Consider the following 72,089-nt stretch of genomic DNA (forward strand, 5'->3'; position numbering starts at 1 on the left):
AACTATAGTAAGAAAGGCTCTTCTCCCTGTGGGAAAGCCCTCTTTCCCTTACCTGACAAACATCACTTCCATACATTTATTATTTCTGCACGTTTTGGCAATTAGTTGGGAGGCTGAGAGTTATTTGCATCTTTCTTCCCTGCTACAGTGTTGTTGGCTGGGAATACTTGGAAACCTTCGTTAATATTAAAGAAATAATTTGGGACATAAAGCAGCTCACTAACTCCTTCTGCCTGGACAGTAACATTACTCCTCAATAAAGCTTGTGGAAGTTCATCTCACATTCAGTTTCAGATGCCTAAAAACTGTTTTCCAGGCAATCTATGCTCCTTAGACAAGAGAAAAGGGAGGAAAGGATCTGCTTTCCCCCTGAGATTTTCTACTCTCTTTGCTTATGATGCTTGCAGCCAGCTGGGAGAATTTGCTAAGTGACTTGCTGGTCATAGAGATGTCATACTGAGAGATGATGAATGACTCTGAGCTTCTGCTGTAAGATCTAGAAGAAATAATGCAGTAGTCTCAAAGGAATATTGGAAGTTTTATGTTTAACAGTTTCAGAAAAACGGCAACATCTATAATATTGTTCTAAATTCTACACAAATAAAAGCCCACTTTTTTTTTTTTTTTTTCCTTGGGGCAAAGCATTTTGTATGCTTTTAACCCTCTTGAATATGAATCTTATATGTTTGTCTTTGTTTAGGCTGCAGGGGGTAGGAGTTCAGGAGGAAGACAGAAATCAGGCAGATTATATACCACATATTCTAGTTGACTTTTCATGCCTCAACTTGTATTCTATTAGCAGGATTTTCTGTGTCAATAAAATATGATACGTTTGTAAATGCAACAGTTTAGAACCACACCACAAGGGAAATTCTCACTGGTAATTAGAACAGTAGGCAAATAAAAGGCAGGATGTGAACTGTTTCATAGTTGTATTTGGATTGTGTTTTGATTCAAGTGCTTTGTTTCTCAAAAGCCGTAAAATCTGAAATCTATTTTTTCACCTAAATCTTCATTTTTTCCTCATAGACAATGTCACTTTCTGTCATTTTCTTTCAGATTTTTGTCAAAACATTCTTTCACATTAGAAAACATCATTTACAGTGTTCTTTGGTACTGGATAATTTATTATTTAGAAACCAAATTCCACCTGCTGCTGAAAAAATCTGGCTTGAAGCACAGAAATGTTCCTCAAGATTGGTGTTTTAGAAGATAAATTTGAATCTGAAAATGATCATTACATGCAATATATTTTACATGTAATGTTTCCCTAGTTCTGACTGAGTTATATTCTCTGGATGACAGGCAGTTCTTATTGATTACTAGTGGGGTATAATTTCATAGAATCATAGAATCACTAAGGTTGGAAAAGACCTCCTAGATCATCTAGTCGAACCATCCACCTATCACCAATATAACCCCACTAATCCAGTTCCCTTAGTACAATGTCTAAATGTTTCTTAGACACCTCCAGGGATGTTGATTCTACCACCTCCCTGGGCAGCCCATTCCAGTGCCTGTCAACTCTTTCCAAGAAGAAATGTTTCCTAATAGCCAACCTGAGCCTCCCCTGATGCAACTTGAGACCATTACCTCTAGTCCTGTCACTATTTGCCTGGGAGAAGAGACCAACCCCCATCTTGCCACAGCCTCCTTTCAGGAATTGTGGAAAGCAATAAAGTCACCCCTGAACCTCCTCTTCTCCAGACTAAATAATCCCAGTTCCCTCAGCTGGTCCTAGTATGACTTGTGCTCCAGATCCCTCACCAGCTTTGCTGCTGTTCTCTGAACACGCTCCTGGGCCTTGATGTCTTTCTTGTAGCGAGGGGCCCAAAACAAAACACAGTACTCAAGGTGTGGCCTCACCAGTGCTGAATACAGGGGGAGGATCACCTCCTTGCTCCTGCTGGCTGCACTAATTCCTACACAAGCCAGGATGCTATTGGCCTTCTTGGCTACCTGGGCACAGTACTGGCAGATGTTTAGTGGAGCTTTGACCAACATGCCCAGATCCATTTCTTCCACATGGTCTTCCAGTCACTCTGCCCCAAGCCTGTAGTATTGCCTGCGGTTGTGGCCAAAGTGCAGGACCGGGCACTTGGTCTTGTTGAACTTCATCCCATTGGCCTTAGCCCAGCTATCCAGCCTGTCCAGATCCCTCTGAAGGGCCTTCCTACCCTCAGACATACCAATGCTTCCTCCCAAGTTGGTGTCATCTGTCATATTTCCACCAGAAGAAGAATTTAAAAGTTTCTTTGGAAGTTTTCTGCATTGCAGATGTGTATTTCATGTCAGCTGCTAACCTGTGCAGCACTTTTTATTATTTGAAAAGGTAACTAATTTTATTTCCTTTAATAGACTTCATTGTCATCTTATCCTATTTAATGTTATATACTGCTTTTATATAGCATAGAAGAATAGATAGATAAATATATTTAACATTATTCAAGAGTTCCTTTAGATGAAACAGGAAACTAAAAGTTTCCGGAGTGTAAAAATGTATAGCTCCAATGATCTGCTTGACAACAAAAAAGTATCTGGTTTCAGCGTTAATGACTACTTTTGTCCAGTGTTGTTCACCTTAACGACTGATGATGCATCTACTACACCTAAAAGGCAAAGATGTAATTGCTTTGCATGGTTCAGTTCCTTTTTTAAGATTTCCCAAATGCTCATCAACTCTGAGGCCACTCTCACGTAGTTTAAGATTTCTCTGTTGAATCTGATCTTGACTTCATTTTCAGGTTTAGAAAACAAGTCAGAGCTACAGCATGCTCAGCATCCTGGTGACAGACAGATCCATATCTATACAACCTGACAAAGTACTTTAGTCTAAGATATTTTTATTTTTGTAGTTCAACTATTTATCTTTTTAAAATTCTTAATTCAAATAATAATTTTAAAAAGCTTCTACATGAGCTTTTTTAACTTTTAGAAAGATTTTTTTTTGCACTTGTACCGTTAATTTTGCTTTCAAAACATACATTTTTAACAGCTTATTTGCAATATTACTTAACTGATTTTGATAATGAAAATAATATCTTTTAGGTAAAGGTTAGAAAACAATATGCTGAACACATAGAACAAAGGTTTCAAGGACATTTTGTGTTGAGTTTGAACAGAGAAGCTGAATGCTCACTTTCAATGGCTGGTTTGAAATGACATACTATAATGGCTCCAAAGGAGCTGTTACAATCTACCCAGTCAATGATCCATGAACAAAAAAGGATTTACTCAATTTGAAACCAATACCATCTAACGTGTTAAAAAATAAACAAACAAAATCTCCTATGCTCTGCTGATTCACACAGTTTTCTTCGTTTACTCGTAGGTAGTGCACTTATCTTCTCCCTTGTCATTATAATTCTCTCTACTCTAGTGAGAGCGGAGCTTCAGGAGTGCTCAAAAGACTTCAAATGAGGAAATGTGTTGGTCTGTTTTGACAATGGGACAATGATATTTTCTTTTTTCTCTCAGGAAGAAAGATAAATCATTTTTTTTATATCTTACTAGTGATTTTAGAAAAATGTGTTCTCATACCCACCCAAGCCACTGACATAAGAGCATCTTTGGACTAATTATCTATTTTACCTAATACTTTTTCTCACGTGAAGATTTAGATTTATTAAATGAAGCTTCTTTAAGCAGTAATTAGTTGAAAGAAAACCATAGAATATCTTTGCTGTGCAAAGGTAAGAATCATGTATGCGTGTAATGAGAACTTACTGATAAGAGTCAATGCACTTCTTGTAAAGAGAAAATAATAGACTTTTCTTCATGTGATAACTCTATCTTCTATTTGCTTTAAAGACATCTTAACCTATGAATTTTCTAAAAAATCTAAGCAGGAATGATATCACCATGTGCCATTATGAGCTCACTGACTGAATAGTAACAATCTCAAATGATACCAAGAGTAGCACAGAAAGCTTTTTAGTGAAAAATGCTTACTTTGTAGATGGAATTCCTGTTAAGATGTTAAAACTAGATATATATTCTAAAAGAATAACCAAAGTTTCCTGGTGTTTGGCAACTCTCAGGTCGCATCCTGAACCAGTGATTGAGTACGTGGTAAAGGGGCATGGCCAGCTCTGGGAGCACAGGCGGAAGCAATTCATCTGTGTGACCGGAAGGGGAGAAGCAAGGGTCCATCCCTCCCTAACCTCATTTAATGGCTGGCAGCCAAAGGTGAAACGTCTTCTTGGAGACTGCCTCCTTTGGGAGTTTTCCATTGAGCCCTTATCCTCAGAAAGGAGTAAGATATTCCTTCTTTATGACCAATACATTTCTTGGGCAATCTGAAAACTTGTTAGTGGTAGATATATCCTCTTCCTTTATTCAGTACACCTGGTACCTAGTAGAGAGAAATCTGCAACTCCAGAAGATAATTCATAGAGGTTGGTTAAGATGTGTAATTCAGACGGTCATAATTGCTCCCTGTCGGTAACTCTGTTTCCTCAGAGTCTAGACATGAGAGTGTGACTAGCATGGACAATGTGTCTAAATTTCAGTTAGTAAAATGTGGATGTTTCACTTAAAAACTATGTTATAGGCAAAAAGGAGCATGTCTCATATTGGGACCTATAAAAAATTATCCAGTTTATTACTGCAGTTGTAATAGAGTGATAGAAAATACTTTAGGCTAGAGTTACATTATCTTTTTACCTGGAACATATGTGTAACTTGCACAGTATAAAACACTGTATGTTTAGGAGGAAAAAAATACTTAATTTTACCCTGAACAAAATCACTTATCTGATATTTGCATAGTATCTCTGAGAAAAAGGTATTTTAGAGAGAACAAAATGTGACTGGGGCTCTTGCAATTTGTATAAATGGTGATCAAACACCCTGTCATCAGGAGAAAGAATATCTTCTTTCTATAAGTAGTTTATAATAATATTGTTACGAAGTGCAAAGAAACAATGCACACTATGAACATGCACATTCAGAAATACTGAGTAATACTGAAAAATAAGTCATGTCAACATTATATCTTTAAGCTCAGAGTCAGTTTTGAGATTTGTGTTTGAACGATAATCCCTGAGGGTGTCTGAAATAATTTTATCCATCTGTAATTTCATAGTTTATAGGAGTTTGGAGGACAACAAACATATGGAGAGTTAATAAATCTTTAAGACATGGTAGACTAATGGTTATGCAGAAAATTTTTACCAATTGAGCAATACAGTTATGGAGGGGAGAACACTTGAGTCCTAATGTTTCTGCTGAAACTTATGTTTTAGGTTTCAAAAAAACAACAACAAAAACCCACAACATAATGGTATATATAGCAGTCCCTGATCCTTCATAAGTGTATTTTCTTTCCTTTACAACATCTTAAAACACGAGCAGTTGTAGATTGAAATGTTAAACAGGAAGGCCTAAGAGAAGCATAAAAATTATTCCAACTATAAGTTGCCCGATGTCTGCTTCTACTAGAATCTGAAGTCAAAATAAACTAATACACATTCCTGAACAGTCTGACAGTTTCAATGATATACTTGACTTAAAAAGAAATTCCATCAGCTATATGTTGGATTTTATATATCCCTAATACACAAAAAGGGGAAAGGTAAGGCTAATGCACAGTAGCTTCTTCAGACCTAAGTATTTTTTGAATTCTGATAAGAGTTAGTAAAGAAGGAAAATATTTATTAAAAAGAATTTATAAAAAAACAAAATACTGGCATTCTTCCTGAATAAAGAAGTCCTGTTAGTTTGGAATAAAGATGTATCCATTATTACTTATTGTTTTTTTTTTTTTTCATAAAATTGATTAGACTTATTTCCTGAAGTGTATAGAAAATAAATACAAATCCTACATGCTAGTTAAAATCTCAGCAGTAATTAAATTTTCGCATATAATGATAAAATTTCAAAAGCTAAAAACAGCACTAAAAATGCCACAGTACTAATGGTATATTTTAAAATGACTTGCAATTCGAGTCAGATTCCCATTAATGACTTGAATATCATTCTTAGTCTCTATTTTCATGTGTAACGAATATATTTACATAAGCAATACCTGTCTGAGACTTTTGTTTATGAAAACACACACATCCATGCATACAGAAGCATTATATCCATCCACCTGTCTGTTCCACTATTTGCCTGTATGTGAAAGAAGTGTATTCATCAAATATGAATCCATCTAAAATGATGATGGAAGAGCTGTATTAAACTAAGCAACAACAGTAGGTGTGTATTATTTGTCCTTAATTTATCATTCTTCTGTATTGAAAAAAAAAATCCTTTCTCATTCTAAACAAAGTACAATACACTGAGAATAACTGATATAAGTTGTCATAAATCCAACCAGATCAAGCAAATGTCAATCCTTAGCATGTATTTAGCTACTAGACTTGTGAGTCTTTTCACTGACTCCCTTTATGAACTTAATAGCAGATTTCTTTATTTCTATTTTGCAGCACTTCAAACTGAGCATGCTGAATTTTCTGTTTTCAAATGGAATCTCAGGGAGCTGAGTAGTTGTATTATTGTTTAGTATTTTTGTTTAACAATTCATGTGAGATATATTCTACCTACCTTAAAAGACAATAGTAACTGTTTCAAGACTTCTTTTAGAAGCTCTTGTCATTTCTGTAAAAGACTTAGAATTTCGGGTCTGTCTTTTCTTGGTGTCAAATAGTAGCCTTTTCAATAATTATTAATTCAATAATAGAGATAATTGTGTGATATCAGCAGCATCAAAATAAGTGTACTCAATAAAATAGGTGTCATACCCTCATGCTTCTCTGTTTTCTTTGCAGCAATTTTGAAATCTCATCAGCTCTGTATATGATTAACCAAGTAGGGCAATAGTTGTAGAAATCTTGAAGTCATCACAGAAATCGCCCCTCCCTTTTTTATCAGGAAGTTAGCTGAAACGTCTCTTCTCATTTGTGTGCACGTGGCAAGAGCAGTGTGATATACTCCTGGCTTCAATCAGTGTAATATTAATAAACAACAAAGAAACAAAGTACTGAAGCTAGCTGTTACAGCAGTGAAAGGTCATTATTTTGCCTGCTAATTGTGTAGCTTGCCAGATTTTAAGTAAATTAAGATTGAAATTGTCCAAGAGAAGTCTAGATATGGTGCTATTATAAATTGTAGTAGCAATTTTATTACTTACATAGAAATGGCACAAAAATAGTCACGACTTTGTCAGACATAGCTTGTCACAAATTTTATTATCCATGAGGTGGAATAAACAGAGCATTGCTTTGTAATTACTTTTGTAACTGATATTGTGGACTTTTCTAAAATTTTGTTATGGTTTTGTGATTTTTGCTGTCGGTATTCCACATCATTACATCATATAATGATGTAAAATACGGGCAGTTAAAGAGTTAATTCCCTGGTTACTGCAATCTACCTTTTTTGGTGTGGCCCTCTGAGGGGGAGGGGAGGAGGTGCACTCCCCAGGGGTCTTTGTGTTGGAGGGGAGGGGGTGAAGCCACGTGGAAGACACGGGGTCTGTTCCTTCCTGCTCGGTGGAGAAAGCACGTGGTCCTCCTGCAGTTTACTGTGTAAGATTTTCAGCCTGTAAACCCTCTATTATAATTCTACTAGCCTCATTTTGATATATTTAGTAAAATTTGTTGTTCCTCCTCAGATCGGTGCCGCTGTTTTTGTGTTGGATCCGCCTACGAGTCCCCTGCTTTCCCCTCTTCCCTTTGTTTTCCCAGGTTGCGGCTCCGCGGCTTCTCTGCCGCTTTAGCCGCCGGACCCCTCGGGGGGGGGCCTACTCGCCGGCAATTTTTTTTCCTTCCTCTTTTCTCGTTTTTTTTTCTTTCGGGCCTGTCCCCCTTGTCACGGACGCAGACCCTTAGATAATACCGTGACAAATTTCTCATGTAAATATCACCTACTACTATTTTGCGCAACTTATGTTCTATGTGTATGTAAAACTGTATGTATACATGAATTATATATAGACCCCATTTGAAAAAGTTGTTGTTAAAGTAAACTGATGATATTTCATTTATATGTCTGAGCACAGATTTGAAAATCCTTACAAATACAGAGCAGGTGCTACTGAGTTTTACAGAAAAACCTCTAAACATTGTAACAGCATGAACTGCAATATGTTTGCAAGTTCTGAAAGCAAGTTTAGTGCAAGGAATTCTAATGACCTTTTTTCTATTTATTTTCTTTTTTTTTTTTTTTAATAGTTTCAGGTAAATTATATACCTTAAAACCTCTATAGTTTTTTTGTAATTACAATTGAAATAGTTCCTTAAATGTCATTATAATAGGGTTTTAAATAAGGTTTTTTGGATTTATGAAAAAAGCAGTATGCCAAAATGATACATGAAATGCACATATACAGTAGTCATGACACAGTAACCATCAGAGAACCTGTTTACCAGTCCCTTGGGTTTCATAAAGGTACTTGCAGTATAGTGGAGCAGTAGTTTAAATTCCTTTTATAAAGAAATATTCCACAAACCTGTGATCAGTGGTGTTTTAAACAATGAAAAAGGTGGCCATGAAAACAAAGAAATTATGCCACTGGCTTTGTTTGCAGTAGTAAACTGTGTTGTGCAGTGGAAGCTGACTTGCTCAGTAAAGTAGCTGAGGCTTTGCACCCGATACCAGTGTAGGTTTCAGTAGTCCTGCATTAAACTAACTCTAATCTGGCCAAGTGGACTGAACTCCCTTTAGCAGTTGAAGCATGTGAGGAAAAGAACCCAGTCCAGGTGTTCTAAATTTGCAAGGTGATACAATACAAATCACAGTAAGAGGGGGAGACTGGCTTCAAAAACACACTCTTCATTTAAAGTATTTGGGTAGACACATTCCATGGATACCACTGCAATTTCTGTCTTAAATATTACCTTGTTTTGCAAGATATAAAAGAATCAGTATTATTTTCCCTGACCACCTAGAAGTGGATCTTTAACATAGCTCAATCAACTTATTTTGCTTGTTCAGTCTCATACAAAATAGTGTTTTATACACTTGCAGGTACAAGCAGTATATTTTAAGAAAGTATGAACTGCATCTTAAAAGTCTATCTGATGATAAATAGTAAATAAAATATGACACTTCAGTTATATGAGCTCATGATAATTAAACGCTATCTAAATTCCACCACTTTTCTATTTCCTCCTATCTGATTTAACTATTCTTAAAAATTAGCTGTGATGATCATTCAGAGTGTTACTGTATTGCTACAGCAATGGCTCCTCGTGTAGCAAGTCTAAACTTTTTATACTGGGCAGGAACTGCTAGTATTTGAATGTGGCGATGAAGCTCGGTCTCCTCACAGCAAGATTCTTGATTTGGCTGCTCAGCAAGGAAAAGGAAGAACTAAAGTGAATAGAGCCACAGTGGTCTTTGTGCCTTCTATTTTTTTTTTTTAATTCCCATAACTGAGAGGCCATACATAAAATAGACACTGGAAATAAAAGTGGGAAAAATGATAAAACTGAGATTCTGTTTTATGCTTTTGTGGCTGCAAAGGAGATTTTCTTAACTATGTCAAAGAAAATAGCTAAATGATAAAGCACATAGGTAATTCATGACTTTAAAAGAAGTAGCATGAAGTGTCTTACAGATTTTGAAAATCTGTTCCCTATGCAGCTGATATCAGGGTGAGTATTCTGCTGCATACTGACTTCTGAGATTTTGAAACTTGATTTTTTTCCTTCACTGGAATAAAAACAGAAGTCTCTGTGTAACAAAATACTAAATTGATGTGCAGGGCAAATCTAGGATTTTCAGTATGAGGAGAGTGCTATTCTTGTGTCTGAGAGGTTTTAAACCGAATTGAGCTGGATAATAACTTGATCCTCAGCCTTCCATACGTATTTGTACCCTAACCATCAGACATAAGTCTCTTTCCATCTCCATACGAAAAATTTATCAAGAAAAATACTAATGTGAGCACACTAACAGTATTCAAATTGCCATTTGTTACATTTTAGTAAATTTTGATATTTGCTTAATTAAAGTTAAACGAACAATTCTGGACACACAGAGAGTGTTTTCTTAGTTTTCTGTCCAAGAATAAGTGGGGAAAGGATATAGAGGAAAGAAGAACAGATTTAGATTCAGTTTTGCACATGTGAAATGACTTTAATTGTCCATATTAAGTATCCTTTTTTAAAGTACATAACAAGTTCCTTCCCATTATGGAAAGTAGAATTGCATGCAAAATGGTTTACTAGTAAAAATAATACTTTTTATTTTGAACGATAAACTTTTTTTCTCATATTATTTTCTTATACACTATATTTCCTCCATAGCTCACTGGAAAAGCAAAACCTTCAAATGAAGAAATATCAATCATGCCTTTTCATAGAAAATCAATATCCTCTGTGGTTTCTTCTCCTGTTTACTTAGACTTTGTCAAATGCATAATATGCCCCAGAAAGCCCTTCAGGTGTTCATCAATAATTGTTTTACTTCAAACACAATAAAAACCTAAAATATGCTTTTATTTGACAAATGATGAAAGAACTTGGACACTTTATCATAGTGCACTTACGATGTGAATGCCTGGGGGGCTTTATCACTGTTTCTGGGATATTTTTTTTCCAGAGAAACATGCAATATTGCAACTCTGTCTATTAAATGGCAAAGAAGCGGGGCTTGTTCCCCCACTAGGTACAATAACTTCTAGTATAAAGGCTTTTTCACTAGAATTTGGAAGAAGAGCAGATGGAGAAACATTCTTATTTTGAATAAGAATATCTTACTGAAAGCCTAAGATAGGAATGCTGCTTCAGTTAACATCCACCAGTCAGATTTATTTTGTTGAATACACAGTTTCAGAGATTATTCTCTGGCAATTTATCCAATTTACTGCACTCTGAGTAACACCATATGGTGATGAAAAGCTGCTTTAAGATTACAAATGGAAAAAAAAAGAATTAAAAAAGGGGAAAAAAAAGATTTTGCCCAGGCTGGACGTGGCTCTGGGCGGCCTGGTCTAGTGGTTGGCGACCCTGCACTCAGCAGGGGGGTTGAAACTCAATGATCTCTGAGGTACTTTTCAACCCAGGCCATTCTATGATTCCTTGATTCTATGATGATAAAGCATATCTAGTTCCTCCTCAACCAATGTATAGACATATCTGCACAGCATTTTAAGATAAAGACAATTAGTAGTTTAAAGCTATTGCTCTATGAGTCGTAAAATCTGAGATTGTTTAGTTTAGGTATAGAGTGGGGTATGACAGTGCTGATACATAAAATAATTAAAATAGAGAGAGGCGGTATGAATATTTTTTCTTATAAAGGACTACAATCAAAGGAAATGTAAGGCAATAAATTTAAAATTGATAAAATAGGATTTTTGTTTGTCTCTTGTCTTTCACAAAAATGCTTAATCAAACTTTTGTAGTAATTGCATCAATTAAAATTCCATCAGTAAAAGACTTTTGTATCTTAAAATTTATAATACTACTGATGAGATAAGTTGTTTTTTCCCCTCAGGAATTTTTCTTACATTGAATTATTTACTGGCCAATAATGAGAACTTTCTTCTATTTGGCTTTTTAAGGCTTATTTTACTACTTTTTTTTCTATTGTGAATAAACAGACAAATGGATTAGTTGACTATGGCTCATCTCTGGTATATTATTTCTTACAAAAGGTATTTTTACTTGTTTCTTTTTTTTTTTTTCTCTTTAATAATTGATTTCCAGAAATGAACACAAAATTTTCTTGAAATGATTTGAATGTGGTCGAGAATCAATTGAAATGAAATTAAACTAAATCAAAATGATTTATATCCTTTCTATATCAGTAATAAAACAGAATCCATTAGATAAAAATGACCTTTCCAAATTGATCTGATTTTATGAGTAAAATGTACAATGAAGAAAAAAATTATCACTGTATTCTTTGGAGAATAGAGCGGGGAAAAAAGAGACCTATCTCTGCTTTTAGTTGTAAAAACTCCTTAGTAGTTCATCCATATCTACAATAGCATCTTTTGTTTTACTCATAGAAGTAGTAATTATTCAGAAAGAGAAACACTCATTAGAGAGAATTCAAAGAACGTTCAATGATGTTGTCAACGGTTTATGGGCGTTCAGCCTGGTTCCGTGACGAAGATGACGGGGGATCCACAGGCCCACGCCCCAGGAAAAGGGAAAAGGGGAAAAGGGTAAGGAGGTGGCCCTGAGAGCAAAGAACAGCAGCAACAATCTGAGGAGAAACAAACTAATTTACTAAATAAGATATCAGAATGCAAAACAACACACTATAATACAATATAATTACAATTTAAGCTGATAAATCCAATACAGAGAGAGAGAATGTCCCAAAATCAAGGTAGGCCTTACTCTTCTACCAACAATAAGACGGCTGGAGAGCGAGGTGCTGCCAAGATGAGAGACGGTGGAAAAAGGGACGAGGTCTTGTGATCTGCAAGTTTTTATACTGCGAGCTTTTATCTTTTCCCTCCGGCTGGAAAATGGTAACAGAGGAGCAAAGTGCCGTGGGGAATGTCGTAGTCCTTCTCTTCTGAGAACCAGGTACATTCACTACATGATGTTATGATGTGGAGTACCAAAAACCGAAAATCATAAAACCATGACAGATGTGATTCATACACTAAGACTATTAGCGTGTAATTGGTGTGATTTGGCAAAATTTTCATTGTGGGAAGGTCACGTCAACACTTGCACAAAAGACACATTGCAACTGTGGTGCAAGTTTTTTAAAATTTCAACTAAGAAATTATTTTTCCTTGTACTTCTTATGTTGCAAGAATTTCTTAGATGCTCCAGAGGAGGTAGTAAGTTCTTATGTATTCCTGGTGGCAAAAGGTCTAAACCTGGGGAATAATTTTTCTTTTGTGTGGATCTTTCAAAAGGCTACTCATGATTGTCAATAAGATCATACAGCATCACACAAAGGCATAGTTCATAGAAAAATGGTCTGTAAGGGACTGTAAAATGCTGTATAGTCCATGTCGTTATCACAAGATTAGTAATAGTTAGATGTTTCTTATCATATATTCTTAAAAGGTTTGATCATGTATTGTCGTGGCCTCTATGAGCAATATATCCTAGGTCAGTGTACTTGTCATTAGGATATTTCTAAAGTACACTAACTAAAGATTAAAAAGTAAACAAACAAACAAAAAACCCAACATTATGAGGGTATTTTAGAAGAAGCATTATATTTACAACTTACAACATTAATGAGGATCTGGAACATTCGTCTGTGAAGAGTAGCTGAAGGATCTGGCCTTGCTCAGCCTAGAGAGAAAACACGGTTTTGTAGGATGTGAGAGCAGTTCATAATACATACTGTGGGAGGAGAGAAGATGGAGACAGATTCTTCACAATGATGCATGGTGAAAGGACATGAGAAAACAGCTATAAATTGAAACCAGAAAGGTTCAGATGGCATATAAAGAAAATAAAAACAACTTTTGCACAAGGGGATAGTCCCATGAACAATGTAGCAGTTTTTCAGAGAATTTGTGCAATATCCACCCTTGGAGATCTGCAAGAGCCAACCAGATAAAACTGTGAACATCAGAGTCTTGCACTATAGCTAACCTGATTTGTGTACAGGTTTGGACTGAAGACTTCTGAGGTCTCTCACAGCCTGAATCCTAAGACTCTATGAAACTAGAAGGGTTAGATATGAGAGAAAGGATCTCCATCATCAACAAAGACACAGAGTAGTCAAGACCTCCAGGACCTGCTTGGAGCAATGAGCTTATCTAGGTTCACAGTCAGTGCTATATGCTAAGTCTGAAGACTCCTCGGTTGTCTCTTATCTATTTAATCTAAAACATATAAACTTGAAAGGCAGTTAAACACTATTCAACTGTTTATATCCTGTTTCACAGTGCCTTGCCGTGTTGTTGAAACTTCTGAAATGGGTACAGTAACAATGATAATTCTCCCAGTACCCATCAAGCAATTAACCAGGGCCATCCTTTTTACCCTTCTTAAAAATGAGTGTGATGTTGCCTTTTTTGTAGTTGCCACGACTTTTCAAATATCATTGAGAGTTGCTTGGCAACTACATCATCTAATTCTCTCAGGACTCTGGAATGCATCTCGTCTGGACCCGTAGACTTGTGGATATTCAGGTTCCTCAGGTGGTCACGAACCTGATCTTTGCTTACAGTGGGAGGGACATTGCTTCTCCAGTCCCCTCCTACCAAACCAAACATTTGAGCGCTGAGTGGTGAGCAGTTATTGGAGAAGACCGAGGCAGACAAGTTGTTAAGTACCTCATCCTTCTCCTTATCTGATGTTACCAGCTTTCCTATGTCACTCACTAGGGGGGCTCCGCCCTCCTGGAATTTCCTTTTCTGGTTGAGGTACCTATAGAAGCCTTTCTTGTTCTTCCTGGCATCCCTTGCCAAGTTTAGTTCAAGCTGAGCCTCAACTCTACTCAGCCTCGCAACTTCATTATACTCTTCCCATGGTACCTGTTCCTGTTTCCACTGCCTGTGCATTTTCTTCTTGCTCTTCAGTTTGACCAGCAGGTTTCAGTTCAGCTGTACCAGTCTTTTACCTTCCTGTCCTGACTTGCTACACCGGGATGGTCTTTGTTTTGAGAATGATGTTCTCTTGTAAAAAAAAAATGGATGATATGGAATGTGTAGTTTTAGCATTAGGTAATTTTTTTATTATTATTCTTATTTTTAAATCAGCAAGAGAAAATAACTGTTAAGAGGTATGAGCACTGCATGGACAGTCTACGTAGTTCATGTTTGGATTATTTTATTTGAGTATTCTTTCCACAGGTTGATATTTATAGCCATCAGCACTTACATTCCACTTTCAAACCACACAAAGAGAGTGTCAATAATTGGTGTACCATACTGCCATATAGTATTTTGTGAAGGAGAGCTGGCTAAAAAAACACTGTTACAGTTTCCAGAAATTTTCCTTTAAATTTTTTTGTTGTTGTTTTGTTCTGAATCAACTCAAAATGGAAAAATATTAGAATTTCCTGCGAGCTGGAAGCTTCCCAAACTTTGCAGCTGCTCAGTGAAATGAGCACTGAGCCGTGGTACTGGCAAGAATGAAAAACCTGCCAAACCTCTTGCACTGATTGTAAGATGTACAGTGTTGACTCCTTTCTCATAATTGCCTCATGTATTTCTAGAATGGCACCTTGGCCTTTCTCCTTTTCCATGACCTCACATGCTAGACAAAGTAAACTGGTGGACTGTTAATCTGATAACCAGTTGCTCCTGACTCATGGGTCAAGGGATGAGAAAGAAACCATGGCTCTGCAAAAAAAGATGGAACAGAGTTATTTGGGGAAAAGTTTATGATAAAAAGACCTATTAGAAGACATACAGTTTGGCTACTGTCTGTCTTAAAACCTCTCATATTGCATAAACATTTGAGTCTCCTGCTGTGCTACATCATTGTTCTCCTTGACTGTATTGTTCTCTTGATGCTGCATATCCTCGTAAGCTGGGGAAAATCAAGATTAATCCGTTGAAAATAGACATTTAAACAGATTCAAAGGAAGAAGAAGCTAACAGGGTCAGCGCTACATTTAAGAAACTATCAGTCACCTGTCCAGAGGAAGAATCAGGGTGTTTGGAAAAGGAGAAGGGCAAGAGATGTCTACAATTACAACAGTGTAGTAAGTACAAAACTTGATTAAATTTTGTTGTACACTCATGTTCATTTAACTGAAGCAGCATTTGGGAAGCAATATTTAGGATGCACTTCAAGGAACTAGAGTTTAGGAACTATGAACTAAAAACTAAAACCATGACCTGAAGAACCACAGTAAGTTTATATAATTTAAGACATAAGCAGTATAAGAGAAGTTAAGCCTTGCTTCATGGAAAAAGAAGAATGGATTGAAAAGACAAGAAGAACACAATGAAACACATCAGATAGACAGCCTGGGGTAGCCTAGTGGTGTGATCTGAGTGAAAGGAAATGAAAATTGAACTTGATAGAAAAGGGAAAGAGGAAGCAGAGTGGGACCTAAAGGAAAGAATGAATAAGAAATTGCATCAAATCACATTCCTTTATTCTCTTAATGTTTGTTTTGTAGAGTTTCATGAACTTAGTATCAGCTGTAGAACTGGAGAAGGCATAGGAATTAACAGGAAAATTGAAATGTGTGTTGTTATATTCTTCAAAATTCACAAATTAATGAGTTATTATATTATTTTTATCTTGTATTGTACACATTTTTCACATTAGTCATTCGTCGTTTTTTAATACATTTACCTTGTACTTTTCTGTTCTGATAGTACGTTTTAATAAGGTGTACAATAACAAATTCAATTTCTGGTATGCCAGACTTAAACTTTTACCTTCCAAAATCCAGCCTTGTACCATTATTTTTCTGAGTGCTTCACTTATTATAGCCTTGACAGAAAACTTTGGGTGAAAATAGTTTGAGAGTGGACTGGCACAGTAATTCTACTTAAATAATACTCTTTTTTTTTCTTATCAGAACTGGTCTATGTTTCATAAAATATCATTAACATTCAGAAAGGTTGTTCTAGAATGACATATTGGAGGAACAAAATTTTGGGTCATTTTTGTGCAAATCTACGTTATGCCTTGGTGTTCCTAAACGGCAAAGGGACAAAATGCATACTCAAAGAAAGCAGACAGCTGTTGTCTAGCTATCTGACTTAAACACATTTTTCTAACAAGAAACATTTTTTTTTTCCTCTGGTCTAAAATTTTCTATTACATTCTGAGCACTTCCTTCAAAATCTCAGTCATTCTGTTTTTGTTGTTGGTGGTGGTGTTGTTTTTTGTTTTCTGATGTAGCAAAAAGATCTGTGAGGTCAGACAACCTAAGGCACATTTCTCATAGGCATATGTAATATCTGAATTAGTTGTGAACAATTTAAAATTGTCAGACCTGCAGCTTAAATCAGTCCAATAGATACTGGATCTCTGAAATATTCAAACATACATGCGGTAGAATTTTTAAAATTATTTCTGCATACATTTCTGCATACAAAGCTGTAAATTTCTTTATATCGCTAGAAACAAGACTTTGACATTGGCATGTGAAGCTTTGCAGTCTGGAATGTACAGTCTAATTCCACTTATTACAAATTCAGAGCATTATAAAAACAAGTTTACTTAAATTGGAGTTGCAACTTTAATTTTTATCCCTATGCCTTTACGTTTTCAAGATCAGGCATAAAAATAGTAAGAGTTTCTGAATAGTGATTGTGGCTTTGATTCTTGTCTATGATTCTGGTCTTTGATAAATCATCAGTCTTTGGAATAAAGGTATGTATTTCAAGATGATAGAGCCCTCTCACTTGCTGTTCCTGTGGACTCTGATTCCAAAATGAACATGATGCCATATGAAATCTACCCTAACAGTCTTGTTCTCAGAAAACAGCATTTAATCAGTCCCTAAATTTCTCTTTGGTAGCTACTAAATATAATTTAAAGTAATCTAGATAAAATACTGAACAAGACTGCATGACATTTGTTTTCAGAAATCTTACGCATACATCGAAGCAGGTGACCTGTGTTTGGTTCTCCCCATTATTCATAAGACTGAAAGCAGACATGTTTTTGACACCTATCGTATTTAAAAATTATGTATACAAATTCCTGTTTCTTTCTACTTAAAAGGAATCGAATAGCTACAGACCATTTCTTTCATCAGATTCCAAGACATTCTACCCAGTATTTATCCCAAAGATCTTTTCTTGGAGTACTATTCTAGTCCATAAATTTCTAACCAGTACTTCTATTCATGTGAGTCTTTTGTATTTATGTCTCTTTTTTACAAGCAGAAAGAGTTCCAGCAGATAACATTCAAAAATTTAAAGCTAATCATAATTTCCATAGGCTTTTCCCTCTGCATTTAGACTCAGTGATGGACAGTCATTATTCTTACCAGTTTCAATAAGATTTAACCCAGTTTAAAGCATCAAAGGAGAAGATTTGTATATATGCAGGCTACTTTGTATGAGGATCTGTGCAGCTTTGAGGAAAGTACTGACAAGAAAATTTGATAATGTTCGTATATTTAGCAGAAGAATGAGAGTGGATAATGACAAAAACAAATTACTGAACTCATAAGACAAGTTTTGGAAAAAGAGATATACTGAAAGTTAGTGTAAAGACACTACAGTCACTTGAAAGAAAAATGGCTTTGCTCTTCATTGGTTTACAGAAATATTGCAAATGTTGCTTAAAAAGATTAATTTTCTTGCACAGATAAGACAGGGAAGGAACTAGAAAGAGGAAATGAAGAGATCTCTTTCTGGAAAAAATATCTTCATACATAGCTGTAATATGAACTCTTAACATACTAAACTGATAAATTAGTTGGGTGAAGCATGGCCAGTCGTAAAGAATAGAGATGCTTTATGATTCTATTTTCTGTTCAGAAAATATTTATTTCAGAAAATATTCAGAAATGTTTGCTACTGAACATAAAATCATATGTGCCTTGGATTACAAAACTATATGAAGAGTATCAGTATGAACAAATATCTTCATGCTTATGGTGAAACTCCAGTTATCAAAATGAATTTGTGCATGCAGAAATAAGACAGGCTCTTCATTTTTCTTTATATAAAACATTTCAAGTCTTGGTTTGAGTCCTTTAAACTGAATACAGTCTGAGACCTAGAGAGGGGGAACTGAAAATTCCTGCAGGCATAGAGAAATGTTAAAGAATGAGTTCCATAAAAAAGACTTTCAGAAAAGAGGGAAAATGCATCCCATAGATATTTATCTAAGTTGTACTGCATTCAATCAGCTGTTAAGCAGTTAACTTCTTAATTTAAACTACTAAGAAGACTGACTGATAAACTGCTACTAATCATCTGCTCCTACAGGTAAAATCTTATTCTATTTCTCTGTTCATTCTGTCTTCCAGTGAGACATTCTTTCTGAAGTGTTGAAAAACTTTCCCCAACTCTGGTTCTGTACTGTTGTAGCAAGATATAAAGTAGCAATATGTGGCAGGGAATGGACAGATGAACTCAGTAGGGAAGAAATTCAGGCATATCTGCTCCTTCAGTTTGGTGTCTTAGACGATAGAACTTTCAGGTGGAAAGTTTTATTTTAGTGCCTAGCACTTACATATATACTACATACATTCCAACCTTTTTATATATCTAGTATCACCATAAGCACGCAAAAGATGTCTTTGCTGTAGCTTTCCTTTCCCCAGTTGTCTTCTTAAATATAAAAGACAACTATTCATATTAATGACTTCTACCCATGTCATATAATTCTAATTAAATAGTATATAGTAGCAGAGGTGTTACAAAAGAAACATTGTGTAGTTGAAACCTACTTAAAGTGCAAAGAAGATGCATACAGATACAAAACTGCAATATTACAGAAAATAAATCCTAAAAATTTTGCAGTTCCAAATTCAAAATAGTATTGACAATTACAGTGTCCAGCTACAGATACATCTTATTCTTTTTTTACTTTGATAAAGTATATATAGAATATATAAAATCTGGGTTTTATACAGTAGTCATGCACTCAGGAAGACTCATAACCTTAAAATGGTTTGTGTAGATTGCACTCCATCTGAAGACAAAGTTATAATTGCCTCTCTGACATCTCTGCCTTCTGGTGAAGACCACCAGTCCAGGAGCAAGGAGTAGACAGAGGCAGACTCTTGGAGCCGGAACACCAGAGAACAGAAAGGGCAGAAACTTCAGTTTCAATCAAGTCTAATCAGGAATAAAATGATATTTTCTTGCTAAACATGAAATCATCAGCCACTGTTGATATGATGTAATAAGATATTTACATATATAATTGTGTAGAATGAATGACACTTAATAAAAATGTACTGTTTCTTAATTGTAGCTTGGTAATCAAAGAAGGAAGAGAACTCATTAAAGTGCTTCCTCTGAGGACTACCTAAACGGAACTAAGACACTTTCCTGTCTAATTTCTTTTTGGAATACTCCAATATTTCTTAAGACATCTCTGATGAGATACACACAGGCAGCACTGACAGGCTTCTTCGTGTTGCTACTTCTGTTTGGAGAAGCATCTGAAAGCAACTTCAGTCCTGTGCAACAGAGCACAGTTGTGCTATTTTCTTTAGCAGTGACAGGACTCAACTAACAGTAAGATTTTTATATGGTGAATTTGGACAGCAAAATCCATCCTTGGAGAAAGTAATTCATTCTCTCGACTAGAAGAAAGAAGAAAGATGGACTGAAATGTCCTTCAGGTAAACTCAGTGGTTTAGTAGTTGAAGAGAATGCTGAAACTGGAGATGTATACATTTCCTTTTTGAAATATACATAGATTATGCATACAATAGAAAATGCATGTATGTTTCTGTTTGTGTGTATGTCCACAGGTATTCAAACATACTCCTTTCCTTTCTATGTTTGACAATAACAAACAACCTTGCATCTATGAAAAAAAGTTATAATTTCCAATTTCATAAACTGATTCTTTGCTCTGCACATATGCCAGGTGTAAAACTTCTTCATCATAAACTGTAGAGGAAAATAGATTAGTTGTTATTTGTGCTTAGAGTTCAAATCATATATATTATTCACAATATTATTTTAATCATTAAATGTTTTACTTAATGTTGACCCACACTCTTAAGTTAATGGTGACAGTTACTTTTACAAATAAAGAGAGGACAAAGTGAAAGACGTAACACTAGAAGAGATGCATACAGAATAAAAATAATGGAGTGTGGCAAGGTTCTTCAAATTATAACATACAAGATTAAGAAATGCCTTGAGACATTCTCAACAAACAGCATCAATATTTAATTTGAATTCATGTCAGAGAAGGAGACCAAGATTGAAAGTGGAACATCCGCAGTTTGTGAAACACACCTAATATATTAGATGGGAACAAAATATACATTTTTCATTGTTTACCAGCTGCTGCTAGATATATAGTAGACAGAGTCTCTTCGGTGTACAGAAATGTATGAATTTTTCTCTCAAGTTAGCTTTAAAGATAATTTTTTACTCCTCTAAATTTCTGTCCTTTAACAATCTGGACTTCTAGGAATCTAGAACAGGCTACATTATTGTGGCTTTTTTTTTCAGTAGATTCTTAAGATTTTCTAACAACCTCTCTTGCTGCTACTACCACATTGTGCAAAATCTGCAAGAAAATATTGGGCATCTGCAAGTTATTTCTGTACACAGCAGAACACCTAGAAAAATAACAAGTGGAGTGCAAGAAAATCAGTATGTAAACTGTGGTAGGTCATGATCAAGAAGAGTTAAGGTTGTCTGTGACTGATTACTCCCAAAGAAAAAAAAATAAGAGATAAGGTCGTCTTTATGATTCATCAGATAGAACAGATAATGTTTTCAGTTTTACACCTACATTTTATCTTTTCTGACAGATCCATTAAATAAAAAAGAAAACAAAAAGATGCAATGAAATGAATTGTGACAAGGCTTCTACAGTTGTAACAAAATTATACTAAAAATGATGTTTAGGAATCTAGAGCTTAATTTTTCATTTCCCATTTGAACACAGGGTTTGGACATATGTATTGAGGAAACATTAATCTTGATATTTGAAGAAGATAATTATGTTGTTTATAGTAGCAGCAAAGCAGCTGTTAGCAAGATAAAAATCCCTTACAGTAGAAGGAATGAGATGCTCTAAAACAGTCCTTATTCTAAAATATTATTTACTGGATGGACATCTGAAGTCATAAGTGACTATGCTACTTTACCACGTGTATTTCCTATTAAAAAAAAAAAAAAAAAGGAAAAATAAGTAACAAAAAGTAAGACCAAAAGAGAAACAAACAATTTTTACGTGACAGATAATTCTTTATTAAAAAAAAATATATGGATAGGTCTATGGGGAGGTTGATTAGGCTGTTATCAGCAGTTTGTCTTGTACAAAATCTGAGCAGTATGAAATGTTTATCATAAGCCAAAGGCGGGGGACATCCCTGTACATCGCAGGCTGGTTGGAACTTGATTAACTTTAAGGTCCCTTACCAGTCTGTTATTTTATGGTACAAATGTAAAATACAAGTTTTGGGATTTTTATTTATTTATTTATTTATTTAATTCTCTTCTTAGGCATTTGTGGGAAGTCTGCAAAAGCATGTGTTTTAAGATATGTTGAAGATAGCATGTCTAAAGTTTAATAAATAAAGCTGTTCACACACTTTTCTACTTAAATTATATTGTGTTTTGAGTTTTTTGTCTTTATTTTAAGGCAAATAATGTAAGTGGAATAGTGGACATAAGAAAGTCTTGGAGAGCTTGAACAAACAGATTAGTGATCTGAGAAATCATTTCTCTCATTTGATTTTGGGAGATATTTTTTTCCTTTAGCATCGAAAGACTGTCAGAGTCATAGGAATTTTTAATACTTACAGCCCTTATTTTACTGATTTATTTCATCTTCTCTCTGACATGAACTATTTGAAGATAATTTGGTAGATTATGATTTTTAATCTCAAAAGTAAACCTATAGAACTTTTGCATAAACAAATTTGAAATAAGAACTTGCTAGTTTTCATATTAAGACAATCCTGAATTGGCACTGAGAGTTTATTTGAAAGTTTTAAAAGAGGTTACAAGTAAGTTTAATTGTTTGACTGGTAGACATTTTTCTTAGGCAATATCTTTTTTACAGTATTTTATTGACTTTAATAAGCATGAAATGATTGGAGCTATAATGAACAGTTTATGCTTGAGTGTACAAGGACACTAGATGTTTATAAATGACAGGTCTACAGAATACCTATGAATGAAAATGATCCCAGGTAACTGAACCCTGCTGGCGTTGCAGGTATATACACAGCCAGAAAATGAAATTAAACTCTTAGAGGACTCTCAACATATTTGGCATGAGGTAATTTATGGTTACTGCTGGAGTAAAGAAAATGACATTCAGATTTCCTATAGATCCTATGCAGGCTACAGTAGCTGTATTTAAAACAAGACAATATAATGCTGTTTTTAGTGTTTAACATAAACATATACATTGTGTGCAGTACTGGGTATCTTTACAGCAATGTGTTAGATTGTCTACTAGTTTCATGAGTTTATTTGACACAGAGCAGAGTACCGTATAAACAAAACCTTGTTTTTCTACTAAAAATATTCAGACGTGCTGATAAATACTCATGACTCATTCATGTGGTATGACATCAACTGGATTATTTTTCAGAAAATGCATTGTATATGTGAGCTCGACCTGCCAGCCGGCTAGGAAGTATCAGTACCATGAGAATGATTACATACATGTCAGCATTGTAACACTGTTCAAATGCTGAAGGAAAAAAGAGTCTTCCTGCCTCCCCAACTGTAACATTGAAAAGAATATAGAAAAACAACATTTCCATCACAGGCTTCACCTACCTAGGTTTCTGTACTCTTCTCCCGTTATGATAATTCTTTTGTATTTTCTCATGTTTGGTCTGAACATAGAACTAATTGTCACCCTCACTAAACTCCTCACTACAGTTCTGCAGCAGCAGAGGTTGCAGCCACTGATCTCAGCTATAGACAGCTCAGTCAGTATACCAGCAGAAGACCTGAGAACTGAAAATCTCAGAGTTTGAAGAGAAGTGTAGGGAGTTCCCTGTGAGTCAGATAGTTTTATACAACTGGATCAAGGACAAAACTCCAATGAGAATATTCAGCTCTGGGTGTTCTATACTTATACCTTCTTCCCCAAAAGAAGATTTTTCATATTTTCATGTAAATTATGTCTCTTCAGTACTGAAGAGACGTACTGGGGTATTTGCAATCTCAGAATTTTTTCTAGACATGGTATAAGTGCATGATGCACAATGTGCCATCCCTGGAAACATATGGCCTTTCTATTATGAAAGCTGTTGCTGCTCCCTTCAGCATCTTGCAGGAATGTCTCTGCTTGCTGACTACTCCAGAGCACAGCTATTCAAATACTGGGTAATGGCCAACTGCTCCAAGGTCTCTTTTTGGGGCAGTAATGCATAGAATCATAGACTCATAGAATTGCTCAGGTTGGAAAAGACCTTCAAGATCATCAAGTCCAACAGCAACCTAACCATACTACTCTAACAACCCACCACTAAATCATGTCCCTGAGTACCACATCCAAAATGCATCTAGTCACTAGATCATTTCTATACTGATTCCATCCCTTAGACTCCTTTAGTCAGGAATTTTGGCAAGTAGAAATCTAAGAAAATCTCAAACTTAATCCCCTTCCCAGTGACTAGGCTGCAACAAATAGGTTCAAATCATCTAGTGCTCCTTTTACATTGGATGGTTTTATTTTGTTTCTGCTTATTTTCCTTCCACCAGACATTTATGTTCTTTGAGTGTTCATATTTGCCAATCTGATGCTGCTCCAGCTACGAGAGCTGCTAGGGAGCCTCTGCAAGGGCAGGCAAATGGCAGCAGTGGCCAAGCAGCCCCCTCTCAGGATGAGCACAGGCGAGCAGCTCTGGCAGTGGTCACTGGGTTCAGCCAGGAGTCCAGATCATCAGGAAGGTCCACAGGGATAAGGCAGAGTCCAAGGTCAGGCACAAATCAAGGGAGAGAGCATGAGCTTAAAAGCAGCTCCAGACAGAGGGGAACATGTCCCATCTAAGACATCGTAATGTTAGAAAGCGGCATCTCGAAAGCTGGGCCTGAGCCTGAACAGCTGAACTTTGTGTGCAGCAGAGATGTAGTCAGGGCCCTGAAAACCAGGTCAAAAAAACCTGTCTTTTTTCTTAGTGGACTTGTATTTTGTGAACCACTGAACCACAGCCTCCTTGTATCCTTTTCACACAGAGACAGCTAAATCCACACTCATCTTTCAGACTTGAATTAGAGCCTCCTTTACACATACTGCTGTCACTGCTGATTAGTCACACCAGGCTCACATTAGTCTGTGAAAGTATTGTTTTTCCTCTTTCCATGATAAATTGTAAGTCAGTGTTTGCTCAGAAAACAGGATTATAAAGGTAAATAAAAGAAATGGGTCTGTGCATGTGAGTGCATGTTGGTATTTGAGTGGGTATGCAAATAGGTGTTGTTTCAATTACTTTAAACTCTCCAGTACACTTGTAAGTTTGTGAGGAACTGAACTTTTCTGATGGTGTCATGCTGATATCACAATCATTACTGTATGTGTTACATTTACAAACTATAATTAATGATCATACTTACAAATCATTCTTTCATTTTCCAATTGGAAGTCATTTGATGTATGTCTAAGCCTTTCTGAATAACTTTTTTTTTTTTTCCCTCACTTATTATTTAAGAAAAAAAAGTGAAATCTTGTAACTAGACTTCTGTATGTAATTGCCCAGTCAGTGAGATCTTTAGCTGCAGGGACTGGCCATCTATAGCCTATTGCAAAGAAGGGAGGCAACATGGGCAACAGTCAAGGATACAAGCTCATGCTTAAAGAGATGTGCAAAATAGAGACTGAAAATTTGCTTGTTTCCTGTTTGACTTGTTACTACATTCTTACATATAATTCCTTACCAAGGCTGAATGTAAACTCTATGATGTTTTGCTCAAGATCATTGGTGTAGAAATATGTGTCTCCCACTTCCAGAATGGGGTAAAATCTTGAAGTTAACTGAAGAAACTTCAATGTATATTTTGTTTTCACTTCCTTTGGCTACCAGAATTAAGGTCTGTACTGTTTTTCTAATTTGTTTACATCTTGCTTGCTTCTTATTTAAGAATGTATTGTGCTATTTAAATAAATAATAATAATTTAGAAAAAAAAAAACTTATCAAGGATTTTTAGTGCTTATTGAAAATTCAAGTAAGAATCATAGACTCTGGACTTTTCTTTGTTATATGCTATTATTTAGTCTGTCAGCTTTGAATTTTAAAATAATGAGGGAAATATTTATGCAAATAAAAGTAGACTGGATGCACATATTAATATTGTTCAATAATTAGAGACAAGCTTTACAGGGTAGCCTAATAAGAGAAGAATAATAACATAGAGGAATATAAGTGTCTGAAGGAAATAAATTGTTTCCAGTAGACACAAGGAGACAAAATCAAATTAAAAAAAGGAAATTGAAACTCTCTTTAGTTAGAGACAGGATTTGAGAACAGAGAAGTTTGAAGCACGTAGATTAGAAAAGATATTAAGGTTCAGAATGATACCAATGTTTGCAGACAGACTGAACTTGACATAAGACAGAAAAAAACGTAAGTGAATTTTGGGGGTAGCTCGTTCAAGATGACCTTCTCAGAGAAATGTTATGGAAAAGCCATGAAAGGAAACAATGAACCTGAAAGAGGTGGAATCTTTTCTGCAGACAGTAAAGACAGAAGCTGAAGCTCAGGAAAAAATCATGTCATTATCTGTTTCAAGGGCTTTCCTCACAAGTTAGCAATGGCTGTTATTTACGTGGTGTCTGCCTTTGTCTAGAGTTCCCACAATATGTAAGCTCCTAACATAGTAAATTTGAATGACATGTGATGTTATTTAAGAAGGCCCAAGGCAGGGAGATAAAGTGAACTAAATTATTCTGGATCAGAAATTCTGCTACATTTTTGCACTTAACATCTCATCTACTTTTCTTGCAATTATAGATCATTTCCATTTTAAAAATAGGATGTTCCTACACCATTATGATAATGTGTTTTCTTTTTTTCTTGAAGTAGATAGGATAACATTTGTGGCTTAATTTGCGTACCTTGCATAATCTTGTGACGCAAAGATCTTACAGGGAAAAGCAATTTTTCACTACATACTAAGTAATCCACTTTCATTTATAGGGTAATGTCTACTGTATAGGAGTGCATCTGGGCTAAAATAAGTGTGGCTTTTAGCCAAAGAGATCCTTGAAAGATTGCAATTCCAATTAAAATGCTAGGGAACTGTATTTAACATGCTCATTAATTGAAGTCTAGTCATGTATCAGTGCATAAATGGAGCTTAAAAAGGAATCAGGCAAACGATAAGGGAACACAAAAACTACTTCAATTGCTTGGAACAGTAAATCCCTAATGGTAATGGCTGCATGCTATGGAAGGTGCCAGCGTGAGAATCAGTTGCCTGCTAACCTTGCCCAGTGTTAGTTTATTTTCCCCAGGTGTCTGGCAGAGCTTGAATCTCTAGCACTTGCAGATTTTAAATTAAATTTTGACTCTGTGTGGTCCTTTCTTTACTACTGCTGACATTGGCTAACATGGTTCATTAAGAATTTCCATGACAGCCACAAGAAATTTTGGATGTAGGGATCAAACTCACAGCACTGTACTGTCAGGTTCAAAACCTAAAAATGTCTCTCAAAAATATTTTTTGTTTAAGAAGGAGCAATTAAGACTAGAAATTCACTAAAAGGGAGCCACTGTTACCTTTTATGTTCCTGTGTTGCAATACAAGTGTCAACTGGAAGTATGTAGTACAGTACTACAAACAACTTCCAAATAGAAAAAAAAAGGGGGATATTCCACAGCAGTGAAAGACTTTATTTGATTTTGCAAACACAAACTTTAGCGGTCTTTTGAAGTACACACACACACACACAATGTTTGGCTGAATTTTAACAGATGCAAGAATATTTTGTCAGGAGATAGCTAACAAGGAGTTGAGAATTTATTCCTTTTCCCAAGAGATAAAGTAGGTCAAGGCAAAGAAATGGTGTGCCTCTTTTATGAAGAAATTTCTTGCTCTGGTACAGTAGATACTTATAAGGGAAATAAACTGAACTTGTAACTGGCAGATATATGGAATAAATAACACTTCTTTCCTTTATGAGCCCTAAAATTCCCTTAGACACTGATTGGACATGGTACCTAGCACAGTAAACATTGTTACAATTACTTGTGTTTTATTGACAAAATAAAACCAATTCCCTCTGGTAATTTTAAGGTAATCCTGGGCCCAAGGCTGTTCTACAATAATGACCATCTTGTGATGTGGCCTTTACTTCTCAATATTTGAAGGCTGAAGATGAGGAAATAACCTGATCATGACAGTATAGAGAATTTGGTAAGACAGGGTGAAAAGAAAGAGATACTGATTACTTTCCTGGCTTGTAGAAGTTTGCAGCAGAAAGAAACATTTAAAAAATTGCAACCAGTGGAATATATGTCTTCTAGTAGTAGGTTAGCTTATCATTGCTAGGTAGCATTTTAAAACAAAAGCATATGACTTCTGCTGCTTTTACTTACACATCTCAGTGCTTACTAAAAGCACCATTTGATAGTGTGAGGGGAAGACTTCTTACACATATGTAGGCTTTGGTCTGTGTCAAAGGCTTATGTGATGCATTAGCTTCATTTGAACATAATTTTCATTGAAGCCAAATCTTAAATCCCTGGTGACAGAATCTGAGAGAGGAGTATAGTCCTTGAGACTGGGAATGGTGAGAGAAGCACAAAGGTGGAACAGAAAATTACAAAACCAAACACAGTCAGTCACAAAAGATGAGGGAGAGAAGTTGAAAAAGAAGTTTAGCATTAAGTATAACCAGGGAAGAGCCGGAAAGACCAAGGGAGACCCTTGAAGTGAGAGAGAGCTTAAATATGTCAAAGCCCAGGATACTGCTTCCTGGGATTCACTGGAGAAAAGAAGAAAATGAAGATTTTCTCAAGTGATTTGTAGCTTTAGGGGAGTTCTAACTTAAAAAATCTTGGAAATTCTGTTTCCCCATTTGTTTTCGGAATTTCAGTCTAAGAATTGTGTCCATCTTCCTATTTCAAAGGCTCTTTGGAGTCTGCATGAATATTACAAGATTACTGAGTCTTTATAGAAACACAATTATAGGTACGTCAAGGAGTGGCTCCTCAGAGATTTGTTTATGCTTGGAAAATAACTTGCAGTGAGAAGCACTCCTTCAGGGATCCCCTCCAAAGCACTTCTACCAGTAAATTGTAGACAACTTAAACATATCCCTATATCTGCTGGGATAGCAGCACTGTGGGTGGCAGACTATCCAGGAGATTCCTGGAGTCTGTCAAGGATAACTTCCTGGTCCAGGTATTAGGTGGACCGACATGAGGTGAAGCCTTACTGGACCTTGTGCTCACCAATGTGGAGGAGAGCATTAAAGAGGTTAAGATTGGAGGCAGCCTGGGCTGTAGTGATCATGCCCTGGTGGAGTTTGTGACCTTGAAGAATGCAGGCCTGGCAAAAAGCAGAGTCAGGACCCCGTGCTTCAGGAGAGCAAACTTCGGGCTGCTCAGGGAATTGCTGGATGGGATCCCCTGGGAAACTCTCCTTAAGGGCATGGGTATGGAACAGAGCCGGCAGCTCCTTAAGGACACTCTTCTGAGAGTGCAAGAGCTCTCCATCCCCCAGCAGAAGAAGTCGAGCAGGGGAGGCAGGTGACTGATGTGGCTGTGCAAGGACCGCCAGCTTAAACTGAGGGAAAAGAGGGAAATGTATACAAAGTGGAAGCAGGGTTTTGTAGACTGGGAGGAATACAGGGCTGTTGTCCCCATGTGTAGGAATGGGATTAGGAAAGCCAAGGCACAGATAGAACTGAATTTGGTGAGGGATGTGAAAGATAACAAGAAGGGGTTCTACAGGTACATAGGCAGGAGGAGACAGGTCCAGGAGAGTGTTCCCCCTCTGATAAAAGGTAATGGAAAGCTGGCTTCCTCAGACATAGAAAAAGCTGAGGTACTCAATGAGTAAACACTCAGTCTTCACTGGTGGTCAGACTCCTCATGTCTGCCAGGACCCTGAACCTCTAGGTGAGGGTGTAGGAAGTGGATTCTGTCCCACTGTAACGGTGCAACAAGTCCAACACCTCCTCATGCAATTGAATGTATATAAGTCCATGGGGCCAGATGATATCCACCCTAGGGTCCTGAGAAAGATGGCTGATGTGGTTGCTGAGCCGCTCTCCATCATATTTGAAGAATCATGGCTGTCTGATGAAGTCCCCTGGTGACTAGAAAAAGGGAAGCATTACTCCAATTTTTAAGAAAGGTAGAAAGGAAGACCCAGGGAAGTACAGGCCAGTGAGCCTTGCCTCTGTGCCTGGGAAGATCATGGAACAGATCCTCCTAGAAGACATGTTAAGGCACATACGAAACAAAGAGGTGATCTGAGACAGTCAGCATGGCTTAACCAAGGGCAGACCTTGCCTGACCAATCTGGTGGCCTTCTGTGATGGAGTAATGGCATCGGTGGAAGGGGGAAGGGTGACAAATGTCATCTATGTGGACTTCTCCAAAGCCTTTGACATGGTCCCTCACCACATCCTCCTCTCAAAATTGGAGAGGTGTGGATTTGAAGGATGGACTGTTCAGTGGATTAAGAATTGGTTGGCTGGATGCAGCCAAAGGGTTGTGATCAATGGCTCTGTGTCAGGGTGGAGGCCAGTCACAAGCAGTGTCCCTCAGGGGTCGGTCTTGGGACTGGTGCTCTTCAACATCTTTCATCAATGACATAGACAATGGCATTGGGTGCACCTGCAGCAAGTTTGCAGATGACACCAAGCTGAGCAGTACAGTCGATACACTGGAGGGAAGGGAAGCCATCCAGAGGGACCTGGACAGGCTGGAGAAGTGTACCCATGTGAACCTAATGAAGTTCAACAAGGCCAAAGGCAAGGTGCTGCACTTGGGCCGGGTAAATCCCTGGTATTTATACAGACTGGGGGAAGACCTACTTGAAAGTAGCCCTGAGGAGAAGGACTTGGTGGACGAGAAGCTGGACATGGGCCAACAGTGTGTGCTGGCAGCCCAGAAGGCCAAGTATGTTCTGGGCTGCATTAAAAGAGGAGTGGCCAGCAGGGAGAGAGAGGTGGTTGTCCCCCTCTACTTGGCTCTTGTGAGGCCCCATCTGGAGTACTGGGTCCAGGCCTGGGTCCCCCAGTACAAGAAAGACGCAGAGCTCTTGGAACAGGTCCAGAGGAGGGCGACTAAGATGATCAGAGGGCTGGAACACCTCTCCTATGAGGAAAGGTTGAGGGAACTGGGCTTGTTTAGCTTGGCGTAGAGAAGGTTCCAGGGAGACCTCATTGTAGCCTTCCGATATTTGAAGGGAGTGTATAAACAGGAGGGGGAATGACTGTTTACAACGGTGGATAGTGATAGGACAAGGGGGAACTAAGATGTTAGGAGGACTAAGATGTTAGGAGGAAGTTTTTCACACAGAAGGTGGTGATGCGCTGGATCAGAATGCCCAGGGAGGTTGTGGATACCCCATTCCTGGAGGCATTCAAGGCCGGGCTGAATGTGGCTCTGGGCAGCTTGGTCTAGTGGTTGGTGACCCTGCACATAGCAGGGGGATTGAAACTAGATTATCATTATGGTCCTTTTCAACCAGGCCATTCTATGATTCTATGATTTTACGATTCTATGATTCTATGATTCTTTGATTCTATGTCCTCCTTCCCAGGTAATTTGGCATCCTGTCCTCAGAGATATGCACTTTCACCAGCGGAGTGTTAAAAAATATGGCTATTCCACCCACTCTATGATCATTAGTTTAGACAAACAGCTTACTTCCCAGACAGAAATTCATCGTTTGCTGGAGAGAAACACTGTACTACTGAAATCCTCATAGGAAACACAGGATTCAGCAAAAGATGGCGCTAACCATTCATGACAGAACTTTTTCCTTTCTCTACGTTGAAAGAATGGAATGAGCAAAGCCATGGATTTTGTTGTTCATTACTCAAAATGAACAAGTGAGATTCATTCAGTTTTCTCTCTGGAGAATGGAACCAGGGTATAAAGGTAGAATTAACTCAACTTTATTTATTGACTGCTAAGAAAACTGTTTACAAAGGCTCTTCTGATGCTTTCCTTCATATTTCTTTCTCAAAACTCTATTTCTTATGAGTGAATCGTGTTCCCAAAGCTTATCATGCAATAAACCATTTCCAACATCAATTCCAAGCGTTTTGAATATTGTTAATAAATATTGATTCCAATAGAAATATTTTGTTCCATCTTATTCATTTAGTCACTAAGTGTTTCTCTTCTAGTTAGTGTAGGCTGTGGCAATGTAACGTCAATCCATATGTTTCTGGTTTTTTTCCTTGTGTTTCATTCTGCAAATACAATTTATAGGACTGTATGCTCTTTGAGCTGAATCTCCTTACCCCTTTCTGCAACAATTATCATGAGTGAAAATCCTGAATTTGGTCTTTGGAACACTTAAATGGTTGCTAAAGAAGATTTATAACAAGCAAAGCAGGAAATAAAACCAGTCTTACAACACACTTTATATTATGATAATTTGTAGCAACTGAAGATTAGTCTGCCACGCTTACTTTCTGATCCAGTTCCTTCTTGTGTAATAAAATTGTTTCCCCCTAGCATATTAGAGGCAATAAAAATGCCCTCCATGGCCCCGGTCTTTCAGACAGCTATGCATTCCACTGACAGTTCCATTAACTTCTCTGAAACTACCTGACTGAGCTTAGTTGGGTATGCAAGTAAATGAGAAATTGAAATAATTTTTTTAATGCATCTTGCAGATGATTTTCTGTATAGATTTTTCTTCATTCCAAATCATCAGACATTACTGGATCATGCAGATATTTATCAGAATGGTTTGCATTCCTTATTCTGCAGCATGTCTCATTTGATATTTATAATGATTGTAATTTTCATTTTGTTGCAGTTAGTCCTTTTCTGATAGTTCCAGTTATTCTGGAGATGGAAATTACTCAAAAGATGAGCTTTCTTTAGAAACAAATAGGAAATACTTTTTTGTATTCATGAAACACAGAAAATAAGAAAAACATGAAGATAAATATCAGGGAACAATTATAAGGATTTAAAAGTTGTTATTATCATTTTAGTCTTGTGTTTTAAGCCAGTCTTGTTATATTCAAAAACTTGTCTCCTGGTTTCTTTAACTTTGAAGGCAGAGGATATTGCGCTGTAATTATTCTATCTAATTGATTAGTTTAATTAAGTATTGCTCAGACCTTCCAAAAAACTTACTTTCAAAAAAAAAAAAACAAAAAAAACACCCACAAACATTTGTAACAGCATAGTTCAAAATCATTTTTTTGAGCTACTTATTTTGAATTTAAAAAGTTGCTAATTATTTACTGTCCGGAAATGTTTACATTTCTGCATAACATAGACATTTTCCTTGGTATTCCATTAACTCTGGTTCCATCCTCTCTACTGACAGAGCATATAATTTTTTGATGGTCTTCTTAAATGTGTTTTGTATCCTCCATGAAGAGATCAGCATCACCCTGGCATAGACTGCTGCCACCAGGAGCGTCTAGTAGGATCAGGGATAATGAGCTGCTGCCCCTGTAGAGGAAGGAAGGATGGTTTCTCAACAGGGAAGTCAAAGGTAATTGCCAGTTTATGGAGAATAGTCGTATTTTCAACTGGCTGAAAACGGTATTGGAGCTTGGAGTTTGGATCTCTATGGTTGTTTTAGATCAAATTAGGACATACTCATATGAACAAATGCAAATATTTCTGTTTAAGAACTAGTCACAAAAAGCTGTTATTATGGTCAATGGAGAGACAGCAGAAAAACTCAAGGAAAAAAATCAGCTTTTTCAGGAACATAGATTAAAATATTTTATCAAAAGTGAATTGGAGTAATTTTGGCTAATTCTGATATAGTAGGAGTTTACCATATAACTCTCTACAGATAAGTGAGAAAATTCCCATTCCTCTGGAGAAGGAGAGAGAAACAGTTCAACAAAATTGAAAATTCACAGGAATTTGAGATCTGTGAATTGCAAAGTGTCACCAAAAATTTACAAACTTCCAGTTTGGATCAGTGGTTATACAATGATTTTGTTCAAGGGCAATTTCCCTTGATTACTGAAGTTGATTGGTCTTGTTTAGTTTAACAATTAGGCTACAAAGGAATAAAAACTTTCTAATTCTTAAAATGAGTTTATATATACTGTACTGCTGAGAAAGATATTCATCAGCAATCCTGTTCATGGAAAAGTCTTGGAAGCTTTTACATTAAGAAAATATTAAAAGTCTTTTCAGCTTGTAAAGAAAATACTGGAAATGATATTTAAAACAACAAAATAAAGGTGGCATTTTCCAAAGACTTGGCAATAGAACGCTGCATTTATTTCAGTTATTTATTGTATATAGTTGAGTACAAAAAATAATTTCAAAAGAACCTGAAAAATTAGATAAAAATTAGGGGTATAGATATCAATGAAAATGTAAAGTCTATTAGCAGTGTCATCTTTGTAAGTCTCAGATGTACAAGCCTGTACTATCAACTACATCCAGTTGTTTTAGAGTAGCATTTTGATAACACATGGCTGTTATCATCAAATCCGTCACTATTCTACTTCATTGGCATGGTTTTCCAGTTTGCAAAAAAACTTTCTTATTCAATTCTTTATTGTCAGTATAAAATCTACAGATTAGTGAACTGTAAATACACACAGCAAACTGAAAATATGAAACGAATACAAAAATATTGAATTAGTGTCAAAAGAAATGTCCTTGTTTCTATAGTATTTGCATCATCTCGTTACACAAGAACACTCCTAACCTTCTGTTCTCTTCTTTTTTAAAGAAGATAATGCCAGAATTTTCAATTATTTTTATTAAAGTGGAGTTGAATCTGTGATTAGGACAAACAATACAGATTCATCTTGCTTCAATGAATGTAAACAGTGTAGATCTTGAATTTTGTGTGATTGAATGGGAAAGATAATCAATTAGAGTCACAGTGTTATATTTCTTCTAGAAATTACTATTCTTCTGCCTGTATTAGTTTGACTGATCTTTTTTGACGAGGCAAGTTTTTAGAATATTTTCCCAGTGCTTTTTTTTGCTTCTTTTTGTACATTTTTTTTCAATGCTTAGAATTTCAATCCTTTAAAAGAGGATTAAAAGCAATTATTTTTAAACAACTGAAATCATCACACTCCTTTGTTCCATCTCCACTAAATAACAGTGATAAAGATCAAAAGGAATTTTGTTATGTTTCTATTTGAACAACTGCTCTGTTTCTGCAAATTATTATTTTACATTCTGAAAGCTTATTTGTTTTTCAAGATTAAAAGTGCAAAGAATATAATTTAACTTTTATCTGAGCTGTTGTCTTTTTCCATTGTCAGATGGATTGCCACCAGTAAGTGACTGGTCGTCAGTGAATTGGACAAGATCTTCTGTAAGAATCGATTTCCACAGCCATTTGTAAGGTCCCTGCATCAATCATATTCAACAGCATCTAACACCAAACAACAAGCACCAGGGTACTGACAGAGAGATGCTCTGTTTGTACAATGCACTGAATTATGCCAAGCAGCCTCTGACAGCTCAATGCCGCATACACCAAAACTCCCGCTACTTTTCAGTGACCTGCAACCAAACAAAATTTTCAAGAACTTTGTCTCCATGATAATTTTAAGAATTGACACTCTTCTCAAAGAGGATGATCTTCAGCCATTGCATAATGTTGTTCCATGTCAATGTCCAGGTGCAATGTGCAGACAGATGCCTCTCAATTTGAGCAAAGCAAAGGGAGGGACAGTTCTGAGGAAAAATCACAGTAAAACAGATATTCTTTGTGGAGTTGAGGAAAATGATCACATGAGTTCAAATAAGGCCAAGGGAACCAGGACTAATTTTGAACTGAATTGAGCTTCTCAGTGGTATTGAATTCTGTACACAGATGTGTTACTTCACATTATTCCTTTCAGCTTGAAACATTTCTAGTCACTTCATTACTGGTCTATAGACACCTGGCTCTGAAATACATGCTGATGCATTTTGCTGTCCAGTAAAACATTCTAGGAATGAAGGATAACTCTGTTTTTATATTTTATATCTGTTGTGTAGGAAACCCACTGTGCTTTGGACTGTTTGAATTAAAATGGTCAAAAGATGAAAAAAATCCTCACTAAAGAATGATCTGCTGGGATTGAGAGCTAGAGTTAATTTAAAATATCTTTCCTGTATTTAGATTATTTCTTTAGTATTTGAGGATACTATGTGCTTGAAATCATAGTTCTTTCATAACTTAGCTTAGACTGCTTAACATGGATTAAACACTGCAAGTTAAAAACACACCTTTTCATTTATTCACAGTGTAGACATATCTTATAGGGCATGGAAAAATAGCCTTACAGAGGATCAAATCAGGATCCTAAATCATAGGATTATAGATCTTCTGTCAGAAGATACTATGAACTCTTAAAGTAAGAGATATTATTTTGAAAAGATGTTCAAGAAACAAGTAGATGAGTTCTTGGAGAGACTACAGATTTATTTATTTATCTATTTATCAGGAAATTTCACTGATTTGTATTCCTTACTGATTTGTTCTGTTTGAAGAATAAATTGTGTCTTGAAACAAAGGCCATGAAACAGATTCTAGAATAACACTGTTTCTTTCCTGAAATGCTGAAGTTACTCAGAACTACGTGTAGTCTTCTATACTATTTAGGTTTCCACTGGAAAAAAAATATATTATTTCTATCTCATGTATAAACTTTGACTTACTCTTTGAAATATGCTACAATGAAGAGGCCTATTCTCAAAGAAGCCCCTTTCTTGAATACCTGCTTGTAGACCAAGGTGCCTGTAAGATGCTATTACAAAGTCTAGGAAAGTTATTTTTCTGAAACCCAGTCCTTTGATATGTTTCAGCTTTTCCTTTCTAAGCATATTTGAGCTTGTCAGTTAATGTACACAAGCCTTTTGATAATATTGCCTGTTAGAATTGTGATTATTTGGTACAAGCATACTTTCTCACAATCACTTTCAGTCTGAAACTAAAAAATTCAAGAATCTTTCAGGTTATTAGTCACTTTCATTATTGCCTTTGCTTTTAGATTTTTGAAAATTTACCCAGCTTGGGGGGAAGAGTGGGATGTCTTTTGTGTGAAGAGCAAATGTCTACTTTCCAAGTCTTTATACAACAATTAGTCAAAGGAATTCAAATTCCTACATGACTAACATCAGGCAGTATCACTGAGAGTCAAGTACTTTTTTTTCTTTTCCTTTCTTCAGTTTTTCTTATTGACATTTAGTGTCTTAGCATTATTGCTTTGCTTTGTGTTTATATCTGACACTAGTTTTCATAAAACTGGCAGATCATTTTTTACTATTTTGTGTAACTTTCAATGAACTACTTGTCAGAGAGTATTGACTTCCACAACTTTCTAACATGATTTTCTGAGTACTTCCTGAAACAATCCCTACTACATTGCATATTAGAACTTTAAGCACCCTAAACATTAACGTTGAGATTTTCAAAATCATGATTTTTTGAAATTAAAGAATATCTCCTCTGATCTCCTCAGTGATAAGGCCATATCATACTTCTTGTAATATTGTTATTTATGACAGCATTTGTAACTAGTCTTTGCTTAGAATATTTATCATTTCTTGTTATTTTTTTAATGAAGTTTCCAGGTATCACTTCTGTATATATCAGTACTTCCTTCAATAGAAGTGAAAAAGGCTGACAAAAGAAGCCAAAAAACCCTAAAGCCTACAAATGAAATTTCATTTCAGTTGCTATAAAAAAGTTATTCTGTAATATCTTTAAACAGAAAAGTTTCATTTTTGGTACAAATTCATGTATAGTTTGGTCTTGCTTCCCGAACTGTTGACATTTTAACAGGATGGAATTTAATGAAACTGCTTGCTTATCCCATTAATTTCTAATGCCGTAATAATTTTTCTTTTGAATACCTTTAACTCTTTAGAAAATCACTGACATTTGGTTTGTCTGAATGAAGTATGATATTTCTAAGCTCATATGAAAATATACTCTAAACTGACATGGGCCTTTCTGGTTTGTATTTTTTGTTCTGTTTTCTTTTTTTCTTAAGTTTTCTTCTTTTTCTTAAGTTTTAGGTATAATAACATGGATTTTGTTACTGATGTGATGATTCATGCTGATTTACAAGTAAGAATGTCAATTCCAATGAACTCTTAAGTGTTTGTTACCAGCTGCTTACAAAGGGAGGCTTCACTTCTTGTACAAGCATTCCATCTCATAATTTTCCAAATATCCCTGAAAGTTTTAAAAGCATGATTTTTGTATTCTAATTCTGAAAATCTTCATATCATTTTGCCTGGAGAACAATTCTCCTGGGACTTTGAAATACGAGGGACGTCATCTACTTTTGAATAAATTGGTGACGAAAAGCACTTCAGCCTCTCCACTTGACAAACAACATTCAGCTTGCTAAGTGCAAGTGTTTTACAGTGTCAGTCAATGGCCAAAAGCCTAAAACACTTAAAAATTTTGTTACAATAGCCCTGTTTTCTTTTCTTTTTTTTTGTTCGACTTCAAATACTGTCAGAAATATGTATAATTCTTAAGGAAATTAGTATGCTTCACACCAGCGTGCAGGAGTATTTAATGTTTCTCAAACTCATCTCAGCCTTCATGACTTAGCTACAGAGCTGAGGTGGGATGACCTTGTCTAGAGGCTAAGTACATGCACAGCTGCCTGCTCACTTCCCCCCTAGGAGAGTTCTAGAAGAGCAAAAATTGAGAAAAACTCTTGCGTCAAGATAAATGCAATTTAATACATAAAACAAAATCTGTGCTGCCACAGAAAGCAAATAACTAATTCATTCACTAATTACCACTGGCTGTCAAATGTTCAGCCATTTCTAGAAAAGCAGGGCCCATTGGTTGTTCTTATTTACAGTCTATCATTACATCAAGACTGCAAAGCTGAGATGTGTATTCTTCTGGTAAGAGGAAACATTCAGAAAACTTATTGAATTTTAAGTGGTTATAGACAATGAATTCACAAAGAGACTTGAGTGTGGCAAGACTGACCATTACAAGGTCTTAGCACAATTTCTCAGTGATTAGAGTATGTGCTCTGTTGCTATCCCCTCCCGCAGCTGTCCATCCTCCCGACCTGAGGCTGTCCGTGCTTGCTCGGACGGAGTCTCTCAGTCACCGATGCAGTGGAAGCAGATCTCGTTTATTCCCCGGGACGCTCCTGATATTATACCCGTACACCCGACCACATCTGCGACACGTGCTGGTTTCATAACTTCTGTCCAATCACAGCCTCGGTCACGCACTGTGCACGAGGCTCCACATCCAATCACAGTCTCGGTCATGCACCATGCACGAGGCTCTGTGTCATGGGCTGCCCGCCCTCCTTCTCGTCGGTTCTTCTGTCTTCTAAATCATTCTTTGACTGCACAGGTACTTTCCCAGCTTTCAGAGCTTCCAGGTTCATTCGGTCACATACGCAGGTGCAATAGCTATTCTTGCGTAGCGGCATTGAGTACTAATGAGCGGCTACTGCTTAATAAGCAGCTGTTGAGACCCACAGGGTTCAAGACCTGATATCTGTGTTTTTGTGCCTCTGCTGCTCAAAGTTCCTAATCCTCGCATTTGGAAACCATAAGCTGTGCTTTCATTGGTGGGAAACTTATGTTCCTTCACTTGAGCCAATATGATATTGCATGGCAGAAGAAATATGTGTAGTTTGCATCAGGAAAACTAGAAAGGAAAGAAACCTTAGGCTGAGAAGATTAGCCTATCTTGAAATGAACAAATTATTACTGAGGGGTATTTTGAACTTCAGCAACTAGATAATGTAAAAATCTTCTTTTAGTTCTTCTTTTAGTATTCCAAATTTTTCTTCCACCACAGTTAAAAAGAGAAGAAAAAGAAAAAAACTAACTCCCAAGCTTGTCAACACTACTGTAAAACTGAGCCAGAAACCGGGGAGGTCTTCAATTAATAAATATGTTTTGCTTGAAACTCAGATGAATTTTGCTATGAAAAGCAAATTTTAATTCATAAGCTGTAATTAGAAGAGGATTTTTTCTGTAACTACATACTTTTCTTTATATAATTGGTTTTGAAATATTGTTTTCAGTTAGTGTTCCTAGAGTTCCATTGATTGCAGTGTATTTTTCACAGACTTCAGGGTCTTGTCAGATTGTTCAGCTATTCTATGGGTCTAAAAGCATATTCTTTTATTGACAGTTTTTTGATGCATTCTATTATTAAAGTAGAAAGTCAGAAAAAGGCTGTAAAAGAGGAAAACCATCCTGTTCGGGAGCTTCATTAGCACCTATAAATTCTGTTGCATGTAAATGATCTGAAAAACTCAGAGCAATTAGCTTTTCCATTCAACTTGAGAATTTTAGTGCAGATTGGAAGCTAATCAAGCTGGGAAATTGAAATAGAGTGTATAAAAAATTGTTTATGAGTAATATTGTAAACAAGCATAGAAGATACTTCTGTACCTGCTTTAGTGCTATAATAAAATAAGTGGTGAAATCAGCATTGCATCCATTTAGGTGTAATTGTACAAACTGCTAGCTAATCAGAGTGACAAAATTGAGCCAGAGCTTGGGAGAACAATGCTGCATGCTATTAACTTAGTGGTTAGATATGTATTTAAAGAATTTAGAGGTTTTTTTTTAAGATAGATTATTTTTCTTAAAAAATAAAAAAATAAAAAAATGCATAAATGCATGCCTGATTCTGAGTTATTTTCATTAGGGTAATCCAGGAGAAATTCCACTAACACTAGTAACATAAATTCTGATACAAAACTGATGTAAACAGTAGAAGAATCAGCACAATTTGCTGTATTGTTTTCTGCTGCGTTAAGCCACAGGCATTTCATTAAAAATGCAAAAGTAGTCAAATGCATAAAATTCTCAGAAATAAACAGCTCAGTTTATCATGCCAGCTGCAGTCAGCAGTTCAATGGATTTTGACATGCTCAACACAACAAGGACTTAACTGGAGTCACTTATGCCTGGCTCAAAATCTTCTGAACTTCTCAAGAAGCTCAAAAAGCTTGAACATTCATCAGATGGAAAAGATTTGACTTGATGCTGTAAATCCTGCATTTTTTTTTTTTTTTAAATTTTCCAAGTTTCATTACGGCCCCAGAAATAGCATAGCAAACTTAAAAAAAATAAAAATAATCATCCAAAATCTGTAATCATTTAGGGATGGAACAAACTTCAGCAAGTCACCTAATCCTTTTTATATATTGGACAAGAACAACTTTCTCTCTGTCATTTCTGATTGGTATTTGTTTAACACACACACAAAAATAAATGAATAAATAAATAGAAAAAGCAGCAGAGTCTAACAAGCATTCTTTACTACTATTACTGTGAGTTTTTTCCTTATTTTTAATCTATGCTTGTCTAAAACTTGAAGCCATTATTGTTTTTTTTCTTCACTGTAAACAGTGAATAATGTATTCCCTTCCTACCAACAGCAACCTTATATGTTCTTGAAAGCAATCGGAACCCATCCCAGTCTTTCTTAAGCAAAACAATACCAGTTTTTTCAATGCTGTCTGATACTTCATATTTTCTAGACCTCTAATTCTTCTCATTGGTTTTCCTTGTACTCTCCAGACCCAGTTCAGCTCTGGCGCCTACCAAGGGAAAAAAATCACTACATGTATTTTATCGGCAATGCTGCTCTTTTTAAATCCCTTGGCAATCTGTCAGTCTCTTTTTTCTCTGGTTTTTTTTGGCATTCTGACTCAGGTTCTGATCATGATCTACTACAACCTCTACATCCTTTTTTACAGAACTATTACCTAACCAGATGCTTTTGAAACAAGTTTATGCAGATGATTAATCACTTGGCACTTGCCAATGTTGAATTTCATCCAATTGTTTATTCAAATTCTGGAAATGATTTTGAATTTTCTTTCAATTCAGCAGCATATCAGCTACCCCTGTTGGCTTAAGCTTTTTGGAATGGTTAATAAGAAAATTCTGTACTTAGTCAACCAGGTCACTGATGAAACAGCACCCATTTCAGCTACAGAAACTTGCACAGTGTGAAATGCACTAATAGGATTGTGTAATATGGTGACATCTACAGAGTTGGAATGGCCAAAAATTGTAAATAATAGATAGTTTTTCTGAAAAATACATTAGTAATTGTACAGTCTAGGGGTCAGCCAAAGAGAACAGAGGATAAAAGGTAGCAACCGAGGGCAGCTGTCAATAACTAGAGACTATTACCAATTCACTAATTACCTTGTGGGCACTACCAGAAAGCCAAATTATGGAAACATACATGCGATTAGCTCTGCTTTGTGGTATGCCACCTGTATAAATCCAGTCTATAACACCTTCACAAGCAGTATTTTTTTAAATCAATAACTGATCCCCCACAGTATTTCCCTTGAATACATAGTTATACATAGCACAGTTAACACCTCACTATATCGGAGCATCTACAATTTACTACATTGTTTATTTGCTCTTGCTTTACTTAAGAAATTACATTTCTATTAAGAAATCAAAGGTTATATTGCACAACCCAAGAAGAAATTGGTTTGCACAAATACGACAATGACATTTCTCTCTTAAAACTGAATGGCAATTTAGTAGGAACAGAATCCTCTCAGTAGATTCCCATGAATGACGTAAACTGAGAGAAATAAGAAATTAGGTTGCATGCTTAGAGATTGGAGTACATTATTCACTACTGAAATACTTAGCATAATAAGTCTGTGATATTTTAAGCAGATGATTGCAATTTACAAATCTCCCACGGGACTTGTTTTATAGGACATTATTTTCCTGCCTTTAGTACAGAAATTTTCTTTGTGTGGTGACTGAAATAAAGCTCAAACCAAATCAAACATGGATCTTTTGAGAGAATATGTGAACAACTGGGAAAGAATAAGATACAGCAGTAAAGACATAAATAAAAGTCTGCTAAGGTAAGAAAAAATAGAAGCAGAATTTCTGTGGAACCAGAAACTATAAGCAGAAGAATTTTAAGGTGAAGATTACTTATTTCAAACCATGAAAGCTGAAAGTGATAAAAATCAGAATATTCACACAATGAGAAAAATACTGTAAAAAATAGGGCTATAAAAGAGGAATCTTTTACCTATAGAATGATACAATGCAGAATAATCATCAGGGTAACAGGGCAACATACAAAAAATACGTAAGGAATTAATCCTTGCAGAAAAACATATATTTCCTCGTTTGTAATATGCAGAGGAAAAAAGGAAACCTATTCAAACAGATTTCATGGCCCTCTGCACATCTGCACTGATAGGTTCTTGGAAAATATTTTGAGCATCAGAGAACAGCTTCAGAAAACAAAAGGGATCAGTTATAAATTATTCCACTGTTCTTCCCTCTGCAGTTTCAGGCACAGCTGGTACTGCAGTGCGAAAATACAGTGCATCATCTGTTAGTAAAAATAATAGTAAATAATGATAAATGTGATCTTGAAAAGGCTCCCTATCAATTTCCTTAGTGATCTATTACTCAACACTCAGAATAATTTCCTATAAGAGGATCCATTAAGAGCCATTAGGTCCATGCACTCTTAAGTAGGTTGGAGCACCAGTGAAACCTCTAAGTAATGAGATGGAAAACTTTCATGGCTCTAGTCATGTTGGGAACCTATCTCCCCTCTACGTTCCCATCTCCACCTCTACCACCCACCCCAACCATTCTGAGACCCCTTCTCTTTCCTAAAAACATAACAATTTTCTCATTTAGTCTTCAAGTACAAGAACATGTAGAAAAGTAAATAAATTAAAATCACTGGAACTGGAGAGCTAGCCCAGTGATAGGAGCCTGTAGCAGAAGCAGGGAAGTGTTTATTGTCATCTCGTTTGGATTATAAGGCATTCCAATAGTATTTCATTCATTAATGTATATTCTTTGAAAATAAGTGAAGGATATAAAGCTGTATATATTTTAGCGATTTGCCTGTATTTAGCACCACTTGAGAGAAGTATCAAGAGCATCTGGAGGAAGTGCTTCAAAAGTTCAAACTTTGTTAAAATTAGGCTGATGTACAGGGGATAAAAAATTTGCTAAATCTGTGTTTTATACTAAAAGAACAAATGCTGAAGTTTACAAGTCCAAACAATGCCCAACTCTCCACAGCAAAAAGCCATTAATATATAGAGATGAATGGAATATTTATTCTTCTTTGCATTTAATGTGCTTATCAGTCAAATTGAAGGTGATCTGGAGAATCAAATAAACCAAGCCTGCCAGCCAATGAAGAATACCATCAATCTGAAAGAGCAACTTCAGAGCAAAGAGTATTTGGCTGTCTGCACTGTCCAAGGTGAATAGTTTAGGAATTAGCTTGGAAACAGTTTTTCTGAGAAGAAAGAAGTGACACATGTAAATACAAAATTATACAGAATCACAGAATTGTAGGGATTGGAAGAGACCTCTTGAGATCCTCCAATTCAATCCCCTGCTGAAGAAGATTGCCTAGAATAGGTTACACAGGAAAGAGTCCAGGCAAGTCTTGAATATTTCCAGAGAAGAGGACTCCTCAACTCCTCTGGGCAGCCTGTTACAGTGCTCTGTAATCCTCAAAGTAGTTATTACTTAGTTTCTACAAGGTTAATGGGGAGCTCTAGATCAGGTTTGTTTGTACATGATTTGGTCTTGACTGAGGACTGTACACTATCAGATTAATTTTCTGGAACGATCAGGCACCATGACATTCAGTATTTGATATAATACTGAAAAAAAATGAAAACAAAAGTAGGGATAGATCCCTGTGGTTAGCCTTAAAGGAGAAGAACATATTAACTAGCATTGCATTGTTGCGTAGGTTGGAGAGAAGAATAGAAGATATAAACAGTTGCTTTTGATTAGAAACTGGAAGTGAAGCCAATACATTCTTGGAGAGTGAGATGCTGCACTAGAGACACGTAAGACTCCTAATGGAGACCAATAAAATAATAATAATAATAATAAGGTCTTCAGAGAAGATAAAAAGGAAGAAAAGATTTAGCAGATAGAGAAGTGCAGTGTTCTCCTAAACAGGCTTGGTCTTTGCTGGTTAAACAAAAGATTTTGTGAGTTAAAAAGTGTGAGAGCCAGTTTGTTGTGAGCTAAAACCAGTGTACTCCTACATAAAGAGAAATTATTAATCTCTTTTGGCTTGTCTCTGCTTCTCTTAGAACCAGCAGTGACCAGAATATCCCACGCCACATGACATCCCAGGCAGCTTGTGGCCTAAGTCTGAGAATTTGGATAATCTCCTTTCTGCCTAGACTCTTAATCGACCTTAGAATCCCTTAACAATGACAAACTGCAAGAGCAATGGGATATGACCAACAAAGCCAATTAAATAAGTCACCTTCTCGTTTAGTGCCCATTAACATTTAGTGTCACCCAGATATTGTAGAGAATAATTGAACTGCTTAATTTATAGCTGGATTGTTTTAGCTGTAGTTTTGTTCTGTTTTTTTAATTTAATTTTATTTTATTTTCCCTCTCTCATTATTGAGTGATACTTAACTCCCATAAGAGTAATTTAAACAGAAAGTCTGTCATTTCTTTGCATAAAACTGAGCCCAGTTGCTTTCTAATGAGTAAATAAACAATATAGTGTGTTAATCATTGTTGCTTTACACCTGAAAACTGCTATGTAAACTACATAAACACCTCTATGCTCTGTTACATATGTCACTTTCATTTTCTACAGTAAGTGTTTAATTAGATTGGCATCTGAGAAGCTAACTGAAATCTATTTACTTTCATCTGGCTTGAGCTAAACATTGACACTAGATCTCCGTGAACGCTAGAAAGACTGCATGATTAAGATGAGCCATAACAAAACAAGAAGAAAAGGATTATGATACAATCCTGAATACAAAGGGAATAGGTTTAATGCCAGTGAAATATATGACTGGAAAAATCACGTACGTTTTATCATTCTTCCTCCTAGTCTTCTATCAGCTCTCTTGGACTGCCACTCTAAATCAAGATAATTTTTATGTACGTGATATTTAAAAAAAAAGCACACATTGTTTTCCAAGGTGTGTTACTTAATGGAGAGTACAGACAAAACAATGAATAAAATATCTCTAATTAGCACTCATTAGGAGCCAATAATGATTGACTACACAAAGATCAGCAAAGAAAAACTTGTAATACATCCTTTTTTGATTAATGGGCATACTGATTCTAGCATGTTCCCTTTGCAGCTGCTCTTGCCTTTACTGGGATCATCTATCCCCTTCAATGTTATAATTTCTAAACTGGAGACCCCCTACTTCTATTTTTAGCATTGTAAAGTCACCCTATGATCCAGACAAAATGATTAAATAAGGTGGCTAAGCTCTCTGTATTGTGGATGGAGACAGGTAGATATCCATAAGAGATTAATTATCCTTCTCATGTGAGCTCTGCAGGAAAGCCAAGGCCACAAACATCAAAGTTTGACTGAAATTCAGAGAAACCGAACTCCAGAGCTTGAATCCAAGATTTAGAACTGTTAAGAGACAATTCTGTCTATAGGAAAGAAAGCATAAGGGAAGTCTCATGTGGACAAATCTTTAACTAGATGAATCTCTTGTCCTTTTTGTCAAATGAAATATGCAAATAAAAATTAAACAGTATGTGTGGTAACTCAGTGACAAGGCACGGGATGTAGGAGAGTAGTCTGTGTGTAAAAATGATCTCATATTTGGGTACAAAAGTCAAGTCATTGTTTCCTGGGAAAGTTTGAAATCAAATGAGGGAATGAGAGTGAGAGTCTACAAGTTAGCAAGAGGAAACTGTTCACTGATCTGGGATCCTCTAGGTACTTTGTGGCTGGATGATCCTGTGAGGGCATTTAAGTTGATCTGCACAGGGAATTTCTGTTGCCTTTGGTGTTACACAGATGCAGTAATGTGGGATTTCTAGTACTTTGTAATTGGGTAAATTTAAATGCCTATATTTAGAATCCTAAATAGATGTTTTGGATTTTTTCCTAAGCAGCTGCACACTGTTAAGTCATTTCACAGAGTTTTAAATATATGAGGCTGAGAAAATGCTTGGATACAACCAGTGAATACTTGATATTTAAGTAACATAACTATCATGCAGTATACATAATACAAAAAACAAGAATAGCTGCTCATTACTCTCTTCTTCAATAACTACTGACAAAAAAAGAAATGCATGTATGGTACCATCTTTGATTATCACACAAAACTGGCAGAATAGCAAACTAATGGATACTTGAACAGCTGTGGTAGCTTCTCTGCCTAACGGGATGTAGCAGGAGAGAAAGAAGGCAGGGGTAGCTTCTTAATAATGATGCAGCAGGACGTAGAAAAGAGTATTAGTTTTTGAACTGAAACAATTTTTGCATGCTTTTCTGGAGATGTATGAACTTAGACCGGCTTTGTTTCTGAGGCTAACCTAGTCAACAGTGAGAAAATGCCAGAAATATGTGCAGTGGATCTCTGGCTGGTAAATGCAGTCTGAGAAGCCGCTTCTTTTCCTAAGGGTGCTTATCTAATTATAAATTTAACAAAACTGCCTGGCTTTATGTAGAATTTAGTCCTGATTCTATAGTTATACTAGTTAATAAAACAGCTGTTGCTAAAGCAGAGGCATGCTGCACTCATAAATGTAGAAGTGCATCAAGTAGACTTTAACAGTAACTTGTTTACTCAAACAGGAACACACTAGTAAAGCATAATAGAACAAGCATTTTTTTTACCCCATGGCCGAGTTAAACTTGGAGTGCTATATCTAGCAAAAGTCCTTATGCTTATTAAGCCTCATACAAACTGTGTGAAATTCCAACCCTGGGATGCTAGGCTTGTTACCAGCTTGTTGTGAGAACTTCTGAGATGAACTCAGCTTGCTGTCAGGTGTCTCTTGTTATTATGCACAGATGAAGTGTGAGCTAACAGCAAAGATCTTGAAAATATGAACAATGGCTGACAACAACATCCCGAGAGCTTTTTACAACGCACCAATAGGATTATTGTACCAATTATTGCTCATTGATAAAATGCAATCCAGAAAGCTGGAGAAAGCCTCATTTTGCTTTAGGAAAAACAGCAACAGCTGAGCATGGATAGAAACTGCTGAACATCAGTATGAGGCATCTGCCATAGGGTGGAGAAGTAATATTGACTAAGAACAGGCAGTGTTTTGCCTGAGGTGGAGATAGAGGGCTAGGAATTAACCCAGTCTTAATAAAAGATTTCAAATTCAGCACTTGGGCAGAAGATACTTACTTCACATTCATCTTATTTTCACTACAGAGAGTAAGGTCATCCAGAGCTTTAGCTTTCATATTAAGTGTGACATCAGGTACTTAAAATAAAGGTGAGATTACTGGTGGTAATTAATATGGTTTCACCAAGGGCAAGTCATACCTAACAAACCTGGTGTCCTTTTATGATGGAGTTACAGCATCACTGGACAAAGGAAGAGCAACTGACATCATCTATCTGGACTTGTGCAAAGCATTTGACACTGTCCTGCATGACATCCTCATTGCCAAATTGAAGAAAGATGGGTTTGATGTATGGACCACTCACTGATAAGGAATTGGCTGGATGGTTGCACTCAGAGTTGCAGTCAACAGCTCAGTCTCCAAATGGAGACAATTGCTTGGGGCAATCCCAAGCACAGATACAGGCTGGGTGGAGAATGGCTTGACAGCAGCCCTGAGGAGAAGGATTTGAGGGTGTCAGCTGATAAAAGATTCAACACGAGCTGGCAATGTATGCTTGCATCCCAGAAGGCCAACAATATCCTGGGTTGCATCAAGAGAAGCCTGACCAGCAGGTTGAGGGAGGTGATTCTGCCCCTCTACTCTGCTCTCATGAGTCATTTAATAATTGAGTATACATTAACATAACAATTAAAGACAAAGAGATAGGAGTCATTAAAAGACAGATAAATAATATCAGTTTTAAATTTCCTAGACTGGCATTCATTAATAAAGACCTTCCTGCTAGCGGTTAGTTCTCATTATCAGTCATTATCATTACTAATAAATATTTAAAGTGGTCAGCCCTTAGCAATCATACCCAATACTAGTTTCTATAATGCAGTGCTAAGTAGAATCATAGAATCATATCACAGAATGGTTTGAGATGGAAGGGACTTTTAAGATCATCTAGTTCCAACCCCCCTGCTACATGCAGGCACACCTCCAACTAGACTGGGATGCTCAAAGCCCCATCCAGCCTGGCCTTGAATACTTCCAGGGAGGGGACGTCCACAACCTCTCTGGGCAAGTTCCAGTGTCTCACCATCATCATAGTAAATAATTTCTTGCTTATATCTAGTCTAGATCTACCCTCTTCCAGTTTAAAGTCATTTCCCTTTGTTTTTTCTCTACATACCTGTCTAAAAAGTCCCTCCCCAGCTTTCCTGTAGGCTCCCTTCAGGTACTGAAAGGCCAATATTTGGTCCCCCCAGAGCTTTCTCTTCTCCAGGCTGAAGAGCCCCAACTCTTTCAACATGTCTTCGTAAGGAAGGTGCTCCAGCCCTCTGATTATCTTCATGGCCCTCCTCTGGATCCACTCCAAGAGCTCAATGTCTGTTAAAATATGGTCAATTATTAAATGGTCCTTTGTTTTGTTGTATTCCTACCTGAAGTAAAGATTTGTACTGATATGATCATATTCCTGTAGTAATTTGAGGATATAGAAATTTTGCTAGGATTAAGTTTTATCTTCGGCAAATTTTCCTACATATCTACTTTTATGCAGATTCATAGAATCATAGAATCATAGAATTGCTCAGGTTGGAAAAGACCTTCAAGATCACCAAGTCCAACTGCAACCTAATCATACTACCTGAACAGCCCACCTCTAAATCATGTCCCTGAGCACCACATCCAAATGTGTGGGAAGTATTTGATGGACTGTGGGCATATTTATTAGAACATGCTCGAGTAATCCCTGGAGTGTCCTTGGAGGCCTTGAGACAAGGAACAGCTGCTGTGTTGCAAGGTCAAACATCTACGCCTCCAAGTTGTGCTTTACGGGACTGCTAACCACTATCTAACTGCAAGAATGCCTATGTGATGATATCCGCTGTCCAATTAGCAGTGTTGTAGCACGCGACGCCTACCTGATGCTCCATAAATGTTGTAGTCGAATTGCAATAAATTAAGCACTACGCGATAACCATATTGGTACAGCGGGTGACTTCGGCGTGCGTGTTGTGACACAAATGGTTTTTAAACACATTCAGGGATGGTGACTCAACCACCTCCCTGGGGAGCCTGTTCCAGTGCTTAACAACCCCTTCTGGAAAGAAGTTTTTCCTGATATCTAACCTCAACCTCCCCTGGCGCAACTTGAGGCTATTTCCCCTTGTCCTGTCACCTGTCACCAGTGAGAAGAGACCAACCCCGCTTTTACTGCAATCACCTTTCAGGTGTCTATATATGTAGCCTCTGTGGACATATGTGAAGACTCATTTAGGTGACTTTAAGAATCTACTACAAGTGGAAGCTAAGTATTTCTAAGGCACAGAATGGAGAATTAGCTCTAAACATTTTTTTTTCCTGCTAGAAAAATACTTACAATCTATTTTTGTAAGACTTAACATACTGGTGGTATTTCAAGTCTATTTTATGTAGTGTTGCCGCTGTAGTATGTATGATGTAGAATTTAAGTTAAAGGTACAAAACTCAAGTTTGTGTGTTATATTTGCTGTGTAACTCAGTATCAAGAGTGGTGTCTGTTACTTGCTCTGTTCACTTAGATCATTAATTCCTTGGAGATGGTAAGAAATTCCCTCAGCAAGACTTCTGTACTGACTACACATTGGATGTGAGACAAGATGATTGAATGAGCTTCTAGTGACCTTCAAAACAAAGTATTTTAGTAATTGGTGCAGAAGCCTTTGAAGTGGGAGTTTTGGACTGTCTTGAAGATTTCCTCTTCTCTATCTGTACTAATGTCACCTGCCTACAGATGTTGATTTAAATCGCAAGTGCAGAATCCATCCATTCCAGAGATTCCGTTGGGTTTTACTTGCTGTAGAACTGACAAAATGTACATAGATAAGGGACTTGCAAACGGTCAGTAGAAATTGTTCCTGTAGATGCATAAATAGTCATGTAGACCAGTCTTTCATACATAGGGAAGACAGGAGAGATTTTGTGTAGCCAATAGCTGGAGTAGTCATGTAGGACAATGGGCCAGCTGGATTTTATGAACGGAGCAGAACAGACTGATATGACGCAGCTGAAGATACCCTTGCAAGGATGCATGCAGCAGAGATTCCTGTTTCCATCTGGGGAGGAACTGATTTCCCTGTTTGATTTTTCATTCACCGTGCAAAAGTTATCCAAAGCCAGGATCACAAAAAAAATATATTTTCTGGACAAATGTTCTGTTTGTGTGTCTGTGCAACACAGTCCAGATCATCCAAATGCCAATTTCCACATAAAACCTGCCGCACAAATAACTAAATGTTTTCTAGCAAAAAATGAGCCAAGCTTTCCAGCTGCAAAGGAGCAATTATGGCTGGCTGAGTCTATGCAGCGTCAAGGTCACTTGGACTGTAGCAGTTGTTTTATTCTGCAGGTATTACCTGGGGAAGAGCTGCAAAAGACTAAAGTGTTAATTGCAGAGAGTTGTTTGGCCCTGTGGATATGTTCATCTTTGTTTCCAGAAAATTAAAAATGTGATATGCAATTAGACTGATTACTTTTTAAAGGGAAGTAGTACTGTATCTCAAGATTTGATATAGGTAACTGTAAATTACCTTGTTCTGATTGAAAACTACCTGTCTCCTCAAGTTGGAAGCAATCCTCTAAGTAAACACGGGCTCAAAGTATGTTTAATCAAATTACTTTCCATAACTGTTTTGAGGTTTCTATTATTAGAAATTTTCTGTGTTTTTCTGCAACCTACAATACAAAATATTGCTTGCTATTGCTCTACAATATAAGATATCCATCCAATAAAACTGAGATGTCTAATAACAAATTGTGCAAATAGTTAGGAGTATAGATGACCCAGGAAGTATTCTCACACGTTCCAATGGCACTTTCAATATAGAGGTTAATTTAGATTAGTGGGAAAAGTGTATTACTTTTATCTAGTATCTGAGACAGTTGAAATATTTTTCTATATTTTCTCTCTAATTAATGCCATAAAACATTATGAAGACATGCCTTCAGAAGATACTTCTAGGGAGAATAGAATTGTCCAGTTGTATTTAAAATATTTCCCCATATCTCATGGTAGGTCAATTTTATACTTTATGATTGTAATAAAAAATACTGAATGTAATGATGCATTTCTGGATGTCCATAAATTAATGACCAAATATAAAATTTTTCCAATTATCCAAGTATCTAAGGGATTCATAGTGTTCCTTGATATTATCTTCTCAGTCACAGTTATGACTCAGCTGATGGAACAAACAGCATTGATAAATCAAGTATTCATCAAGAAATGACAGGAAACATACATAGTTCTATATGACTTTTTTGCTAATTGTAGTAGACATGATATTTATTTAAAACAGTCAAAATGTAAGATTTTACTGAACAGCTTTATATGTAGGTTTAGGTTCTTATCTCTTCCCTAATTTCAGTGAGGATCTGTTGATGGTAGGGGCATATCTAAAGCTCATTCTTATCAAATATGAGTCCATTGAAAAAAACATTTTTCTTTATATCACAGGACATTAAACATGTTTTTGAGAACTGTACTGGTTTTGGTAGCAGGGGCTGCCTCTGTGAGGTGAGGCTGGACCTGCCCTGTTCCAGCTGGCTCCAACGGCCCCACTGCAGGGCATGACTTGGACATGCAGCAAAGATGGTGGTGCCTTTAGGGAAACAGATTTATGAGAGGGTAAAATACCACACAGGTGGAATGAAGAAAAATGTGTAAGAAACAATCCTTTGAGCATGGAGGTCAGAGAATAAGGGAAGGAGGTGCTTCAGGCATTGCAGTCCATGGAGGATGCACTGGTAGAAGAGATATCCACACTGCAGTCCACGGAGGATCCCATGCTGCAGCAGGTGGAAGTGCCCAGAAAGATGGGCCGATGGAGAGGCCAGATTTGATCAGTGGAAAAAGTGATGAAGTAGGAGTAGCAGAGAGGAGTTGTTACAGACTTACCACAGTCCCCATTCTCCATCCACCTGCAACATCCGGGGAATGAGAGGAGGTAGAGATGCTGGGAATGAAGAAACAGAGCTCAGTCTGGGAAGGAAGGTTCTCACCATCCTATTCACTTTATTCTATGTTTAACTGACAATAAATTAGTCTACTCTGCCTTTGATAGTAATTGGTAAGAGATCTCCCTGCCTTTACCTCAACCCATGAGCTTTTCCATCTTATTTGCTCCCCTGTCCTATTAGGGGGAAGGAATGAGAGCAGCTTGTGGTCTGGCAGGCTGACAAGGTCAAGCCACCTGCAAAAAAACGTAAAAATATAATTTTCTGAAGTAAATATAGACACATTTGCAACCAAAACAGCATTTCAAGACTTGAAAATAATGCTGGTATCTGTGAGAAATGTCATTTTACTACACTTTATCTGATTAAAATTTGTAGTGTTGTTCTTTTTCTGGCCTGAACTGCATTCTTCACAACCACTGTAAAATCTCAACATGTCTATTTCCTACGGAGCAGGTGGTGGTTCCATAATTGTTTATGGGCCCTTTACTCTCTTCTGGTAACTTGCTACTTATTTTCCTGCTAAGAAGGCGGCTTGATATTCCTGTTTAGATTTAAGTTTCATTTTATTTAATCAAAACTGGTCAATAGAAAAGTTTCTATTGTAGTAGAAGTTGAGCTTCTTTTATGCTTTTTGGTAAGGTACTTGGCTGTGGAGCGGATGCATTTTCAACTGAAGCAGGGAACTGCCTCAGCTGGTTGAGGGGTAGCCTAGTCAGGGAGCTGCCATTGTCCTCAGCATGGCAGTGGCATACTGACGTTGCAGGAGCGGAGCCAGTGGCAGTGGTAGGACCACCCCCTGCATGTATAAATCCTTCCACTAGGGAGCACAGCACTCAGCAGTGGGGCAAACAGGACAGGCAATTTGGAATGGTGTGGCACAGCAGATTGTGTGGGCAGACAGGCAAACAGGGTGTGGTGTGGTGGTTTGCACAGGGCAGGCGAGCAGAGAGGGTGTGAGGAGGGCAGAGTATCTCTGCCCACTCAGGAGACCGGCTTACCTATCGACTGCCTCCCAGACAACAAATCTAACCATGGTCTTCACTAGGCAGAAAGCTCTGGCAAGAAAGAATGTGGTGACACAGAGTGCCTGCCTAAAAATTTGGTGGTTCAAGTCTCTGGCTGCAGCGAGTGCCTGAGCTCCTTACTGCCAGTGAAATGCACCAAGGATTCCACTGCGATCTGCTCAGTATGGCGGTGAAGTTCAAGGAGGAGGTGGAGAGATTAAGCAGTATCAGAGAGTGCGAGCAGGAGATACTCTGGTGGGATAACTCTGCCAAACTTGTGAGAAAGACATCGGGATGATACTCCTCAAACAGTGGTGAACCCCCTCCCCTGCCATCATCGAGCAGAGAGAGAAATGGAAACAGGTCCCAGCTTGATGTCACAGGCAGCCCCCATCCTGACCTACCTTGGTTCCCCAGGCACTCCTATGTAATAGGTTTGAGGCACTGGAACTTGAGGGAGAGGTGAGCTGGGATGTAGTGGGAGGTCTACACTTGAGGTTGTCTAGAGTGAGATGGTCGACTCCACACCTCAAGACTGCCTCCGCCAAGAAGGACAGAAGGGTGATTGTCATCGGAGACTCCCTTCTGAGAGGAACAGAGGGCCCTGTATGTCAGCCTGACCCTACCCACAGGGAGGTGTGCTGCCTCCCTGGGGCCTGGGTCAGGGATATTTCTAGAAAACTTCCTAGTCTGATTTGCCCCTCTGATTATTATCCTTTATTGATAGTTCAGGCCAGCAGTGATGAAGTTGCTGAGGATTATCAAAAAGGACTTCAGGTCACTGGGGCGGTTAGTGGACGGAGTGGGTGTACAGCTGTATTTTCCTCGATCCCTTCAGTGGCAGGGAAGGATAAAGAAAGGAGCAGGAAAACCCTCATAAATACATGGCTGAGAGGCTGGTGCAATCACAGGAATTTTGTTGTTTTTTTTTGACCATGGGGCAGTTTACTTGGTGACTTGCCTGATGTCTGCTGATGGGTCTTACCTGTCTCGAAGGGGGAAATGGATCCTAACCAAGGAACTGGCAGGGCTCATTGAGAGGGCTTTAAACTAGATATGAAGGAGAGAAAGGTATAAAACCAGGGGATAAAAACAGGCCCTCTAGAGATGAGCCTAGGGAAATGATGACAGGATTGGTGTGAGGCAAGGGGCTCAGCTGAAGTGCATTTACACCAATGCACACAGTATGGACAACAAACAGGAGGAGCTGGAAGCCGTTGTGCAGCAGGCAAACTATGACTTAGTTGCTGTTACAGAAACATAGTGGAATTGCTCCCATGACTGGAGTACTGCAGTGGATGGCTACAAGCTCTTCAGAAGGGATAGACAAGGAAGGAGGGGTGGTGGCATGGCTCTCTATGCTAGAGAGTGTTTTGATGTTGTTGAGCTTGGGGCTGGGAATGATAAGATTGAATCTTGGTGGGTAAGGATCAGGGGGAGGGCCAACAAGGTAGACATCCTGGTGGGGATCTGTTATTGATTGCCTAACCAGGATGAAGAGACAGATGAGACATTCTAGGAACAGGTGGCAGAAGTTGCGTGATTGCCGGCCCTTGTTCTCGTGGAGGACTTCAACTTCCCTGATATATATTGGAAATACAATACAGCACAGAAGAAGCAATCTAGGAGGTTTCTAGGGGGTATGGAAGATAACTTCCTTCTGCAGCTAGTAAGAGATCCTACCAGGGGAGGTGCTCTGCTAGACCTGCTGTTCACAAACAGAGAAGGTCTGGTGGGAGATGTGAAGGCTGGGAGCTGTCTTGGACAGAGTGACCATGAAATGGTAGAGTTCTTGATTCTTGGAGAAGTCAGGAGCAGGGGGAAGCAAAACTGCTACCTTGGACTTCTGGAGGGTGGACTTTGAACTGTTCAGGACACTGGTAGGGATCGTTCCTTGAGATTCAGTCCTGAAGGGAAAAGGGGTCCAGAAAGGCTGGTCACTCCTCAAGAAGGAAGTCTTAAAGGCATAGGAGCAGGCTATCCCTCCGTGCTGCAAGATGTGCAGATGGGGAAGAAGACTAATGTGAATAAGCGGGGAGATTTTCCTGAGACTCCAGGAGAAAAAGAGAATCTACCTCCTGGGGAAGAAGAGGCAGGCAGCTCAGGGAGAATGCATAGAAGTTGTTAGGATGTGCAGGGAGAAAATTAGAAAGGCAAAAGCCCAGCTTGAACTCAACTTGGCTGTTGGGGTAAAAGAGCAAAAATTTTTTAAAATATATTATTTATAATATAACAGTGAGAGGAGGGCTAAGGAGAACCTCCATCCTTTACTGGATGCAACAGGGAACATGACAACTGAGGATAAGGAAAAGGCTGCCATGGTTTTGTGATTTTTTTGTTGTCGGTATTCCACACCATAACATCATGTAAAGCACTGGCAGTTAAAGAGTTATTGTTCTGGTTCTGTGGACTGCCGTTTCTGGGTGCTTGGTTCTCGGAGGGGGATTGGAAAAGCTGCATTCCCCAGGAGTTTTTGTGCCTGGAGGGGGTTGGTGAAGTCGCCTGGCAGACCAGGATTTCCTTTCTTAGTTTGCTGTGGAGATGCATATTGGGCTTTGGACTCTCTCTCTCTCATTGTTGTTGGATTTGTTGACCTCAGTTCCGATATTATATTTAGTAAATTAACATTCCTCCTCAGATCGTTGCCACTGTTCTATTTTAGACCCATCTACTATTCCCCTACCCTTCTCCCTTTTTCCTTTTTTCCCAGAGCATGGGTCCACGGATCCCCTGCCACATTAGTCATGGGCCCGTAAACCTCCGACAGTTTTTTTTTCCTCCTTTCTTTCTTTTCTGAGCTGGTGGGCCTGTGGGCCTGCTCTCCCCCTGTCACAGACACAGATCCATAGATAACGCCGTGGCAAAGGCTGAGGTTCTCAATGCTTTCTTTACATCTGTCTTTAAAAGTCAGACCAGTTATCCTCAGGGTACCCTACCCCCTGACCTGGAAGTATGATATGGGGAGCAGAACAAACGCCCCACTATTCAGGTGGAAACAGTTAGAGACCTACTACTCCACCTGGACTGCCATAAGTCCATGGGGCTGGATGGGATCCTCCCAAGGGTGCTGAGGGAGCTAGTGGATGTGATAGCCAAGTCACTTTCCATCACCTATCAGCATTCCTGGTCGACCAGAGGGGTTCCAGAGGACTGGAGGCTTGCCAATGTGACTCTCATCTACAAGAAGAAGGGTCATAAGGAGGATCTGGGGAGCTACAAGCCTGTCAGCCTGACCTTGGTGCCAGGAAAGATTATGAAGCAGATCATCTTGAGGGAAATCACACAGCATGTGCGGGACAGCCGGGGGATCAGGGACTACCAGCACGGGTTCATGAAGGACATGTTTTGCTTGACTAACCTACTGTCCTTCTGTGATCAAGTGACCCATCTGGTGGATGAGGGAAAGGCTGTTAATGTAGTCTACCTTTGACTTCAGCAAAGCCTTCGACACTGTCTCCCACAGTATTCTCCTGGAGAAGCTGGCAGCCCGTGGCTTGGACAGGTACACTCATTGCTGGATAAAGAACTGGCTGGATAGCCGGGACCAGAGGGTGGTGATGAATGGAGTTAAATCCAGCTGGTTGCTGGTCATGAGTGGTGTTCCCCAGGGGTCAGTATTGAGACCTGTCCTGTTCAATATCTTTATTGATGACCTGGATGAGGGCATTGAGTGCACCCTCAGTAAGTTTGCAGATGACATGAAGTTGCAGGAAGTGTTGATTTACCTGAGGGTAGAAAGGCCTTTCAGAGGGATCTGAACAGCCTGGATCACTCGGGCTAAGGCCAATGAGATGAAGTTCAACAAGACCAAGTGTTGGGTGCTGCATTTTGGCCATAACAATCCCAGGCAGTGCTACAGGCTTGGGGCAGAGTGGCTGGAAGGCTGTGCAGAGGAAATGGACCTGGGGGTATTGGTCGATGCTAAGCAGAACATGAGCCAGCAGAGTGCCCAGGTTGCCAAGAAGGGCAATGGCATCCTGGCTTGTATCAGAAATAGTGTTGCCAGCAGGAGTGGGGAAGTCATTCTCCCTCTGTACTCAGCACTGGTGAGGCTGCACATTGAGTACTGTGTCCAGTTTTGGGCCCCTCACTACAAGAAAGACTTTGAGGCCTTGGAGCATGTCTAGAGAAGGGTAGCAAAGCTGGTGAGGGGTCTGGAGCACAGGCCTTATGGGGAGTGGCAGAGGGAGCTGGGATTGTTCTGTCTGGAGGAGGCTTGGGGGAGACCTTATCGCTCTGTATAACTACCTGAAGGGAGGTAGTAGTGAACTGGGGGTTGGCCTCTTCTCTCTTGTACCTAGTGATAGGACAAGAGGGAATGGCTTCAAGTTGTGCCAGGGGAGATTCAGGTTGGACATTAGGAATACTTCTTTGAGAGAATGGTCAGGTGTTGGAATGGGCTGCCTAGGGAGGTGGTGGAGTCACTGGCCCTGAAGGCATCCAAGAAACTTTTAGATGTTGTACTGCGAGAGATGGTTTAGTGGGGCAGTATTGGTGATAGATGGATGGTTGGACTGGATGATCTTAGAGATCTTTTCCAACCTTTGTGATTCTATGATTCTATGAAAAATCCTGTCTTATTCTTAAAAGAAGTCTCCAATAGTTAGCAGATATACATATATTATTTCATTTTTTATTTTGGATATATTCAGTGTTTTAGGACTCTGTATCTCTATGATCTGAGCCACTCTGAAAGCAAATAATGAGTATGAGTTTAGCTGGAAAAGTCAGGCTTTTTCTCTGCAGAAATCACAAAAGTTTTTCAGTCACAGATATAGACTGCATGCTCTGCTTGTGTCGTGATGCCACACAGGAAGATATTTGAAAGCATCTGCAGAGTGTCACTAAGCTGTTTTCTGTGCCACCACTGTATGTGCAGTAAAAATCTATTAAAGCAAGTGGAGGTAAACTCAATTTATTCTGTGGAAACAGAAAATGTTGCCTAATAATTGTATAAGAATAAAGATATATAATAATTAGCATAAATTAAATAGAGTACACCATGGCAAATAAATGAAATTTCTTTCTTTATTGTAAACAGTAAGGTAATGCAGAAGGAAAATTCAGTCCTTAAATATCCAGTAAGACAGTTTTATATAGTTCTTCATAATGAGCTCAATGATTAAATATATGTAAGATAAATACTGTAACTAGACCTGGAACAAAGCTAACAAATGTACCATTAGTTCTCAGTCTTCACACTGTGGTGTTCCACTGTTCATAAAATCAAATGAAACAAAACAAAAAACAACCAATTTGTTAAAGGAGACTCTGTGTGCCTATCAGTAGGATAGGAAACTAAATAAATTATTCCAGTCTGCTACCTGCAGATTGCATTTTTTAAAAATTTTTATTCAATGCTTTGCAAAATATATCACATTCTGAATAATGTTTGGAGCATAGGTACCAAACTGAAGAATAAAAACTAAATATTTGACAGGAGATTTGGGGGGTTAAGGCTCTTAGGACTAGCCAGATTAATGGAAAGTATTAGTAAATGTATCATTTCACAGCAGAGACTAAATACAAGGGCTGCTTTGAATGTAATGCCTCCTATTCTATTATGTTGGCCCACGATGACAGAGGTGGATGTTGGTGGTATGGCAGTAGAGGTTGAACCTTCTCACCAGTATTCCAGTCTGGCAAAATTGTGTCTGATATGGATGTGCATATGAAGAAAAGGTGTATCACTGAATTCCTCCACACAGAAAAAACTGCATCCGTTGACATTCACTGATGCTAGCTGAATGCTTATGGAGGTGAAACAGTGAATGTGAGCACAGTGAAGTGGTGGGTGGTGCATTTCAGCAGTGGTGACAGTGACAGTGGGTAATCTCCGCTGGTGCAGATTTTTACAAGTACGGCATGCAGGGTCTTGATCTTTGTTGCCAAAAGCGCATTGAGCATGGTGGTGATTATGTTGAAAAATCATGTTTTGTAGCTGAGAATGTGCTCTATCAAACAGTGCTATCGTGTTATTTGTTTCTATTGTAATTTCCATGGAAAATAAATAGGAGGCATTACTTTTGGAACAACTCATATACATTCAGGTTTTGTGGGGTTAAATGGGATGGGTGGTGCCTGCAAGCACCAAGGGAGGAATTGGGGAGTCACAGCGGGTGGTGCCTGCAAGCACCTGGGAGGAGCAGGGGGCGGTCACGGGTACACGGGGCGGTCGTGTGTACGGGTATAAGTAGCCTTGTTGCGCAGCATTAAATTGGCATTTTGGCGCTACATACCGTGTATGTGTCCCGTATGCCCCTGCATGTGGAGGTGCAGGCGGAAGGGAAGCCTTAGTACGTTGTCGTAGACAACAAGGTTCTGTGCATATTATGTACAAAAATAATAGTTCTATTTGTGTGCAAAAAATGGACGTATCAAAGAAACTGTGAAACAGAAATATCATAAACATTTTTTATTATTATTTTCTGAGAGAAATTTAGGATTTTCATTACTTGAACTGCTACAGAAGTAAACTGAGATGGAATACATGTCTAAGGTGTAAAAATCATTCTACATGGCTCTTTCAATGATTCACATGAAAGTTCAGACATATTTCACTTCAGACAAGAAAAGCTTTTCCTAAGTTACATATAAAGATCTAATACAGTTGGGAAAGAGTACAGCTCATGTTCTAATTCTCAGACTGTTTAGATATACCAGAAGGAATTCCACCATACATTTATTAGAAGAAAAAGTTCCTGTTTTTACTTCATTTGCTGATGCATTTGGCATCTCCTATTGTTTCTCTTTATGATCTCACTGTGACACTTTGGAAATACTGCAGGATATTCCAAGACTTAATGCAATTATATTACAACCTAACTAGCATTTATATGTTCATGTCTGAGATCATTCTTGCATTATTAAGAAGGCCAAAACAATCAGTGAAAAAATGAAGTTTGAGTATACACTTTTCTAAAGGGTAATTAGTGGAGAATTCAAACCATAAAGTGAGATTCAGAGACAAATTTTTGACTTATTAATCCAAGCAGAGTTTAGTTGAGACCTGAGTTTCTGAATTACAGAGGAAGAATAATTTGGTTTAAAGAATGGGAGACTTAAAATCCTCATTTGCTTTAGGTCTGTGTCCTGATTTGGGATAAAGAGATTTACATCCAGATTTCTGGACATGTTTCTGAGTAGCATCATGGAAGAGCATGAGTTTAAAATGAAAGAAAAGAAAAAAATTACATACCAACATGGTAGCAAAATTTATGGAAGCTAAGTATTGAAGACATTGTTTACCTTTTACATGGTACACATTTACAATACTAAAGTTTAATATTATATGAGATATCAAGTATTTTGATGACAAAATTCTTTAAATATTCACAAATGGTATTAGTTTCTAAAAGGAGACATTCTCTTGATGGTGGTAAGTGCAATTTAACGTAACCAGGCATATATGGAAAACAAGGTCTTTGATGAAAATTGTTGGACAGCAAAAGTGTTGAGCTAAGATTTCAGTGGTCCTGTTCCAATGAAGGTAAATGCAGAACTTGAACTGGAAATTCTGAATTTCTAGTAGGTCTACATTCATACAGACTTTCAGGTCTGGTGAATTTACTTTTTCAGCAACAGGGTTTCTTGATGCCAATGCTCATATGATCCTTAGCATAAGAAATTTGGTCAAGAAAGGATAAGAGAATGGCTGCTTTTGGTGAGTCTATACTCCTATATTGTTCCTATGCTTCTACTTCTGCTGCAATAAGAGGAAGACCCTGAGGGCATTCTTACTGCTTTGAAGCCTGTGTTGTACATCTGCATGTGTATCTGATGTCTATCCAGAGGGGAAATTAAAAATTATTGATGCTTTACACAGAATTGGTCTGATATCCCTCATACAAGGCTCCTATATATCTGTTCTGGCCAGGACAACTGTTGTTTTGAGTTTCATAGACAGATTTTCAGGATAGATAAATATTATTTCAAAACTTAAAGCATCAACATTTTATTATTTTCTATACTGTATTGAAATACTTGCCCTTACACAATGAAATATAAAGGTAAAATTTCAGGTTTTCTTTTTCTTGTTTGTGCTTTTTTTAATGCTGAACATCACACAGAACACAGTACAAACAGAACCTCTACATTCTGCTAGTAAGGTTATTAAACGGGGCTAAAAGGTGTTGTGTACATTAGGAAGTGTAAGCCTAAATGTGAGCTTGAGAAGAATCATAAAGAAATTAATAAAAGTAAAGATTATAGTAATTCTGCCTCACCCATAAGCCAGTATAGCCAAGAGGAGAACCATCTAAACCTTTCAAGTCCCAGGTTCTAAGAAGTTCTATAGCTAATAATCAAATCCTTCAGCAGTTCCCTCTACTGCATATTTTGATACTTGGCAATAATGTGCTCCATTTTCAAAGGTGATGTTCCACATTAAAATTTAGATATGAAAATATACTGAACATCGATGCTTCAATTAAAGGTGATCCTATCTTAATGAAAAACCCTTTTAAAAATGTAAATTCCCTGGAATGTTTTCACAAGATATATGGTATAGTTTTGGTCCTTTTCCCACATTATAATAGGTTTTGCTTAAAGATGTATAACAGTTCTGGCCAGAAAAATGAATGATCAAGTGCATAACATCCAAATGTTATCACTTTTGCTATTATCCTCTTTGCCTTGTTAGATGGAAAACAAACAAACAAACAACAGGGAGTTTCAGGTTCATTAGCAGATGCACTGATCATGTTGATTCTATATCTCTTAGTAAAAAAGATGCATATGAAGAGAAAATCTCTATATTCCTTGCTTATCTGTAGCAATAATGTGGTTATTTTTAAGTCCTTTTCTCCTATTACTTATGAGGTTTATGGATCTAGAAAGATCTAGAAAGGATCAGAATAGCTCTAAAAGGACCATATGTGGGCTGCAAAGCTTTTTCAGGAGCCCATAGGGGTCTCTGTGGGACAATCCATGTGGCTGAGAGTTCTGTGGTGCAGCAGGCATAAAATAGCATCCCTGCCTTTGAAACGAACAGAGCTGTTGACATGAAATGACAGAGAAGGAAGTACTATTCGAAAAAACAGTGGGAAATAATGTGAGCAGAGGCAAAATTAATTCTAGCTGTATACTCTACTGTCTTTGCAATGGTTTTTATTTTTTACTGTAGCTTAATTTCACTTTGGTTCCTTTTGCTATTTGGAAAATTGGAGTACATAAACAGTTAAAAATACATCTTGAATTTCAAAAGAACAAACAATGCATGATTATTCACATGTTTAAGAACACAAAGTATATTCTCAGGAACATAACCTCTATTCTAAGTCTATACCGTGATAGGTTTAATGCTAGCGAAAATAAGATTAAGTTCTCACACAGGAAATTTTCTTGAAATTAAATTTAATTTAACTCCTTGCTGCGATAGAAAAACATCATGAATTTGTCATAATCTCACTGTCCAGCAGTTTGCTGCAGAGTGCTGTTCTGTTCTACATCAGTGAGATTTCAATCTGAGTCTGAGTTCCTACTTTACAGTACTGCGCTAAAACTAAGGGCTTCACTGACAGCTCTTCAGTCACGACTACAGTCTATTTTAAATCTAATTCTCATGGATTTCACAGGAGAATTTGTATGCATGTAATGTAAAAGGAACCCAAGTAATATGGACAATGACAGTGTAAGCATCTTCCTGAAATTCTCCACAGAGAAGCCACCATAACAGCCTCTGGGTGTTCTTAGTTCTGTTTCACTGCTTTGCTATCTGGGAAAACATAAGAGAACAAATACATCAGATTCTGGATGTTATGGTTTAGAGATTATTCCTTTTAACAGATGAATTGCTTTCCTCCTTTTCCTCATAAGTTTAAATTGGAAAAATATTGTAACTAGAGACAACCGAATTTACTAAACAGTGCAGCTTTGCTTAGATGCAGATAAAAAAGTTGTAACATCCTTGATATAGTGTCCAGTCACAGCATGAAGGACAAATTTTTCATGGACTTTGCATTAGTGTGATGTATGGTTCTCTTCCCCCTCCTCCTTCTTCTCCCTCCTCCCCAAATACATTACATTCATCCAGGTAAATGTAAATACAAGAACAAGCAGGAACATTACTTGATAATTTAATTCTCCTTTACTGTGCCCTTGAAATTTCTCACAAAGCATTATGAATGACTTGATTTGTAAAGTATCAAAGTACTGAGAGATCTTGATAGTTTCTCAAAATTAGACAGACATTGATTTTAAATGGTTAGGTTTTTCTTTTTCTTTATTAGTGTCCTTCTCTGTATACAAAATGAAATGTGATGGAATGCAGATGTGTTTAGTCTTTAAAATTATAATGCCAATTGAATTGTTTTTATTAAATAGTTGGAAATTTTGTTGTAAATTTTAGAATTACAGAGATACTACATTCACAAATAAAATTAAGGATGCAGGCGCTGATTCATTTTCTATTGAAACAAAAATGGTTTTAACTTCCTCGCTCCTTGAGAATATGCTACCTAAATGCCTTCATCTGTAGAAATGACTAAAAAAAAATTCTCAGTATGACTGGTTTTTCTTTGTCTCAATGAATGCTTAATGTTGAATATTTCATATTTGTATCATTTAAATTATACCTCATGATCCTTATTACAGGCCCAAAATCTGTTGGAGTTTTAGAGGTCTGATTATCAACCAGGTCTGCCCCATGTGTTACTGTATCCATGGAAAATATTAAATTAAATCTTCCTAAAAATTCTAAAGCACCGAAAGGCAGGAATCCTGGATTTTTGGCTGTGCAAACTTAAAAAAGAAACAAATCCCCCAGGCATGTTAGTCTATTCACTCTTCTCACATAGAGAAAGCAGTAGGATCTATCCTTCAGCTGAAGGAGTTGGCTCACAGGTACGGATCCCAGATCTTTTTTGTCTGTTCTCCAACTCACCCAGTGCTACCTGTATATATTATTAGCTTATGGTGCACTTAATAAGAGTAGTTATGACTATTCCTTTTTGACATACCTGCTGTGCTGGTGATTTATTAATTCTACCAAGATATAGGATTTAGTGTCTCGTGCATTGACTGGAAGTTGTCAGGCTTTCTTTTACTTACACGAGTGCTAATCTAGTTCAAAAATAGTTTCACCACTATTACTTTTTGAGAGTGATGCTTAACTTTAGACATCAAGTAAACTGTAAGACTAACAATGAAAAGCTTTAAACTTTGCTTATTTTGGAAAAGTGCAGAACATGATGACCATGTCTGGCTCACAGCCTGGATCTTGTTGGCTTGAAATCTATGTACTTGATAGGTGGCATGGCTGTGACTTATGATTTTTATGATTTATGGTAGAGCACATGAAGTTATAATAGATATGAGGGAAGTAGAGGAAAGCTGCAAAACTTGGCGGGTATACCCACCCAATACATATCAGACAGCAGGATTATTAAACCAATTGCTACTAGAAGGATTTGAGAAAAGTTATCTTTAGTCCTCTTACTTTCCTGTTAAATTTGCACTTTGCTGTCTTAGCACAACCATTTCCTTTTCTTTTTGTCAGTACCCCTATTAAAGTAATTACTATTAACAATTAAAAATATATTTAAAGCTTATTTATCCCAAATTCTTCTTGCATGAAAAATGTTCTGTATAAATTGTATATGTACTCATAATTTGTATTTGGTAATCACCTCGGGCATTATCACTGCACTTAGACGAGGTCTTATCTGATGTAAACAGACACAGTTCCACAGAGACTATTTGTCCTTTTTAATGCTGTTGTCCATAATTTTCAGAGGTTAAAATTACCCAAAAGAGTATTGCCCTTCTTTTGGGCAATGTCCCTAAACTGTAACCATCAACATATGTGATATACATACGTGGAAAGTTCTGGTGAAGGTAAAAGCCCATTCACACTTTTTTTGAGGAGTAGGCAGTTCTGTTGAATGTTGTTTAAAAGCCAAGGATTCCTGATGATAAACACAGGAGCTCTGTTTTCTCTTGTAATAATTGACTCTGATTCAGCCTTCGGCATAACATTAAAGGCCTCCAGAGTTTCAACAATTTATATAAATTATTTATTTTTTTCAGTATTTTTTTTTTCAGTTACGCTTATTTTAATGATCCAAGAATTAATTAATTATCCATTGATTTAGTCCAAAAAGTTCAATGTCTTAAACAGGAAAGAGCATGTAATGAGAGAAAAAATATATGTTTTGTGTATCTTCCTGCAGTTCTTATCTACAGTTGCTCTATGCAGAGAATTAATACAGAGTTCAGTTGAATCTGAAGACTACCCATCACTTAAATCATTAGAGGTAGATATAATTGATAGCTTTGGCTCAGTTTTCAGTGCATTCTCTAGTCTTGTCAAGATGGAATTTCAAACTTTTTTTTTTAAATTTAGGATTTTGAACATTTTTTTAGTGAATATCATCTAGAAGAATCAGTTGTGAGACTAGCAAAAATGGCTTAGTTGTCTGTGATATGCTTAGATTGTGGGAACAGTCTTTATATTATGATTAGTAAAAATATTTTGTACTCACTCCATAGACTCATATGTTACTACTTCCACTCTTTGAAATGTCATGTTGTTGATATGTATAGTATCCCAGTGAACTAAATTCACTTCAGTAAAGTCTTCACCTATTAGACACTGTGGTACAGCTTCTATTTCAGAAAGGTAGTTTTAAATAAATGTACCCTGACTTGGGTCAATTTTTTTTCTCTTGATAGAGAAGCATTCTTTACCATGAGAAATAAAATTATAAAAGTAATAATTGCTAAGATTCTTGTGAGAAGTACTCTTCTAGTTAACCATAACAAGATATGATTTATTGTAACTACAGTTTAGCATCCAGTGGGCATAGTTATATTAGGCCCATCAAAAACAGAGATCTGAACCTATTTCCATTTCTCTGTGGTGCCTGAATAATATTCTGTAACCATCTGTTTTGAAGGGAGAGCTAATATTACAATATATGCATTGCATAATATTACAATATATGCATTGCATAGCTTAAATTATTGATAGATTGCAGGAACTTGTCATTGGCCTTATTCATAGTTTCTAGGTACTACTTAGTACAAAGCATTTAAATTCAGTAATGAGATTTAGATTCCAGCTTCTGCTATAGACTATGACTCTAGGTGAAACTTTGTCTTGCAAAAATGTATCTGACCTTTTTCTTAAAACATGAAGGGTCACTAAGAATATCCTGATTTTGACGATAGATCAGTTTATACCATATAAGAACTTCTCACCTATTTGGCTCTTAAAGCTATATTTTCTATTGCATCATCAATAAGACCAATATTGACTGCGTGGAAAGCTTAAGTTACCTATGATGCCTAAAAAAGAAACAAACACTGAAGACCTGCAGACTATATGTGCAGGAGAGCTAGATAGATCAAAAGGTCTCAGCAACAGGTTTCCATATCAATAACCTAGTCTTCAGATTTTAATAGCTTCAGTGATCTAGGGAAATAGACTGTATATCCAGCAAAATACAAGTTTATAGCTCAGTGGATGGAGTTTCAGGTTTACATTATAAATAAATGGCATTGCATTAAATTGCTCTAGCCCCTTACTGCTAAACACTATCTGACAGTTGTAAAATATTACTACATTACCTTGCCCTTTGTACCAACAACAGCAGCACATATTTCTGACAATGAATTTGCCACAGAGAAGACTAGGATCCTTCTGAACTGCAGTACACCTGAAAAGAGGTGATACGACCATGTATTTCCCCTATTTATTTCTAATTCAAGAAATCCTAGCTTTTGTGGTAAAAGGGCTGAAATACTACTGTCTGGGAAATCACCTTCTACAAATATTTTTGTTCCTTTGAGCTAATTATTCTTCTTCATGTAATAAGATAGATGGTGGTTTACAAGATACAGCTTGTACAGAGAACATATATTTGCTTTTTTTTTAATAAAAGGTGAAAAATTAGCATCAAAGTCTTGAATTTTTAAATAAGTATAGCCTTAAATATTGTCAAAATAACAAGTGGTCCCTAATTTAGTAAATATTTTACAGAAGCTTATGACAGATGATCAGGCTTTTCTGCTCACTTGACAGCTAGGCATATATCATACAACTTAGAAGAAGTACTATTTATTAAAAATGTTCCTCTTTGATATCACATTTGACAACTCTTACAAGGTCCTTCTCTCTTCTAGTAAGCATAACTTTAAAGAAGCACCCTAGCTGAATTACACAATGGGTAGGCAAACATATTACTTTATGGTGGCATTCACTGTCTTGTACTTCCACCATTAGAAAGTATCAATCAGTAAAACTATAAGGGGTGAACTTTAAGAACTCACAGGCACATGAAGATCACAGATCTTGAAACATCCCTAGTTCTTTAAGCATTCCTGGTAATGACATGTAATACACACACTATTTGACTTGTTTGATTAACTTAGTTACCAATTAAAAAAAAAACTTGCATTTTCTGGAAGTCAAAATAAAAAAAAAAATCAATAATCCAGAATTTCTTCTACATTCCAAAACTCTGTGATGTCAGAGAGAGGCAAGGTACTTTCAAAATCAATACATAGACATATCTTCCTCTTTGAGGTGCTGATTTGATCTACTGGAATATATTTCATATGACATAAGATTATCTATCAAAATGCCTACAAATGAGATTGGGGCACTTTGGTTGCTACTCAACCTTATACATGAGCTGTAATGGGATTTAGGCAAGCATTAGAAGACCATTCCTACAAATTAGGTTCATTTCATATGTAGTCTAAATTGAGGAGCTCAGATAACTTTGAAGTTCAAAATTTAAGTAGATAATGGCACTTGTAACTATGGACTTCAGTGATTTCCACATCATAGTTTGGACTGAGGGCTATGAATTGAGGATATTCTCTGGGAAAATGTCTTTATTACATGCATCATCTTTCTTTGCTAATACGTCTTGTTCTGGTCATTGTTGAAGAGAATATTTTGAGTTAGGCACAATCTTCTTAAGCTTTTATGAAGTGTTTTTACTTAAATTACCATGAATCCCCTTTGAGGTATGTACTAACCCTCTTTGCATCTGGACTTTAATCTGTTTCAACAACGATGGCCTTATCTCACTGAAGTGCTATAAAGGACATCCACAGCATTAAAGATCGTGTATAGAAATTACTAACCTATTAAATATGCTCATTGCTACTGCTCAAAGATAACGCAGTTTGCCTGGGTTGTGACATAGTGGAATATAAAACTGAAAGCATTTTTTGCCCCGTTATTATACTTTTCCCTGGCAGTCACTTCATCCACCAGAATCTCTGCTATTGTTGGACAGTCCTACACCAAAAATATTTCATAACAAACTAGCATGTGGTACAAACAAAGGTATCTCATTTCAGTATAGAAAAAATTGTATCAGGAATTCTGTGTTTAATTGTACCACTTAAAATAAAACAAGCTCTGTTTCTGAAGTGCAATTTAGAGTAATTGTTTTACCTTTGATGAAGGTCTCTGACAGCTTACCTGTGTCACTCATTGATCAGTCCTTATCCTTCTTTGGATCAGCATTACTGTTATGGTTGTGTTAAGTAAACAAAAGAGTGTGACTCTAAATTTCTAATATTTGACTGGGTCTGAAAATACATGGATGATTTGATAGATATTTTCTCCTCATATTTTTGGCTCAGTTATTTAATGATTTTCTGTGTATGGCTTGATGCTATTAATTTAATTACCAGAAAACAAGGATGTTTATATTACGAAAAGAAGCATGCATGCCCCTACTACAGTCATAGTAATAAGATCAGTGTAACACTGACATAACTGTGCTGACATGAAGCCACATACCTTGGGGACCTTTATCAGTCTGCTCATGACATTAGGGAACTGGGCAGGGATTGATTTATTTACTTCTCAGTCAAGTTTTGCAATCTGTGCTGACCTGTGTTCTTAGGGTTGTAGTCACTCTGATAATCTGTCCTAGGCAATCTACTAGCTGAGCTGTTTCTACAGACTACCGCACTGCAGGCATATCCTGGTATCTACAAAGACCACTTCAATTTTCTAGCATTTGTTGAATAAGGAATATTTTTATTGTCTTTGCTCCAGCTAACTTGCTCTTCTGTTTTATAACATTCTCTTTGTTGCTGATATAAATTTTAGAGCAAACTCTTCTGAAACATGATCAAAACTATTTGCTTCATAACTACATTTTTTTTTTATGAGCTTTACTGATCACCACTTCCCTTGTTTAGAAACAGAGCTGCACTCCCAGAATCACTTCTTTCTTTCCTTTTTCTCTTCAGGAGTAATCATTTCTATCAGCTTATTTACTACTCACCGAGAAAGCTCATCCCTTGCTGCTAAGAACTGCTAATTGAGTTGCACTAAAGAATGTGAAATATGAAGTCTCAAGTAACAAAAATGGACTGTAATTATATTAATGTACACAAACACAAAACAAAACCTCAGATGTTAACCTTTAAAGCTGTGTGTCTCAAAACAAAAATCAAACCCAAATGCAAGGAAATCCAGTTGTGAATGAAACACTCCCTATGTCTTTTAACTTGTGTTCATTAGACGCGTTAGGAAATTCCTTAACATTGCAGTCTGCTGTACATAAATATTGCTTGAAGCAAGGAAGATGTCATCTTGTCCTTTGTAAGCATTGTTTCGGTTTATCTTAAAATTACAATAGAGTTGTATAGTGTATGAAAATATGTGCATGTGAGGTGTAACCAGGTCTTCAGCCCCAATTCTGTACTTGCTATGTGACTGTGTATAATTAAAGTCATTTATTTATGTTACAGTTATCCTGTCTATAACGTTATGCTTATACATGTATTCTGTGGCTGTGGCGATCCCAACACCCTTGGCAAATAAATCACATCAGGTTAAGCAGTGAATGTCAGTACTGCAAAAAGACATGCTTTTCTCAGCAGTATTGCCAGCATCTCAACCCAAGGTGTGAAAGCCCGAACAAACTGAGTGGAGAACAACCATCAAAGCGGCACGGGCTTTGCAGAGAGATCATGTCCCAGGACCGCTACTGCCCCCTGAGAACACCGGCATACTGCTGTTTCCTAAAGGAAGATCAGGATTAAACCTTGACAGGGAATGGTCCAAGCACCTACTTAGGATTTCTTCCCATGCAGATAACATTTCTGGGGAAAATTCCCTGGGTTCTGTGGGATCCTTTTAACTGATCATAGAAAGGCTTCATCAAGCGAGGAGGGATGCCTAGGGCATTCCTTACCCACTGGATGGCCCCTACAAGCTTCTGAACATCCCACAGGGTCTTAATCTGTGGCAGGATCTTAAGACCTGTTGGCCGGACCATATCCAGGCCAAATCGATACCCTAAATATTTGATCCCAGGGCCATGTTGGATCTTTTCTTGCGATATGGTAAATCCTGTAGTCGTGAGAATATCAAGCGCTCAACTCTCCAGCGCTTCTAAGCTTTGATCAGTGGGGGCTGCAAGCAAAAGGTCATCCATGTAATGCAGGATCTGGCAGCTAGGAAACTGGTTTCTTAATGGCTCCAGGGTTCTGCCAACCACAAGCTGACAGATAGTAGGGGAACATGTCATTCCTTGTGGCATAACGCGCCATTGGTACCTATTTGCAGGGCCCTGATTATTGGGAGTCAGCACAGTAAAAGCAAATGCTTCTCGATCCTGTTCTGCCAAAGGGATTGAAAAAAAGCAATCCTTAAGGTCAATGACCACCAGAGGCCACTCTCTAGGTACGGCTGACAATACCGGACCTCCCTGTTGTACTGGGCCAAAGGGTATCAACTGAGAGTTAACCGCGTGTAGATCATGCAGGAGGCGGTAAGCACCTGAACGCTTCTTAATCACAAATATCAGAGTGTACCACCGGCTGAGGGAGGGTTCTATGTGTTCTAACTGAATCTCTCGGGAAACTAACTGTTTAAGCGTGACAAATTTCTCTTGAGGGACGGGCCACTGATCTACCCAAACAGGGCGCGCATCCTGCCTCCATTGTAGCGGAATTGCATGAACGATCGATAACTGGTAGACAGTGGCCCTAACTGTAAATTTGTGATCCGTGCACCGATCGCTGTCAAGAAGTCTTGGCCGAGGAGAGTCCCCGGGATTTTCGCAATTAGTGGGACAAGCAGAGCAGGCTTCTCTAAAGTTCCATCACAGGCTACTACAATAATCTCCACCTCCGCTAGGGATTTTCGTGCAGTTATGGCTCCCCCCACCCCTCTAATGAGCTGGAGGGGACCCATTGTCCATTCTCCAGTCCAATCTAACTCTGATATAACAGTAACATCAGCCCCAGAGTCGACAAGCGCAATAAAAAAGGTTGATCAAGGCCCAGTGTAGTCGGGGGGAAACCCGAGGTAGGAGGCCATAACTTTTACAAGGGGTGTTTCATTAGTATGGAGGGTTAAAGC

This window comes from Numida meleagris, chromosome 3 (genome assembly GCF_002078875.1).
Source record: "Numida meleagris isolate 19003 breed g44 Domestic line chromosome 3, NumMel1.0, whole genome shotgun sequence".
In the NCBI taxonomy this organism is placed as follows: Eukaryota; Metazoa; Chordata; class Aves; order Galliformes; family Numididae; genus Numida; species Numida meleagris.